Here is a 72,089-nt window from a genome sequence, read left to right as displayed (position 1 = left end):
TCCTCTCTCATCCGGACTATGGCAATTTTCTTTACCTAGGAGCACCGATAGCAACAATAAGGAAACTCCAAGTTGCACAGAACTGCACGGAGTGGTTGTGGCTCGGGGTCCTTAAAACGCAGTTGGCTAAACCAGCTATGAGGACCTTGCACTGGTTGCCAGTTCTGTAAAGAATACAATTCAAATCTCTGTGCCTAGCCCACAAGACCCTATGGGGAAAGGACCCAGTAATCAACAGCTCTCTCATCACCTTCTACCGCCCCAGGAAATGTCTTCACTCGGCTATTCTTAACCTCGCAGCCATTCCCAAAATTAAGAGGATAAGAAGTGGAGGAAGATCTTTCTCTTACAACATAACTAGACTGTGGGACACCCTGCCACCTCACATCCGCTCGGTCCCTCGCCTTCTCCCCTTTCAAAAACTTCTTAAAACATGGTTATTTAAATCTCTCACCCTATAACTCACGCACTCCTCCCACTGTTCGGCCGCTAGCACAGGGATACATCAGGGTAGCTATGCGCTTAACAAATGCTGAATAATAATAATAATAATATAACTGTATAGTAGGCCTGGGCAGTAAATTCCGTTCCGCTCGTGAAATTTGGGTAATTTCACGATTTGCGTAGAACGCTGAATTGCCTAAAATTCTGCCTTCCGTGGCTTCGCAGAATTTTTTTGGTTGTTCGCGTTCTCAAAATGCGTGTTCACAAGATATTTCCCCCCGAGCACACAAACAGCGATCGCGAACAGGAAGAAAGCATTGCGAACAAGCAATCCCACGTGTTCGTGGAGTTTCTGCATGTTCGTGGAGATTTTTTACCGTTTCGCGGAGTTTTGCGTAGCGTGACTACGCAAATTTTGCCCACCCCTACTGTATATGTGAGTAAATGGCAGTGTGATTGACTCTTTGGGTGACTGACTAGGTGTATGAGTAGCCCTATGGGTGAGTGGTGGTGTGTGAGTATCTGTATGGGTATATGAGTGCATATATCAGTGGCTGTATTGCTGAATGACTGAGTGTATGAGTGACTGTATGGGTGAGTGAGTGGATGTGTGTGTAGACTTATGAATCAGTAAGTGGGCATGTACTAACTGATATTGTTGTGTCTATGGTTTTGGTTATGGTAGTCTGTATTTTAGAGTGGGTGTATGAAAGCTTTGGGTGTGAGGAGGTGTATCAGAGATTAAGTAGATGATGTAATCCGTGATGTCATTTGAGATGTCATCAGTGATGTCACCGACCATGTCATATGTGACGTCATCAGCAGTGCATTGCGGGGGAACAAGTTATAGTTAGCTCAGCTAACTGTAACAGCTGAATTTCTATGGTTCTGAGTGAGTGAGTGAAATGTCATCCTAACTATAACGCCCATATAACCTTTGTTTTTTTCCATGAAATTCTAAGGTTTTTAAAATGCTAATTTCTAACTATATCTACATATGTATGACATGTGCAGAAAGAGGAGGAAAGGCACAGAAAGAAGCAAGAGGGCACGAAGGCTGCTAAAACAAACAGAGCCTCAGCCCCTTGGTTTACGGAGGCCCTTGGGAAAAGCAAAAGTGCGTACAAACGCCTTGTAAGAGAGTAGCAAACTAATTACAAACCTACTGATAAATCCACTTATAAACGGGCCTTGAAAGACCACTATAGTAAAATCCGCGAGGGAAAGAAACTTTTCTTTTCCACTAAAATCGATCACGCTGGTAATAAAAGCAGAGAACTCTTTAATATTGTAAAATATTTCTCATCTCCTTTCCGCGGCCTTTAATACCGTGCCCCACAACAGATTACTGCAAAGACTTAAGGAGGGCGGTATCGGAGGCACGGTATTGAAGTGGTTCACCTCCTTCTTAAACAACTGTTTACAAACTATTTGGTGCCCTCCTTTCGCTTCTATAATCCCCCCCATGAATGCGGGGTCCCACAGGGCTCAATTCTGAGCCCAATACTGTTCAACTTGTATATGGCCCCTCTTGCACTCCTCGCCGAGAAATACGGTGCCAAAATAGTGTAGTACGCGGACGACACGCAATTGTTCACTTGCGAGAAGGGTGCTGAGTTCAAAGGCAATGTGATCAACACCAGTCTCTCAGAGGTATTTTCTTGACTTAGACAAAACCAAGTGAAGTGCAACTCTGAAAAGTCAGAGATTATCTTCTTCGGCTCACGTCCTTGTGAAGCATGGCACAAATGGTGGCCGCAGGACATGTCTCCCCCCACTTCTTCAGTCACTACCGTGAAAAATCTTGGGGTCAAATTGGACGCTGCCCTCTCTATGAAGGTTCAAATCCAATCAGTGGCTGGGACCTGTTTTGGGGTATTGAGAATGCTGAGGAACCTTCTCCCCCTGCTCACAGTCTCTTACAGGAAAACGGTAGTCCAGGCCTTGGTGGTCTTGAGACTGGACTATGTAAATTCCCTGTCCCTGGGCCTCCTGGATTACTTACTTGGCCGCTTACAGGTGGTCCAGAATGTGGCTGCCAGAGCCATCTTTCTGGCAGAACCCAGGACACGCACGACCCATCTTCTGTCTTCCTTACACTGGATTCCGGTTCGGAAAAGGATCCACTTCAAAGCGTTAGTTTTGGTCTTAAAAGCCTTTCATAAGATAGGAGCCCCTTATCTTAGGGAAAGATTTCAACACTATACACCTCAACTTACCCTGAGGTCCTCTGCTCAGCTTCTGACCTCCACTCCTAAGGTCCTACTTTCCCAGGTAGGGGGAAGATCCTTTCAAGTGGTGACCTCTCGTCTGTGGAATAACCTATCTCTTTCTCTTAGACAGGTACAGCACCTCCTCACCTTCAGGAGGAAATTAAAAACATGGCTTTTCCAACATTAGATCCTGGCCGGCTTCTGCTCTGGGTGCTTTTCTGTTATGTGTTTTTTCTCTTGGCACCTGGACACTCCTGGGAGTAGCCGCGTGCCTTATAAATACCAAATAACATAACATAACAAGAGAAGTACAGAAAGAGGCAAGAGAGGTGCAGAAAGAAGAAGAAAGGTACAGAAAGAAGCAAGAGAAATTCATTAAGAGGCAAGAGTAGTGCAGCAAAAGGAACAGAAAGAAGCAAGAGAAGTGGAGAAAGAAGCAATAGAGGTGCAGAAAGAGGCCTACTTCGACTGTACCTTTCCACGGACTCATATAAAAAATAGCCTTATCACTAATCATTCTCCCAAGATGTCCTAAACCTCACTTTTCTCGTGAGGGTTCACTATTCATCAACTGCTCAGAATGTTAGGCATACCAAATGTAAAACAGCAATCCTAACCATATCACTGTTGTACATCTCACCAGGTTTGTGAAGGTATGCATGCGTGTGTCAGTATTTTTACCTAGTGACATGTTACATAAAAATAAACATATAAATACTTCAATACCTGTGTTTAAAACAGCATACTCTGTAAATATGTGTACAAGAAGGTGTATGTATTTCTTTCTGCTCATAATTCAAGGCACATGGGTATTCAATAGTATATTTGATGGGCTCTATTACACCTACATACGTAAGATATGTCTACCTGTGCAACTGAATGACAGAGCAGAAGTGAGAAGAATTGACCACCTATAGGAGAAGCTACCCACTTTTTAAGCTACCATCTTCAGATGCATAACACATGTGAGAATACATGTAAAAGTAGACTATACCTCAGTCACAAGAGCATGTAGATCTTTAAACTTGACAGCTTGCACTTCGCAATTGGGTACAGAAAGAAGCAAGAGAGGTGCAGAAAGAAGCAAAAGAGCTGCATAATGAAGCAAGAGAGGTGCAGAAAGAGGAAGAAAGGTGTAAAAAGAGGCAAGAGAGGTGCAGAAACAAGAAATAATGTGCTGAAAAGAGGAAAAGAAATGCAGAATGAGTAAAAAAGGTGCAGAAAGAACCAAGAGAAGTACAGAAAGAAGCAAGAGAGGTGCAGAAAGAAGCAACAAAATGATGAAAGAGACACGAGTTGCAGAAAGAAACATGAGAAATGCAGAAAAAAGCCAGAGAGGTGTAGAAGGAAATAAGATGGGTGCAGAAAGGGTGCAGAAAGAAGCAAGAGAGGTGCAGGAAAAAGAAATACAGAAAGAAGCAAAAGAAGTGCAGAAAGAAGCAATAGAGATGCAGAAAGAGGCAAGACAGGTGTAGAAAGAGGGAAGAGGGGGTACAGAAAGAGGCAAGAGGGGTGCAGAAAGAAACAAGAGAAGTGCAGAAAGAAGCACAGAGAAGTACAGAAACAACTAACCGAGGTACAGAAAGAGACAAGAGGGTTGCACAAAGAAGCAAGGGAGGTACAGAAAGAGGCAAGAGAAGTGCAGAAAGAAGGAACATAGGTGCAGAAAGAGGAAAGAGGTGCAGGAAGAGGGAAGAGGGCTGCAGAAAGAAACAAGAGAACTGCAGAAAGAGGCAAGAGGGGTGCAGAAAGAGGCAAGAGGGGTGCAGAAAGAGGTAAGAGGTGTATAGAAAGAAGCAAGAGAGGTGCCGAAAGAAGCAAGAGAAGTACAGAAAGAAGCAACAGAGGTGCAGAAAGAGGCAAGAGAGCTGCAGAAAGATGAAAGAGGGGTGCAGACATAGCAAAGGAGATGCAAAAAGAAGCAAGACAAGTGCACAAAGAAGCAACAGATGTGCAGAAAGAGGCAGGAAAGGTGCATAAAGAGGCCAGAGAGGTACAGAAAGAGGCAAGTGAATTGTAGAAAGAAGATAGTGAGGTGCAGAAGGAGGCAAGTGAGGTACAGAAAGACGCAAGAGAGGTACAGAAAGAGGCAAGAGAAGTGCAAAAAGAGGCAAGGGAGCATTTGCAGAGTAGAGTAAAAAGGGGCATGACCTCCTACCACCTCTCAGTAATCCCACTGTTTGGGGCTTACTGGAGGTACCTGGTGGGCTAGAGGCTCCTTAGGACCCTCATCAATGGAGGGGACTTCATTCCCCAACCCAGAGCGCACCAGGAGGTTCATTTGCAGAGTTGTGCAGGGAGGGGCAGGGCCTTCGGTGAGTTTGGGGTTTCTTTTTTTTATTTTAGGAAGGGGGGCTGTGTGCCCCCTTCCCTTGACTCTTTTGAGCCCGAGGACCCCATCCCCTAGGGCCTGAGCCATTTAAAAAAAAAAAAATGAAAATGGAGGGGGCGAGCAGCCCCCTTCACAGGCCAATTATGGCCCCAGGAACTCCATCCCCTGGGCTAGGCCATTGGTTTTTTTTTAAACTAGGGGGGCCGATTTCTGCTCTGTGGACCCCATCCCCCAGGGCTCAGCCTTTTTTACTTTTGTAAACCTTTTTTTCAGTAAGAGGGGCCGTTGCCCCCCACCCCCCTTCCCTGGGCCTGTTTTAGCCCCAGGGACCCCCTCCTCTGGGGCCTGTCCTGCCTGTTTTCTAATTTTTTAAAACTTTTTGAAAGGAAAAGGGGTCGCATGGCCTCCTGCCCGGACCATTTTCATCCCCGGGAACCCCATCCTCTGGGGCATGGCCATGATGTTGGGGGCGGCGGGGGGAGCTCCCATGCCCCCACAGTCTCTGCCAGCTTCCTGCCTCCTGTGGGAGCCAGCATTGCTTTTGAGCAAAGGGAGCTGCTGACATGCAGCTCCCATTGCCCAAAAGCAATTCTGCTTCCCTTCATGGAAGCAAGAGTAGTTTTACTGCCCTGGCTTCCAGGAAGCAAAACAGAAGTTTGCTATGGCATGGCAGGAGCAGTGCTCCCGCCATGCAATAGCAAACTGCAATGTCGTGGGGTGGGCATTGCTGGAGCCAGCCCTGGGGGGTGGCAGTCCCCCAGGCCTTTCATGCACCTACTCTAAAATACAGTCTACCATTCTCGAAACCAGATGCACCAATACCAGTTAGTATGTACCCACTCACTGATTCATAGGTCTACACACACATCCACTCACCCATACAGTCACTCATGCACACACTCACTCATCAATACATCCACAGATATATGCACTCATACACCTATACAGATACTCACACACTGCAACTCACCCATAGTTACTCACACACCTAGTCAGTCACCCAAAGAATCAATCACTGCCATTATCTCATTATACAGTTATACACACACCACCTCACTTACTCATACAGACACTAACACATACTTACTCTCTTATACAATCACTGACACAAGCACACACTCATCCATACAGCCACTCTCGCAATCACTCTCTCACATATAGTCACATATATATTCCAACACTCACATATACTGCCTTACACATATGTAGTTACTCAGACACGAACCATTGAGACATCCATTCACTCACCAACACAGCCATATATACTCACCCACCCATACAGCCCCTCACAGACGCACTCATGAACCCATACACCCAGTGAATCACCCACTCACACATCCATGCAGGGATTCACATACCCCCACCTACCCACACAGACACTCAGGCACCCATACAGGTACTCAGATCACCAATAACTAACCCATATAGACACTCATGTAGCTACTCACCAACCTATGCAGCCACTTACACACCAACTGATAGACTGATACAGATATTCACACAGATGAGTCACTCACCCATGCATTCACTGTTAGAAATGGGATTTCTGGTTGGCTAAGATTTGCGCCAAAGCCAGGCAGAAACCACCACTCTAGTCAGGGCAAGGAAGTTACACGCCAAAGATAACCCCTGCTCACCCCCTTGGTAGCTTGGCACGAGCAGTTCGGCTTATCCCGGAGGCAATGTGTAAAGCGTTTGCGCATGCACACAGCAACAACACCCCAGGCACACCACAAAAGGAACTCCACACAAGGTTATATATAAAAATAGCCTTTGTATTATAATAAAGACATTAGATCATAATCACATAATATACACTGTGCCAACTGGCACTGGGCAGTATCTACAGGGGATTATATACACATGACCGGGCCAATTGGGCCACTGTCAGAACAATCACAAAGGGAAATTAGCAAATGCAGAACATATACTAACTGTAGCACAAAATAATAAATGTAGTCAATCAGTAATAACAACCAGTCTCTACTGGTAGAAGAAATTAACTTGGCACCCTCAGCGTAGTATAACTCCCATTATGCCTAACATCCTAAGCATAAATACACTACACATAGGAATGAAATATATCCTGCCCAAACCTCAGGGGCATAAATACATTACGCATAAATCACATTAGGCATCATGTTAGGTATAAAACCTCATATAATTACCATCACAAACACAGTGTGCCCCAAGCGGGGGCACCACACCTGAAAACTGACCCTAGTCCAACTGGCCTCTCACAGGGGCTCAAATGCCCGATGTCCAGAATGTCCGGGCGGCTGCGCACGCAGCAAAAGCAGAAGGCGCAAAAGATCAGGCCTAAACGTTGCATCTGCCCACTACTTGCTGGGCAGCTGTGTAATCTCCAAGATGGGTACTTGCACCCTCTGTCCCCCCACTGGGACTCTAACAAAATAAATGTGCCCCAAACGTTGCAGCTGCCTGCGCTCTCGCAGGGCAGCTGGAAAAGCCACAAAACAAGCTCTGTCACGCTTCGTGCCTGGGGAGCCCCATTGCACTGGGCTCCTCCTGGGACCGCCTTAGTAAATTAGGATACTGGCACCAACGTGCCAATCAGCCCCACTCCGGGACTCTGTCACCCCCGTGCCTGGGAAGCACAAAGAACATATGCTTCCACTCTCAGCCCCCAACGATGCTCCAGGCACCGGCAATGTGCCCCGGGGAGCATCAACCCTTCACCAGGACGGGGGCCTGCACCGACCGCGTGCCAGTGAAGCCCTCACTCACCGGCTCTCTAGGGTTGCAGTCCTTGGGACTCTGCAAGGCTCCCGTCTTCTCCCTTGGCGCCTCCTTCACCGGGCTGCAGGCTCCTCACGGCAGGTTGGCTTCCGTCATGCGCCAGGTGGTGGGGTGGGCTCCCGCCTGATGGTTGGTGTGCCAGCGTTTCTCCTTTCTGCGCGGGGCTCTCACCGCTCACAGGAGCCCCGCCGGCTAACGCTCTTCACCTCTCCTTCCTCCCGGCCATCAGCTTCCGGTTTTGGCTCCACCCATAACCAGGTGGCACTTTGCGGACCTCCGGACCGCTGCGGCGATTTCTTTTGGTGGCGGCAACGAGTGGCAGGCTCCCCTTTTCCCCAACCCCACAAAGCAGGGTAGGCACCCGCTACGAAGGCACCGATGCGGAGTGGGCTCCTGCTCGGTTTTCAAGCATTAACCAGCGGGGTGGGCTCCCGCTCAAAAAGGCAAAAATGCGGGGAATCCTCATGCCGGGGACCTCCTCCTCCTCACAATGATCGCCGCTCCGTGCTGCTACTCTAAACGAAGGCGCTCCTCAGGACAGTCAAGAGCTCTTCAGCAAATAAAAATAAAGCGCTCCTTGGCAATGAAAGACAAAGCGCTCCTCCAAATAAGGCAAAGTTCAGGGGGGCACAAGGCTGGGCTCATGCAGGCCAGCACACAGGGCCCTCCAGCAGGGAGGCAATCCCTTGTGGAGGTTCCTCCTAGAGCCCAGCAGCAGCAGCCCCCAGCATCAGGACCAGCACAGCAGAACCCTTTCATGGGGTCACAGCCCCTTCTTTTATACACAGATCCCCCTTTGTCACACAGCACAGGGCTGGGGGAAAACCAGATGCAACTGGTTTGGGGGAGCTTTGGAGCACTTTGTTGTGCTCAGCTCTTCTCTCCTTTGTCAGGTGGGGGCTAGGTGCTCAGACGCACCACAGGGAGCGGAGACAGCATTGTGGAAGGAAGGCACAGTCCTAATCAGGTCCCAGGTGCAACTCCTCCTTCCCATCTAGATGTAGATCTCTCTATTCACCACTGGGCAGACTCACCCTGGCTCCTGGAATTCCCCACACCATCCAGCACCTCTCAATCACAAGCCAGACATGCACTCCATATCAGGCAGGCAGGTACACAGCACACAGAAATGCCAACTTCTAAAAGTGGCACTTCTCCACCAGTCACAATAAATCTGCACACACCATTGCGCAGCATTTATTCTCACGAGTTCACACATACTAAACTCAACGATGCACTCCTCTCACACCAGGAAATACTATGGACACACATATCCCCCATGCATTCCTATGGGAGGGCAGGCCAGTCTCACTAAATGTAACACAGAGCCCACGCACTTTACACTGGGACACAGTGCTAAAGTGCCTAGAGGCCTAAAACCACTACCACTACATTGGGAAAAAGGCAAGGATAAATGCTAAAAGTTTAGGGGTGAACCTGCCAAAAGGGCCAGGTCCAACATTCACTATGACACCTTTAATCACTTACTAATACAGTCAATCAGGCACCCACAAAATCATCCATACAGACACTTATACACCCACTCACTCTTCAATACACCTTGGGGTATATATAGATAACATTCTTAAACTTTTCAGAAACACTCAGTCACTGGATGATGTCATCACTGATGTCATTTGAGAGGTCATCAGTGATGTCATCAGTGATGTCACTGACCATGTCATGAGTGATGTAATATGTGACGTCATCAGCAGTGCATTGAGGGGGCGCGAGTTATGGTTAGCTGAACTAATTATAACGGGGGAATTTCACGGGTTTTGTATGAGTGAAATGTTCAACTAACTTTAACGCCTCTGAAACCTATGGTTTTTTCAGTGAATATATATATATATATATATATATATATATATATATATATATATATATATATATATATATATATTACCTACTGTCAGTCGCCAGTAGGTAGTTTCTTTTGCCAATATCTTTGGTGCCGTTCGACGAGTCTTCGTGAAGTGTTCTAAACTAATCGTTCACTACACCGGTCAGCTCCTGTCTTGAAAGTTTCGGGGTGATTCGTCAAGCGGGGACCGAGGAAAAAAAGGGGGTCCCAAAACACATTTTCCCCATGTTAATTTACATAGAAACTTTAGACAAATTTACAGCCCGAACCGCTGAATGGAAGTACATAAAATTTGGCAAAAAGGTAGGTCGTGGTTCAGAAAGCGTGCTTTTTTTAAATGGTGTAAATTTGTTCAGTAGTTCCTGAGAAATTAAGAAAATAAAAATATTGATATCTGAGCACCGAGGAGGATTTGCGAACCCTCCCGAGCACGAGCTTCATTCTGATTGGCTGCCAACACTCCAAACCAGAATGTGTTGAGAGCCATTTTGTAACTCCGTTGAACCAAGTCACATCATAAAAGTAAAAAAAGGTCATAAATGTAGGAAAGGCGGCAGGGTAGAAACACCCTGACCCCCTACAGTGAGTCAGGGGTCCCACAGGGATCCCAGGGCCAAAAGAAGCATTTTATTTGTTTTTTCGGCAGAAGTCCCGCTGGGTGCGCAAATCCTGCCAAGAAAGTAAAACAAAATGAAGCATGGTTTCCCATGCTTCATTTTAATGAGCCCCCGGGTAGGCCAGGTCCCGGGTACATTTGTAAGATTTATGTGGGTGCCCCGCGGAGGCCCCCACAGCCCCAGGGACTGCCACCTCCCTGGGGCTCAATTAATAATGGGGTGGGGGCCCCTCCAGGTGCCCTCCATCGCCCTGGGGACAGCCACCCCCCAGGGCCAGCTCCAGCAATGTGCCAGGGTGCCCTCTCCTGGGACATTGCAGTTTGCTATGGCAGGGCGGGATAACGGCTCCGGTCCTGCCATAGCAAATACTGCTTTGCTTCTCGGAAGCAGAGCAGGATACATACTATATATATATGAGAAACAAAACCTGAATTGCTGGATATCGATTCCAGGGATCAGCAGGTACGGACCACCAAAGTCTTTGAAGTTTTTGTAAAAAGGCATACAAAAACAGGTTACAGCTTCTTTGTATAATTTATTGAATGTCACCAAAAAAGTGTGTGCAGACAAGGGTCCGCCCCGGACGCGTTTCGATCGATATATATATATATATATTTAACAAGCAATGCTCCGGGGATGGGGTTCCTGGGGCCAATATTGGCCTCAGGATGCGGGGCACATGGCCCCCTCCTTAATTTTTAATAAAAAAATGTAAGCTGGCAGGCCCCGGGGATCGGGTCTCCGGGGTGAATATCGATTAATGGAAGTGGGGTGTTTTATTTTTTTCCAATTTTGAGTTGCGACCCTAACGTGGCTCTCAGCTTGGACCCCCCAGTGTAGCGTCGAGCTGGGTGCGTGAATCCTGCAGAGGAAAATAAAAAAAACAAATCGCGGTCTCCTGTGCTTTGTTTTAATGAACCTCCGGGAGGGCCAGGTCCTGGGGGTAATTGTAAAATGTATACGGGGGCCCTGCGGAGGCACCGCAGCCCTAGGAACCGCCACCTCCCCGGGGCGATATTGATTACATGGGGGTCACGCAACCCCCCTTCCCCGGGGACCCCAACCTCCCTGGAGCTTAATTAATTATGTGGGGCCTCACAGGTCCCCCAAGCCCCAGGGACCACTACCTCCCCTGGGCCATTCACATGTTGGGAGGGGTAATGTGGGCCCCCCTCTTGGAATTCTCCAAGGCCCTGAGAAACACCATCCCCCCAAGGCTGGCTCCTGCAATGACCCGGGGTGCCCACCCCTTGGACACTGCCGTTTGCTATGGCAGGGCAGGAGCACAGCTCCCGCCCTGCCATTGCAAACACTGCTTTGCTTCTTGGAAGCGAGAGCAGGAAACATGTTCTCACTTCCAAGAAGAAAAGCAGAGGTAGTGCCCTAGGAGCAGGGGTTCCTGGGGCGAATACTGAATAACGGAAGTGAGGCATTTTTCTTTTCTTTTTATTTTGGAGTTGCGACCCCAATGCGGCTTTAAGCATGGCCCCCCCATGTAACGTCGCCTTGGATTTGCAAATTCACCTCAAATTAATAATTTAGTATTATATAATTTAGAAGCTAGTGTTGTATTTGTGAAGATGTTTAAAGAGGTACTGTGATTGAAGTTAATGACAAGATTACAATTGATAGAGTTGTTAAAAATATATAAAATTAAATGTTAAACCTGAAAAGTGTATTGTGTTATTGTAGAGTGAATGCATGCTTTTGCAGATTCATATCGGGTGAGCGAATCCACCAAAATTTTTAAAAAATATGTATGTGTACAATAAATTATATTTACTATTGTGTTATAGGATGGCACAATCATGAGGTCAGGGGGTTGGAGATGCAAAAAGGTTTTAACCAAAGTGTGAGAAGTTGGCCTGGCATATGCTGGTCACTAGTTATAGTGGCCACCTTGCACCAGTCCAATTTGACTCTTATGGTAGATAGGTTTAAGGCAACCTTTTAAAGAAAGCTATCCTAGTGGTAGCTGTGGAGAGCAGCCTTCAGGCTAAGTCTCAGAGGATTGTAAAGCAGCTTGTTTTACCTTATAATCTCTTGAATTACCAAATGAAAGGGCACCACACAGGTATATATATCAAATATATATGTATTTATTTCTAGACACACTCTACTAATCTCTTTATGAAATTAGAAGCCAGATACACATTCAAAATTCAACATTTCTCAATAAGTTAAGCACACATATGGCTGGAGCCCTAGGGGCGTACCAGACCATATACTAAAAAAATGGTATAAGAAGGTCGACTTGCAAAATGACAAGGCCTAGGACCTGTAGAATCACTGGGGCTTCACCACTGCAGTGAAAGCAGGTAAGTAGTAGGCCCACGGGAGACGGGTACAGTGTGTGAACACAGCTGCGGGTTCCCTATTGATTGTAATGAGCAAGTCGCGGTTTGATTTTTAAAGTTTTAGGGTACTTCGTGGAAGTCTACAAACAAGACACTTACAAGGTAAGTACTTTGAGGGCCAACACACACTAGGGCACTGGAGTGCACGAGTTACCTCACCCAGGGAAGCCGGGTGCATAGGTGTCTTTTGGTGTCGGGTCACGTCGCTGTTTTCTATGGAGACCAGAGAAGACTTGCTGCTTGCGTCAACTGAAGAAGTGTCCGGTGGAATCCAAGGGTGGATTCAAGATGCTGAAGACCTGAAAATTGAAGGGACAGTGTTCAAAGTCACTTGCCAGTGAACGGTGGCCAGGAAGATGGATGACCACAGATGTTGGGTGATTTCAGGTCATCGATGGTGTTTTGACTCCTCACTCACGAGGTCCAGGAGGGATCGACGGTGACCAGCAGCTGGATTCGGAGTGTTCCACAACGTCTGCAGCTGATGGCGGTATCGGCAACCAGATTGGAGTCAACAAGCCTTGGTAACTGCAAGTCTTGTGTAGAGTGAAGAAAGTCGATGGTGCAGACCAGCAAGGTCTGAGGGACTCACCCAGCAAAGGTAAATGAGGGCAGGCCTGGAGCAACCAGGGGACCCCTTTGAGTTGATAAGACAGTCTTTGGGGAACCCACAAGCCAATGGGCAAGGGATCGCAAAGACATTTCTTCAGGAAATGCTTCACAGGAGCCCACGGTCACTCGGGATGGGGTAGGCCTCTGAGTTTCACTGCAAAACCTGCTGGAGGCTTGGGCCACAAATGGTCCAAAGCACAAGTTCATAGAACATTGTGAAGGGGTTGCACTTGACAATAGTGCACGGTCCTTGGGTATTGCTGTTCCTCATCACTCGTGGGGTGCACTCACCACAGCTTTGTTGGGGACTCACAATGGCCATCAAGAAGTCAGGAAATTCACTTCCAAGGCTGCAGGGACTTCGAACTCTGGCGGGAGCGGGAAAGTTTGCGACCATTGATTAAGGTTTTTGGTGCCTGCCAAGCAGGGGAGTCACTCCTTGACTCCAAGGGAGATTCTTCTGTCTTCCAAAGGTAGTGAAACGTCGAAGGGCAGGATTCTTCTTTGTAGAGCGTCGTCCAGGGTTATCTGATTTGCAATTGCAAGGTTTGCTATCTTATAGTGAAGATAGGGGAGGGACTAGCTCTATGACCACTCCTCTGGGAGGGTCAGGGTAGGGGTGGTTACACCCCCTTCCCTTTGTCCAGTTTCGTGACAGAGCAGGGGCAGGTAGCCCCTTAACCGGTTTGAGCTGGCCTATGCACAGAGGAGCCTACTGCTCCCCCAGTGCAGGACTTCAAAGCACTCTAGAAGTGCACCCACCCAGCCCCAATACACTAAATCCTGTCTGGAAGGCGGTGACACCTCCCTGTGACAGGATGCCTTTTGTTGGGCTTCCTCCACTGCGAGTTTCAGTCAGCAGCAGGAGGGCAGCCCAGTGTCTGTACTGTTGGCATCCATTTTGCGATGCCAGGGCTCTTTCAGATTTCTGTTGTTTTATATGTCGTCCCCCTCTAGAAGGGTGGGATCATGCTCCCACATCATGGACTGATGTGGGGGTATGATTCCAAGTTGTTTGACACCAAACACGACATGTTTTGATGCAGTCATTCCAAAGTTAGCATTTTAATGCACTTAAGAGTATATGGTTTAACCGCATCCACAAACAGCCATAGAGAATAGACTCTGGTAGCTGCAGAGGGGCCCTGCTCAGGCAGAGGCACCCCCTCACATTGTAAACCATGCACCCTGCCCTCAGGATTGATAGGGCCTGCCATAGGGGTGGCTGATAGGTTTATATGTGTGTGTATGGTAAGACATAGCAACCTATATCCCAGTGAGGAGTGCTAACACTGCCTCACACAGGCTACAGTAGCAGGCCTGTGGTGTCAGATTGAGTCAGCTTCCCAGGGGTGGCATAATACACCCATGATTAGCAGGGACCCAGCCAGACTATAGCCAGAAACCAGTGTATACCACATTTTGCAAAACTAGTCAATACCTCTGCGTTCAGAATACCTTTTGCACCAGAAAACATAGCTGTGTCCAACAATCCATACTGTAAGCATCTTGAAGGGATGTCTGAAAGTAATTAAAAGATGTCTATAGCTGAGGTAGAATGAGAGGTATGTAAAATGGTGGACAAGATGCTGTTTTTAAAAAAGTAGAGAGTTGATTAGCTGTTTAAGAACATCGTAGATTTAATAATAGGGTGCATGCTACTTTCTTTAAAAAGCATGTTTTTTTATTGGTTAGTAGAGAATGTTTGAAAGGTACAGTAGATAGGATAAGGTGATAATTTGCAAACGTCAACCACACCTGCTGTTTGCATTCGTAACCTTGTGTGCTGAACTTGAAAATATGGTCAACTTGTGACCAGTTCAGTTGAATGTTCCATAAACTGTTACTATGGAAACTGGCATTAAGCAGAATGGGGGGAAGGGTTGAACCTTAACTGTGGACTTAAAATTTGAAATGGTAATTTATATATGTGATATGTTATTAAAGTATAAGTTCCCAAGTCAGTACTATCTTTAGAGGTGGTGTGTTCTAGTAGTAAATAGTGGTATTTTTATTTGTAATATATTTTTGAACTCTCTTATGGATTTGCGGCTCCATCGCGTTGGTGCATGGTGGAGTTGCGACTCCCAAAAATTCCAGAATCAGTTTGGTCACTTTTAGAAGTCAGTTGGTAAGGGTTTATATGTCTAACCAATAGAACTGTGTTTTACAATTTGAAATTATGTAGGAAGCAATGTGATTTGTTACTTGTGAGGAATAGTTTCCCATTACTGGTTTTACCTTGTTGAGAGTGGTGCATTACATTGATTGTGTGCATGAGAAAATCTTTTATGGGTTTGTTACATTTCATTTTCTACAAATCAATTTGGAAGGTGAGTTATACATTTGAGAGGTGTATTATGAATTAGATTTATTTTTAATCTTTAAAAATCATTCAAGAACTGTGATGTTTGAAATATATTATTAAATGTAGAGATGTGTATTGTAGTTTGTTTTATTGTAGTTAAATGTTGTTTGAAATAGATTCTGTATAGTAATATGTGTATATTTGAAGATGGATTAATGGTTATGGTAGTTTATTTTAGTGTGTGGATCTGTACATTTGTAGTATATCGCATAATTTTAGGTGTTGTTTTCAAATTGGAAGTGCAGTCTGTCAAGTTTTAAGGTGTGCATGGACTTGTGTCTGAAGTAGGTCTCTACTTGTATATGTATTTTCATATGTCTTATACATTTGAAAGTGCATCATGTATAACAAAGAGGTGTTGTTGCTTTTTATGTGGTAGGCTCAAGACTGTGAGTAGTAGGAGAATGGTGAAGATGCAGCATAAAATTGCGGTTTAAAAGATGTTGACATAAGGTATTAGTGATTAGGCTTCTTTTTATAAGTGTCTAGAGAGGTACAGATGAAATATGCCACATAATTGTTGGTGTTTGCTTGAAATTGGAAGTTTGTTCTGTGACTTTTTGAGGTGTGGATAGTCTTGTGGTACAGAGATATGCATGCATGCTTTTAGGAATATGGTGAGACTTTTAGCAGAGACATTTGAAGGGCTCCTGCTTTTTATTTGTCTAGGTGTAACATTATAAGTAGTTGTAGAATGGTAAAGCAGCGGCATAAAGGTGACGTTTGAGAAATGTTTGTAGAGATAATATTTATTAGAGTAATTTGTATGATGTATGGAGTGCTATATTTAATATATACCACATAATTTTCAGTGTCTGTTTGAAATTTGAAGTGCAGTCTGCGAAGTTTTGAGCTGTGGGTGGAGTTGTGACTGAGGGATGTCTCTACTTGCACATGTATTATGGTACGTGTTATACGCCTGAAGATGATAGATGTATAAAACACAGGTATACATCTATCTTTATATTACTTTTATATATGATGCTGCCAGCAAAAGGTACAGACATATGCATGCATGCTTTTAGGGATATGGTGAGACTTACAGCAGAGATTTGTGAAAGGTTGCTAGTTTATATTTGTGTAGGTCCAATAGCATAAGTAGCTGCAGAATGGTGAAGCTGCAGCTCAAAACTGTGGTTTAAAACATGTTGGCAGAGGAATTAGTAATTAGGGTATTTTGTATGAGTCTGTTGAAAGGTATGGTTGAAATATATCACATTATTTTAGGTGTCTATTTGAAATGATAAGTGCTGTTTCTTACATTTTAAGATATGTATTGTTCTGTGACTGCGGTATTTCTGTACTTGCAGATGTATTTTCATATGTGTTAAGCATTTAATGATGCTAGATTTATAAAATACAGGTATAGATTTATTTGTATTTTTCTTTCATATATGATGATACTAAGAAAAGGTACAGATAAATGCATTCATGCTTTTAGAAATATGGGGAGACTTTCAACAAAGATAAATAAAGGATTGCTTTGCTGTTAGCTATGCTCAATACCTGATTAGTGTCAGAATAGTGAAGCAGCAGTAGTAGAAAAGTGATGTTTAAGATATGTTCGGAGAGGAATTATTGATTATGGTACTTTATAAGAGTCTGCGTAAAAGTTCACTTGAAATATGCTGCATATCTAGGTGTGTGTTTTGTCAAGTTTTAAGGGCTTTATGGTCTTGTGAGTGTGGTTATGTTTCTACTTCACATATATTCTGATTTGTGTTATGCTTCTGGAAATAGGTACATATAGAAGCATGCATGCTTTTAGGAATATGGTTAGAGTTATGGTAGAGACATGTGATAGGTTGCTGCTTTATGTTTGGCCAGGCCCAATATTCGTACAGTGGTGAAGTTGCAGAACAAAAATGAGTTTTAAGATATCTTGGCAGAGGGATTACTGATTAGGCTACTTTCTACGAGTCTGGGGAAAGGTACACTTGAAATACACTGCAGAAATGTAGGTGTGTCTTTCAAATGTAAAGTGCAGTCTATTTGTTCATTTCTTTTATATATGATGATGATTTCAAAAGGTAGACACATATGCATGCATGCTTTCAGGAATATAGTGAGATTTATAACAGACATATCTGTGGCTTTGATGCTTTAGATTTGGGTACACCCAACAGCATGAGTAGTTACAGATTGCTGAAGCGGTAGCATAAAAGAGTACACCATGTCATAAACCTCACTTTTGTGCTGCAATTTCACTATTCTGCTACTACTCAGGATGATGGGCGTAGTCAAATATAAAGCAGCAATCCATTATATGTCTCACCTCTGTAAGTCTGCAATCACATAGCCACTACTGATGCACGCATCCATGCACTGAGACACTATGTATGCAGTCCTTCAGGCAGCCAGGCACTACCCTTGCACTTGTGCAATCAGTCATGATTTACGCATGCTGTCCTTCAATAATCCAGGCAGTGTCCATGCAGTTATAAAATCACCCAGGCACTACCTATGCACTCCTCCAATCTCCCTGGCTCTATCCCTGCACTCATGCAATCAGCCCTGCACTACCTACGCAGTCATGCAATAACCCAGGCATTATCCATGCAGTTATAAAATCACCCAGGCACTACCTATGCATTCCTCCAATCACCCAGGCACTGCCTCTGCACTCATGCAATCACCCAGGCACTACCTATACAGTCATGCAATAACCCAGGCAGTACCATTGCACTCCATCAATCACCCAGTCACTACCCATGCACTTACAAAATCACCCAGGCACTTCCAATGCATTCCTCCAATCACCCAGACACTACCCCTGCACTCAGGAAATCACCCAGGCATTAGTCATGCACTCCTTCGATCACCCATCCAGTACCCATTTATTTATAAAATCACCCAGACACTACCTATGTACTCATGGAATCACCCAAGCACTACCTTTGCACTCATGCAATCACCTAGACACTATGCATTCACTCATGCAATAATCCAGGCAGTACCCATGCACTCCTCTAATCACCCAAACACTACTCATGTAGTCATGCAATCACTTAGGCAGTACCCGTGCACTTTTCCAATCACCCAGGCACTACCCCTGCACTAACACAATTAGCCAAGTATTATCCATGTACTTCTTCAATCACTCAGGTGGTAGCCATCTATGTCTTCAATCACCCAGCCATTACCCTTCACTAATGCAGTACCCCAGGCATTAGCTTTACACTCCTTCAATGAGCTGTGGAAAGGTATGGTTGAAATGCACCATATGATTTTAGGTCTCTACTTGAAATGAGAAGTGCTTGAAATACACCATATGATTTTTGGTCTCTACTTGAAATGAGAAGTGCTTGAAATACACCATATGATTTTTGGTCTCTACTTGAAATGAAAAGTGCAGGTTCTTATGTTTTAAGATGTGCATCATCTTGTGACTGAGGTACGTCTTTACTTGCAGATGTATTTTCATATGTGTTATGTATCTAAAGATGGTAGATGTATGAAATACAGGTGTATATCTATGTGTATGTTTCTTTTATTTATGATGGCACCAGGGAAAGGTAGAGACTCATGCATCCATGCTTTTTGAAATATGGGGAGACTTACAACAGAGATATGTGAAGGATTGTTGCTTTGTATTTTGGTAGGCTGTACATCTGAGTAGTAGTAGTAGGGTGGTAAAACAGCAGCAGCAGTAAAGTGATGTTTAAGATATGTTGGGTGAGGAATTACTGATTATGGTGGTTTAAAAGAGTCTATGTAAAACTTTACTATAAGTATGGCACATAAATCTACGTGTCTGTTTGAAACGTTAAGTGTAGTGTGTCAAGTTTTAAGATCTGCATGGTCGTGTGATTGATGTATTTTTTAGTTGCATATGTATTCTCATATATGTTATGCATCTGAAGATGCTACACGTAGAAAAGAGAGATCTTTATTTGTGTGTTTCTGTTATATATGGTAGTACTAGTAAAGGGTAGAGACACATGCATACATGCTTTCAGGAATATGGTGAGAGTTACAACAGAGCTATGTGTAGGTTTGATGCTTTATATTTTAGTAGGCCCAATACCCTGAGCAGTTAGAGAATGGGGAGGCTGTACTAGAAAAGTATATACCATGTCATAAACCACACATTTGTGTTGCTATTTCACTATTCCTCTACTATTCTGGATGTTGTGTGTAGTCAAAATTAAAGCAGTAACCTGAACACATGTTGCAGCTATAAGTCTGAAATGACCCAGGCACTACCCATGCGCTCATCCATGCACTAAGTCACTATATATACAGTTCTTCAATCAGTCAGATACTACCCCTGCAGTTATGCAATCACTCAGGCACTACCTATGCATTCTTTCAATAACACAGGCACTACCCATATACTCCTGCAATCACCCATGTAATATCTATGCACTCCTTCAAACACTCAGGCGCTACCTGTGTACTCGTAAAATCACCCAAGCACTACCCTTACACTTATGCAATCACTCAGGCACTGTCTCTGCACTCCTCCAATCACCCAGGCAGTACAGATGCACTGATGCAATCACTGAGGCACTAGTGATTCACTCATGGATATACTCAGCCACTTCCCCTGTACTCTTGCAATCACCCAAGCACTACCAAAGCAGTTCTCCAATCATCCAAGCACAACCCTTGCACTCATGCAATCACACAGGTTCTACCTATGCATTGTTCCAATCAGTCAGGCACTATTCATGCATTTCTTCATGTACCAAGGCAGCATCTGTGCATTGCTCTAATCACGCAGGCATTATCTTTGCACTCATGCAATCACCCAGGCATTACCTATGCAGTTCTTCACTCACTCAGAGTTCCCATGCTCTCTTCCAATCACCCAGGCACTAGCCATGCGCTCATGCAATTACCCAAGCATTACCTTTGCATTTCTTCAATCACTGAGGTAGTAGTCATGCAATGCTCTAATTTCATAGGCACTACCCCTGCACTCATGTAATCACTCAGGTACTATACATGCAGTTATCCATGCTGTCAGTCACAACTTGTGCAGCCATTCCATTTACTGATGCACTCATTAAATCACTCAGGCAGTACTAATGTACTCATGTAATCAGCCAGTTACTATTTATCCTTTTCTGCAATTACCCAGCTAGTATTGTTGAACTCATACAAACACCTAGACACTACTATTGCACTCATCCATTCATGTAGGCACTACTTATACACTCATCTATGCATTCAGGGTCTATTCATGCCCTTCTTCATGCACACAATCTCTACGTCTGCATGTATGCATTCAGTTAATCAGTATCCAATGTCTCCTGCAATTATACAGACATTACTCTTGCACTCATACAATCATCCAGGCACTACCCATGGAGTCATGCAATCACTGAGACACACCCATCATATAATTTAAAGATATCATTTTACTAGTAGTTAGGTATTGAACATAATCAAAATAATTAACTAAGAAGCAAGAGAAGTGCAGACAGAAGCAACAGAGGTGCAGAAGGAGGCCAGGGGGCTGCAGAAGGAACAAAGACAGGTATAGAAATTTGCAAGAGAGGTTTAGAAAGAAGCAACAGAGTTGCAGAAGGAGACAAGACAACTTCAGAAAAATGGAAGATAGTTGCTGAAATAGGCAAGAGAGATGCAGAAAAAGGGAACAGGGGTGCAAAACAATTCAGGCGAAGTGCAGAAAGAGGGAAGAAGGATGTAGAAAGGGGTAAGAGAGGTGCAGAAAGAGTAACAGAAGTGCAGAAAGAAGTAGTGGAGAAAGAAGTAAGTGGGGTGCTGAAAGAGGCAAGTGGGGTAGAGAATGAGGCAGGAAAAGTGCAGAAAGAAGCAAGAGCGGTGCAAAAAGAGACGGGAGGTACAGAAAGAGGGAAGAGGGGTGCAGAAAGAGGCAACAGTGGTGCACAAAGAGGGAAGAATGGTGTAGAAAGAGGCAACAGGGGTACAAAAAGAAGCAGGAAAGGTGCAGAAAGAAGCAAGAGAAGTACACAAACAAGCAACAGTGGTGCAGAAAGAGGCAAGTGGTTGCAGAAAGAGGCAAGAAAGGTTCCAAAAGAGGGAAGAAGGATGTAAAAAGAGGCATGAGGGGTTCAGGAGGAGTATCAGAAGTATAGAAAGAGGCAAAAAAGTACAGAACGAAAGAAGAAAAGTGCAGAAAGAAGCAAGGGGTAGAGAAAGAGGCAATAGAAGTACATAAAGAAGCAAGAGAGGTACAGAAAGAGACAAGAGAGGTACAGAAAGAGGGAAGAGGGGTACAGAAAGAAGCAATAGTAGTGTAGAAAGAACCAACAGATGCAGTAGAAACAGGTAGGGTGAAAAAAGCAACAGGAGTGTAAAAATTTGTAAGAAAGGTACAAAAAGAAGCAAGACCAGTGCAGAAAGAATCAACAGAGGTCACAAACAGACAAGAGGGGTACAGAAAAAGGGAACAGGGGTGCAAAAAGAAGCAACAGAGGTACAGAAAGAGGCAAGAGGGGTGCAGAAATTTACAAGAGATGTGCAGAATGAAGCAACACAGGTCCAAAAGGAGGGAAGAAAACTACAGAAAGAGGCAAGAGAGTTGTAGAAACAGGCAAGAGAGGTGCAGAAAATGGGAACAGGGGTACAGAATGGGGTAAGACAGGTGGAGTAAGAGAAAACAAGGGTGCAGAAAGAGGTAATGTGGGTGCAAAAAGAAGCAAGAGAGGTGCAGAAAGAAGTAAGAGAAGTACAAAAAGAAGCACTAGAGGTACAGAAAGAGGTAAGAGGGATACAGAAACCGGCAAGAGAGTTGTAGAAACAGGCAAAAGAGGTACATAAAGAAGGAAGACCAGTACAGAAAGAACCAACAGAGGTGTAGAAGTAGGCAAAGGGGTGCAGAAATTTACATGAGTTGTACAGAAAAAAGCAAGAGCATCGTAGAAAGAACAACAGAAATGCAGAAGAAGGCAAGAAGGCTGTAGGAGGAGGCAAGAGTAGTGCAGAAAGAAACAAAAGAAGTGTAAACAGAAGCAAGTGGGATACAGAAAGAGGCAACAGAGGTTCACATAGAGGGAAGAAGGGTGCAGAAAGAGGCAACAGGGGTACAGAAAGAAGCAACAGAGGTGCAGACAGAAGCAAGAGGGGCGCAGAAAGAAGCAACAGTGATGCACAAAGATGGAAGAAGGGTACAGAAAGAGGCAAGAGGGGTACAGAAAGAGGCAAGAGAGGTTCGGAAAGAAGCAACAGAGCTGCAGAAAGTGACAAGAGAAGTACAGAAAGAGGCAAGAGAGTTACACAAACAGACAAAAGAAGAGCAGAAACATTCAAGAGGGGTGCAGAAAGAGTGAAGAAAAGTGCAGAAAGAGAGCAGGGCTGGATAAAGAGGGAAAAGAGGTATAGAAAGAGGGAAGAAGGAGATAGAAAGGGGCAATAGTTAGGTATTGAGTATAGGCAAAAATAAAGTAGCAACCCTTCACATGTTTCTGCTGTAAGTTTCCCCATCTTTTTGAAACTGCATGCATGAGTCTGTACTTTTTGCTAGTGAACTATATATAAAAGATGCATACAAATATATGTATACTTCTGTTTTATATGTAAAGCATCTTCAAATGTATGATGTGTATGAGAATACATGTGCAAGTAGAGACATATCTCAATCACAACACCATGCAGGCCTTAAAACTTGATACACAGCACTTTACATTTGATTTGGGTAGCAGTAGAGAAATCCTTTAGTTGTGCTGTGTGATTCTGTTGTAGAGGTTGTGATTTCTTCTAATTGTATGAATTGTGCGGTGTCTGACATAGATTTGCAATGCAATTAAAAATATTACTTTATTTATACATGAAAATATTTGTATATACTTATTTTAATAATATCAAATTATTTAACGAAACTATTTCAACTTTTCATCATTATTAGTAGTAAAGATTGAATATGCCAAGAAAAGAAAAGAAAAAACAGTACTATTTAAAGGAAAGCGAAAAGCAGAAATTAGATGAAGTAGAACATGTAACAATGACGAAAAAGACTTCTGGTAAGAGAACTAAAGAATTTGTTAAAAGACTTTTAAAGAACGTAATCAATTTTCAAAATGGGGAAAGAGAGAGAAAAGTACTACAACCAATCCGAAGGAAATTAAAAAAGGACAAATTAATGGAAAAACAGGTTCTGGGAAAACATTCTATGTTGAAAGAAGGATGAAAGAATATAAAGACATTAGGAAGAGAATGTATAAAAGTAAAGTACTACAAAATGTATGGAAAGAGTATAAAAAATATAAAAGAAGATCAGCATTTTACAAGAAAAAACAACAGATTCAAAGTGTAGTCAAAGGCTTATGAATTGAAAAGAAGATTGTTTATATTAGTATTGAAGAGAATGAGAATATTGAATAAGACAATGCAGTTTATGAAGAAGAAAAGTAAAATAAAAAGACTGGTTAATAGAACTAACTTTTGCAAAAAGTATCGGGAGAATGGAAGCACACTTCCTGTACTGACCTTTTATTTGTTGAAGTAAGCTATTTTCAACAAAATACATTGGTTCATGCAGTTGATACCAGTGGGTGTTGTTATGAGGTTAAAAATGGTTGTCCAATTGAAAAAGAAAAGATGGTTCCTAGAAATGTGGAAGAAGTAATAGCTGAAGAAGTTCAAGGGAGACGTACACAAGCTCTAGTATATAAGTGGGATTGTAGTAGTATTTGTAGAAAAAGACAGGAATCTATTGATATATTATGAAATTTCTTATGAGATTATGGTAAAATAAAGTGTTAAACAGAAGATTTATATGTTGCAAGAACCCTATCCTTGTAAAGTGAGAAAATATACTAACTTGCAGTGTCATTCTCTGGCTTGTCTTTCAAGAAAAGTGTGTCAAAATACTTTTCATCATTTAAGAATGTTAGCAGTACATCACTCAGAAAGCGGAAGTTAGTAAGAAGATTATACTATGTGGAAAGTCCTGCATTATCTTTAAGTGAAATAAACACAGCTCTTTTGCAGGGTTCAGTATTGGATGTAAAAAAAAGTTTCTGATGATTTACAGTTTCGTTTGTTTTGTCCTCAAGAGAAGTGTACAGAAAGTGAGAGTTTGATAAGTGTAGGTGTTGAAGAAGAGTTGGAAGATAGTACTACTGAGAAGTTTGTAGAATAAATACAACATTTAAGGTACTTTCTTGTGAAAAACCAAACTATGTGTGTATTTGTTGTCGGTGTACTCACTATAGAAGTCAAAATTTGAATGTTGATGTGTATTTACAAAGTGAAAACTAAAACCACGATAGGTGGGAGCAATTTGGTACTTATTTGTTGATGAAAGGTCGTTTTGAGTTGGGTAGTGATCAACATATTTGTAAATATTGTTACAACAAATTAGAAGAGAAGAAAATGCCAGCTAGAGCTGTACATAACAACCTAGAGTTGGTAGCTATTCCTCTGGAACTGGTAGATTTAAATATTTGAGTTCTTTCTTATTCAATCTATGCATCGTTTCAGGCAATAGTTCGTATGGAGCCTAAAAGACGTAAGGTGCGCCAACAGATTTACAAAGAGGTTTAAAAGGGAGAGTTGTGTATTGACCTTTAGATTGTAAGAAAAATATTGAAACTATTAATATAGAGAGAGAGGAAAGTGAACCTGTAGTTATTCTTCTTAATGGTGTACCAACAAAGAGTTGGAAAATATGGTAAGAGTTAGTAGATGTCACCAAACTTCAAAAGGCTACATTATATTTTGTACAAAACAATATTTATTTTACAAGTGTATATGTGGAAGAACAAGAAATATCTTTAGAAGATGATAGAGCAATTTCAACTGGCCAGATAGAAAAAGTGGACAACTCCAGGAGTGAAGAAATTTATGAAGTATACATCCTCTACATTCAAAAGAAGTTATAGGAAACACTATTGAATTATTCCAAATGAAGAAAGCAAAGGGAACTCCCATGATGTGTATGGGAATTTTTTTTAGAAGCTCGTTGTTTTCCACAGCTCTTCCCCTCTGGAAAAGGTGGATAACATGATGAACAAGCAGTACAGATTCAAGATTCAGAATATCGTACAACAAGATTGTACTCAGGTGATCCAAGATTTTGACAGTGTATTCCACATTTTATTTATCACTGTATCAAAGTGACTTATCTGGACTTTCATATGCAGTAAACCACATATTAAGAACAGGAGTTCATCTTGCACGTGTTTCTGCAAAGGAATTTTTGGACAAAGTTCAACAAAGTGACGATCATTTAGAATCTCAGTTAATTAATTTGATGGCGTGTCAACGTGGTACTAATAAGTATTGGTATCATCGTCATGGAGAACTTAAATGTATGTTAAGAAACTTAGGAACCCCTACGTGGTTTGTTACGCTTTAGCTGTGCTGAATACGCATGGGACAATTTACTTGAATTTCTACAACATGCAAATTCAAATGTAAAAATCATTGAATTGAAGACAGCTGGAGAACTGTGTTCCTTGGATCCTGTAAATGTGTGTAGATATTTTACTCATAGGTTTCAAGCTATGATGTCTTTTATCTGCAATAAAATTAATCCACCTCTTGGAGAAGTTATTGATTGATTTCGGCGAAAGAAATACCAAGCCAGAGGTGCTCCTCATATACACATGATATTATGGATCAAGAATGCACCTAAATTTGGAACCGATTCTGATGAAACTGTTTTGTCTTTCATTGAAGAATATGTTACCTGTGCCCTTCCAAAAAAAGGAGGAGAAAACAGTTTAAAACAACAAGTTATACGGTTTCAAAGTCATCGATGTTGAAAATATTGTCGACGAAAATACACGTCAAATGGGAAAATATTATACAAAATGTTGTTTTGTATTCTAACATCCAGTAATTTCAAAGGATTCATGTCAGCAGTAAGGCGTACTATAACTCGAAAATCTCCAAAGAATACTTACAACATAAAAAGTGTTTTTGACAGTGTGGAATGCAAACATGGATATCCAGTATGTTGCAGATAATTTGATTGCTATTGCTTGCTATGTTACGTCATAAATAATGAAATCTGAAAAGACAGAGTCGAAAGAAAGTTCACAAGAGACGACTCTTAGTAACAAATTGTACAGCTTTAGTTTGAAGATGCTTTCCCATTGAGAGATTGGATGCTACGAATGTTTGGATCAGTTGACCTCTGCAAGTTTACATTCAAAGTCAAGAGGAATCATTTGAATAAGTCTAGGTCTTGCAGCAACAAGAAATAGAGTATTGAAATCTCTACAAGAAAGTGAATACTTAGCATTGAATTAAACGTAAAGTACAGATATTGTTAAAACAAATATGTTGGATACATACTATCCCAAAAGGAGTCCACATCTGGAAAACGTATGTCTATATGAAGTACTGCAACATTACAGTTTTAAGAGAACTTTTACAGAAAATATAAATGAAGAAAAATATGCAGTAATTGGATGTAATGGATGTTTGGTAAAACATGACAAAGGAAATCTTTTTAACCACAGGAAACTCAGTTGTGAAACTCCAGATTAAAGGGAATTTTTCTATTTAGCACTTCTGCAACTCTTCAAGCCTTGGCGTAGTGAAATGTAATTACTGGGAGATTTTGAGTGCTATGAAGATTATTTTAATGCATGTAAAGATAGCATTCAATGCACATTTTTTCCAACTTATCTACAGATGTTAACTGAAGAAATTGAACAAGAAACTACCATTGCAGCTGAAATAGCTAGAGACAGTTCTTAAGATAGTCAAAGTACTGCTCCTCTAAGTCAAGATGCACTAAGACAACCAATTCTTGAAAATGAAGCAGCAGTAGCCATGAATGAAGTAGAAACGGCAACAGATATAGCATGGTTTACTGCATGAAAATAAAGAATGCCAATGTGCATCATTTAAATCTATTCGAATGTACATCAGTGGGCAAGCTGGAACAGGAAAAAGTTTCCTAATTAAAGTTTTGACCAGTTATCTACAAAAAAACACTGAATCACATTTATCTTGTGTTGTAACCGCTCCAACTGGGTTAGCAGCACACACCATTAAAGGGATTATGTTACATTGATTACTCGTGCTACCAGTTGAACATGAGAATAAGTTGGAATATCACAAGCTATCTGGAGAAGCTTGTTATGAAGTTTCAAGAGTACTCAACAAAATGAAACTTCTAATCATTGATGAGGTGAGTATGGTCTCAAACTGCCTTTGTACATTTAAGAATGCAACAGATTATCATGTTCTATTTGGAGGTAAATATGTAATTCTATTCGGTGACCTACTACAACTTACTTCTGTAAAGGAACAACCTTTTCTTAAATCACTTCTTCATGAAGACACTAAGAAATCTTTGGGAAGTATTAGAAATGTCAACATTTGGTCTTATTTTGAATATAAAGAACTTATTAAGAATATGCAACAAGCAAGTGATGAACATTATGGAAACATTTTTCAAGAGATAAGTATTGGTGTTTTAACGAACCAAGGAAAAGAAGCTTCACAAAGTTGGCTTTTAATGAACCTATTTATAAATGAAAACAGAGCACCTGAAATAATATACAAAACAATTTGAGAAAAGAAGTCTATAGTTTGCCTAAATGCCTACACTGCAAGAGTGTTCTACATTTAATCAAGAACTTTTGAAATTGGAAATACAACCAATACTGAAAATGGAAGCTATTGATTAAATGGAACATGAAGGAGTTACTATTTTTCTCTCAGAGAAATTACAGTCAAAATTGGATTCTTGGAAAAATCGGTGTCTAAGACTGGAGGTTTAGAAAAGACTTTATATGTATGTGTGAACTGTCCGGTAATTCTACGGCGTAATTTGAATGTAGATGAAGGTTTAGTAAATGGAGCAATGGGAAAAGTTGTTTATTTGGTAGATTTTCAGAACAGAGATGGAATTGAATTTTTGAAGATTAAATTCGATCAGATTGAAGAGGTAAAACAGATTGGACATTGTAGTGTTCATTTTTTGCTTGTAAAAGACTTGTATGTTCATAGACAACAGTTTCTTCTTTCTTTAGCATATCGTGTAACCATTCATAAATCTCAAGGTTTAAGTGTAGACAGTGCTTTGGTAAATATTGGAAGTACAGTGTTTAAAGAAGGCATGGCATAGGTTGCATTGTCTTGAGTAAGGACATTATCTGGTTTATAATTGTAAAAGCGGTAGTAGTGTTTGATTGTGTCGCACTTCAGTAATCAGTACATCATCAGACAAGGTAATGTGCCAAACTTTCTTATTTTTGTAACAGCAATTATAGGAATGGTGCCACTAAGGGTTACAAATGCACCCTACTACCTTGGATGCATATACACCTGGGTCTCGTAAACGTGGCCCTGTGATACTATGAACAATACACGTACCCCGGCACTCATATGTAATATTCTTAAATAGTAAGAAATACAGTATTATGCAAAGGATTTCATTGTCATCTCGTACTAATTCAACACAGAGAGGTTTTTATGCAAAAGTATAAATGTTTTTAATTTCATCAAAAAGTTTTAGTATGTGATTCTGAACAAGACGTTTTAATAACATATTATTACAAAGACAGATACCAATGGAACACCTTTACATATTTAATACATTAGTATGTTGGAATTCATTTGTAGTTGGTGACATTGGTTCCGTAATCTTGATCTCAAGCGCGCTACAGCCGACACGTGTTTCGTCACGACAGTGACTTTCTCAAGGCTGTAAGGGTAATAACATGAACTCAAATTCTATACACGTTAAAATCAGATTGTCTACCATGTGCAATTATTGTTTGGAGTCATGCACTAAGTATACCAATTTAAAAAATATATACGTGCCAGGTACGGGAAGAAAGGGGAAAGGAACGAAGAACGAGCAAGGAGTGCCAACAGAAAAAGAGGAAAGAATGATACATAAGGACACACAAATGTGCAAGTATTTACAGAAATAGTGTCATTATGGAAAAACGCAAAATACAGACAAACTTGTGCAAACAAAAAAAATTTTTTTTCCCCCAAAACCCAGTGGGAACATCACTGTCCACTTAACCCATAGAAATTTGTTCACAGAGAAGTGAGCTCAAAAGAGGGTGACAAATAGCCCAATTAAGGAAAGGACAGGGTCAGACTTATAATTACTAACCTTTTTTTTCAAATACGAGATGCAAAGCTTAAATGTCATATGGTCATCACCAGATTCTCAAAGATTAGATATTCGGATCCATAACAATATTACCCAAGGTCCTAGGAATTGAGAAATTCAGTCAGAGAAGCTATACAGAGTCACTTGATCAATCTTCTTTAGAGACTCATGAAAAAAAAGAGAGACGAAAAGGGAACAGCCAATAATGCTTACTTCTAATTTATCAAAGCGGGCCTTGGTGATAGTGAGATCTTAGAAGTGACACGGCCTTCTCTGAGGGGATCCTAGGAACGTGTTTTTATCACACTCCTGATATATGAACATGGAAGAAGAGAATACAACATCCGCGATTATTAAGAAGTTCAGGGTTTTTACCAAATGCTTTAAATATATCCCCATATAACTTACTAGATAGATGCATGGAAACTCATATTCATCATTCTCCTGGCTATGTCGAAGTTATTTTGATAACAAACTTCCTCCCCAAGAAATCTCGTGTCTGAATGAGCCCACTCCTCAAAAGGTCGTGATTCTGAAACATAAGCCCAATAAACGTATTTGTATATATAGACTGGATTCATAGGTCAATTGTAATTAGTCCTACATTTGACTTACTTTTAATGATTGTGATGGGGATATCCAAAACTAAATGGGTCCCAAATTTTGGGCTGTGATATGCCCCTAAAAGATCAAATCAAACAAATGACAAAGTAAGTGATCGCCAATGAATCAAGTCTCAACAAACGAATGAACAACCTTTGTTGTTCAATGACAAATATTAGAAAAATATTATATTAGAAAAAATCGAGTCAGAAATACGTGGTACTTAGAGAAATAGATCTAGATATCATGCCAAACCTAAATTTAGATAGTGGCCTTAAGCAAAAATCAATATTCGTTCCAACACTACCATCGGACAACTTAATTGACACTTTTTACAAAGCGACAACCATAGATCTACATAAATTAGAGGATAAATTCAATGCCAACCATGGCCACATTAACTTTAACTTAACCAAAGAAGAAAATCTAGCGTTAAAGAGTTTAGTGGCCCGCTTTGATAAATTAGAAGTAAGCATTATTGGCTGTTCCCTTTTCGTCTCTCTTTTTTTCATGAGTCTCTAAAGAAGATTGATCAAGTGACTCTGTATAGCTTCTCTGACTGAATTTCTCAATTCCTAGGACCTTGGGTAATATTGTTATGGATCCGAATATCTAATCTTTGAGAATCTGGTGATGACCATATGACATTTAAGCTTTGCATCTCGTATTTGAAAAAAAAAAGGTTAGTAATTATAAGTCTGACCCTGTCCTTTCCTTAATTGGGCTATTTGTCACCCTCTTTTGAGCTCACTTCTCTGTGAACAAATTTCTATGGGTTAAGTGGACAGTGATGTTCCCACTGGGTTTTGGGGAAAAATTTTTTTTTTTGTTTGCACAAGTTTGTCTGTATTTTGCGTTTTTCCATAATGACACTATTTCTGTAAATACTTGCACATTTGTGTGTCCTTATGTATCATTCTTTCCTCTTTTTCTGTTGGCACTCCTTGCTCGTTCTTCGTTCCTTTCCCCTTTCTTCCCGTACCTGGCACGTATATATTTTTTAAATTGGTATACTTAGTGCATGACTCCAAACAATAATTGCACATGGTAGACAATCTGATTTTAACGTGTATAGAATTTGAGTTCATGTTATTACCCTTACAGCCTTGAGAAAGTCACTGTCGTGACGAAACACGTGTCGGCTGTAGCGCGCTTGAGATCAAGATTACGGAACCAATGTCACTAACTACAAATGAATTCCAACATACTAATGTATTAAATATGTAAAGGTGTTCCATTGGTTTCTGTCTTTGGAAAAATATGTTATTAAAACGTCTTGTTCAGAATCACATACTAAAACTTTTTGATGAAATTAAAAACATTTATACTTTTGCATAAAAACCTCTCTGTGTTGAATTAGTACGAGATGACATTATCTGGTTTATATTTGATTGATTTTTATGAGAAAAAGATTAGTGCTGATTTAAATTGTGTAAGAGAGTACAGTCGGTTAAGGGGACTTTATGTTCCTAATTTAGGAGCATATCCCATATATGAGAAATGTATAGTGTGTCCAAAACGGAAATATGACAAATATTTCACTGAGATTAAAAAAAAGAAAACAATTCAAGAGAAGGATGAAACTGCAAAGAAAATGAAAATGGACACAGTTGATGATATTGTAGGATACCAGTTAGAAAATAGTTCAGGCATCAACTGCTATGCTAATGTAATTGTGAATGTTGTGTTTTATCTAGAGGATCTTCATAACGAAATTATGGAAAATCGAGAAAAGATTCTGTTCTTTATTACATTGTATTTTTCAAAAGTTGGTAACTGATAGAACTAAAATCCATTCTGCTTCTGGCATTCGGCATCTTTTGGATATATGTACTGGTTCTTTGCAATTTACACTTCCTATACAACAAGATTCACAAGACTTTCTCATGTTTATGCTTGCAGTTTTGGAAGATGAAGGAATTGAAATTGAAAACTTGTTTGGACTAAGTTACAGATGGAATCATAAATGTGAAGAGTGTTCATTTTCTTCTATCACTTAAATAGACACTGAACGATTCATATATTTGACAATACCAGATTGCGAATCAGTTTCTTTTAACAAGTTACTAAAAACAGCTAATCAAGATATGAAATGTTCTAATTGTAAATCACAAATGTTGTCAACATTATTTATAGAAAGATTTGGACAATATGTAATTTTAATGCTACAACATTGTAGAGCAGATGGAAGAAAATTGGAAACCAAAATTCTGTGGCAAGTCAAGTATCAATTTCAGGAAGAACTTTTAAAGCAGTGGCTATTATTTTTCATGATGGCCCTACTGCAACATCTGGACACTATACTGTGGGGCATATTCTCCAGGATCTATCGCTGAGTTATCAGCGCTTTATCCCAGCCAAAGTCGTGATAAATGTATCGCCCCATTCACAAGGTGGTGCTCACAGCCTATACCACCAGTTTACCTGAGATAGCATCCGCAAAAAACATCGCCACAGATGACCCCGGCAACTATTGCTAATGAGATGCAGAGTAGGCGTTCCCGAGCAAAAAGCCGGCAATAAGACCACAAAACAGGGGATAAGGCATGTAAGAAGAAGGAAATTAACACCTTCATTGATCTGGTGCAAAGTCGGACGACAACTTGCACCAGAAAAGGGAGCCCAGCACACAGCCATACCTGAAGACCAACAGATGTCATGGAGCCACTGATCATGCAGCTCGGAGCCCCAGTAGGGCCACAACACCCACTGCCACAACCCCCAGGACCGCCAACCCCCCTCTGCCCCCCCACCCCCTGGACCACCACAGAGGCAGCGCAGACAAAGACAGCAGACCTTCAGGAAACACACCAGCCTCACAAACCTAACACCAGACAATGTCATTGCCCACTACAGGCTCAAAAGGACAACCATCCCCCGCATCCTGACCATCATTGCCCACTGTCTGACGGTACCAACACAGCGGGCAACCAATATCCCAACTCAGACAAAGCTGCTGGCTGGGCTGCACCTGTTCGCCTCTGGTACCTCCCAACCAACAACCGCCAGAGTAGGAGAAGTCTCACAGCCAGCCCCATCCAAGTTCCTCACACTTGTCCTGGATGCCATCATCAGCTTTTTACCCCAGTACCTATACGTCCCCCACAATGCGCAGGAACAGCTGGAGATCAAGCAAGGACTATACGCCATAGCTGGATTCCCGCACTTGTTGTGGCAATGGACTGCACAAATGTCCTACTTGTGCCCCCTGCCGATACTGGACACAAAAGCACATTCATTCCATCAATGTGAAGGCAATAGTGGAACACCGGGGACACATCACCAATTTCGTCGCCAACTACCCAGGCAGTGTGCATGATTCCTTCATCTTCAGACAGTCCATCATCAACCAGCGCTTCCAGGATGGCACCTATGAGAATGAACTGCTTGTTGGTAAGTACCAAATGAACACACCACACACCTCAACTCCACAATCATGCAACTCACAACTTTGGCAATGCACACGTTAAAAAATCACACACAACATGCCAAGCAACATGCCCACCCACAAGACATGACTGCACAACTTACTGTGGTGACCTGGGCAAGCCATGTACACGAGCCATCAACGGCATGGCACCTCAGCCACACAATAACAGAATATGGGGAGAGGTGAGAACCATGCATGTGCGAAGGAGGCAAGTGACCCATGAATGAGAATGTACACAATGCCAAGTGTGGCGTGCATGTGCTGGCCAGACTGCAGTATGCAGACCAGAGACATTTCCATGTCTACATGCACTGCTGGTGTTTGGAGTGTAGTGGACAGTGGACATAACCATGTCACCTCAGCCATTATGGAAGATCACGGAAATGTAGCTTGTAATGTCCCCCTTTGTAAGTGTGTGCGGAGGGGGCTGGCCCGGCGTACGCCAGGCCGGTGTAGGAGTGTGAATAAAAAGCACGTAGCTCTGGGCGTGGTTCTCTTCCGGAATGCCCAATGTGTCTGCAAGGGCAGCGCCACCCACCCCGCCATGAGGCTGATGCCGTGAGCAGTACCCCGGGCCGCAGGTCTCCGAACCAGACTTGCCCGCCCCTGCGCAGCCAGGCCTCACTGCTCACCTGCCGACACCGGCGTGTGCCAAAGAATGGGGTCACCATGTGCCGGCGCAAGCTACAGGCCCGAGGCCCGCGTCCTTGGCAGCCTCCTCAGACCATCACGGCCTCAGTGACACAGGCCCGCTGTACTCCTTTCTCATTGACGTACTCTACCGCTGTCTCTGGCCTACACTACGGTCAAGTAGGTCACACATTTGGAACTGAGTCTTGATCATACAATGTCCGATTACACATATCAATGCAGAGTTTAAATCACTATACTCCCTTCGATGAGGTGACACCAAGTCTGTGCATAGCATCCCAACCACACGTGTCTGTGGGCGCTTGATGTCTACACATTCAGCCCACACTGCGGTCCAGCAGGCCTCACACCAATCCAACCCAGTCGGTACCAGGCAGGACACGGCATAGTCGCTGGCTAAACACCCGCTCAGCTCTGGTGCTTCTACCTTAGTCAACCACAAGTCATCCCCACATGCCATTTCAACGTCGTGTGTTAGAGTTCTTGGAGGAGCTTGCTGAACAGCAGTTGGCCCACGCTGACCCCTGCCTCCGGCCTATACAGCGGTCAAGTAGGTCACAGATGTGGAACTGAGTCTTGATTATGCAATGGCAGAGTATACACTTTATGGTAGCTTTTATGTCACTGTACTCCCTTCGATGTAGTGCCACCAACTCCGTGCCTAGCATCCGAACGACAGCTGTCTGTGGTCCCTTGCTGACTACTGCCTTCGGCCTACACTGCGGTCGAGTAAGTCACACAGTTGGAACTGAGTCTTGACCTGCGTATGGCAGAGTTCATATCATTTAACGCAAGGAGAGGAGGAAGAGGAAGAGAGGAAGACGTGGTGCAGTCCGGAGGAAAAAAGGATTCTCGTTACGGAGGTGATCGAACACTGCCAACAACTGCTCTGGTGTCACTAACTCTGTGCATCGCGAGCCAAAGACATGTGGCTGTGGGCCCCTGCTGATAGCTGCCTCGGGCCTACACTGTGGTCGAGTAGGTCAGACATTGGGAACTTAGTCTTGACTTATTTATGGCAGATTTGATATCATTGTTCTGCACTCATCGCAAACTGCATCCCCTTTCAGCTCTGATGCCACCAATTATGTTCCCCGACATCCATGGACACTTTCTGGTTGAACTTTGGTGGCGGATAAGTCTATAGACTGGGGGTTGTCTTCATCATCATGTTGGTGATACTAACTTTGTGGCAAAACGAGGCTGTAGCATTCCACTCTTCCATTTGCCGCTTCCGGCCAGCTTCTGCCCTCTGCATCATGCCCTGGAGGACACCTTCCACTGTCCCACGCAACCCTCCGCTACATGCACCTTTGACATCGACAAGGACCCGTTCAGCGTGCGTGGCCCTATCTCACTGCACCGCATGTCACTGTCCTGTGGCAGTGTGCCTGTGCCGGGTGCAGTGTATCCGGGGTCACTAACTCTGTGCAGCTCAAATGATGGGCCCTGTCTGATAGCATATTGGATGGCCTCTTGGTCGATGGACTGGGGGTCATCAAGGCCATGTGTCTGTGGCCCAGCTCTGTCCGCTGCCTCCGGCCTCAACTGCGGTCCACCTGGGCTCAAACATCAAATCGAGTCCTGACCTGCCCGGACGTCACATCACCGCAGGATGCACACACCACCACCGCCAGGACCAACTCTAAACAACAGGTGCCAGAGTCGGAGGTGTCTTACTGCCAGATTATCAGAGTTGCTCACACCTGTCGTGGGTGCCATCATCAGCTTGATACCCTGCTCAGCTCTTCAGGGGCCACTAACTCAGTGCACCACAACTCATGGTCCATTCTGGTTGCATATTGGGTGAACACTGTACTTTCTCCAGCTTACCACCATGATGCTTCACAATTGTTTCTGTTTTGCTGGTGTTTTCTGTTTCCGCTTTAACCCCTTCGCTGCGGCGGGAATTCCGCCGCAGCGCTGGGAGGTGCGGGGGGCAGCGCGGCGGCGCTGTGCTCATGACGGAGCCACTCCGTCATGAGCCACGGTTGAGCTGTGCTCATGATGGAGCGGTTCCGTCATGACTCCGCCCAGTTGCGTTGTCCCCCCGCACAGGCGGGGAAACAGCGCCGGGTGGGCGGAGCGGCCGCCAACGGTCGTGGCATGACGGAACCGCTCCGTCATGAGCACACGGCAACCGTGGCTCATGACGGAGCGGTTCCGTCATGAGCGGGGAAGGGGTTAATTGTGATCACTGTTCAAGTTGTTGCCAGCACCAACGACTCCATGAGGGCTGGCCTACACTCACCCGACACACATCCAGCACAGACGTCACTGTACATGTGACCCTGGCAATACAGGTGTTGAGTGCAAGTGTCCGTAGCCAGTTCAACTAACTATCTGAGTGTGTATGTGTGCTCATGATGTATGCATTAGGGCCCCGGGACCCTACAACATTACATTGTGCCGTGTACAGCAAACGCAGCCATGTCACCGCAGGCAGCAGGTGTGACCTTGCACATGTAGCTTTGTCGTCCCTCACTCAATATGTAAGAGGAGTGAACTGGGCCGGCATTTGCCAGTATAGCGTGGGGGTGTGGATGGATATCCCGTGGCTCTGGGTGTGGTTCAGTACTGGAAATGTGCAAAGACATGTGTCTCTGTCGCAGTGTGGGTCTCCGTTGGGGAATGTAGGTGGTCCCTGATGGGACTTAGACACCTATGTATGTGATCTAGTTCGGCTTCCATGAGGTAGAACCCCACCGCACCTGTTCGGCCACCCCTTTCTGGCAGTCTGACACCTGGCCTTGGAATGCGATGTGTACTTCGGTGCGCTGCTGGGAGCCAGCTGTGGTGGTGGGTGTGTCCAGCTGTGTGGTCTGTACAGGGGGTGGGGTATCCTTGATGCAGCTGTTCCTGGAGGTCGATTTTCTAAGATGTCCATGAACTGTTGTAGGGCGTCGGTGTCGAAAGTGTGGAGGTCCTCTCCAGCATCACTGTAGAGTTGTCTGGTCTGCTCTGCTGGAGGTGTTTGTCTCTCTGCAATGTGAATGGGAGATGCTTGTTGACATTGTGTTGTCATTTATGTTGATGCACTGTTCAAGTTTACATACAGACTGCATGACAATGTACATTGTGACTGTTTGGTTGGAGCGGACTATTTGATGCGGGACAGTGGACATTTGGACTACATGACGTAGGTGAGCTTGTACACGTACATTTTCATCTCACAGTTGCCTGCTATGTCAGATGTGATTGGCCGTTTTCTACGAACAAGCACACCCAGTTGTGTCCTCTGTTCTGCAGTGTAAGTGTTGCACTGTGTACCACATTGTCATCCATGTGGATGTGCTGTCATTGCTATGTGTGTGGGCTGCATTGTGGGAGATTCGTCCCTGCAGCTGCCCCTATCCCTTGGAGGCAGTGTGCCATTTGACTTTTGTGCTTTTAAGGTGCTGAAGACTTGGGTCATTTGTGCTCTTGGACGCTTTTTGTACTCTTGTGCATTGTTTGTCTGCAGATGTATTGTTGACGTCAGTCGTTGTTTGTGCACGTGGATGTGTCAGAGTGTGACCTGCTTCTTTCTGGATGTGGTCCACACTCAGCCACCTCAGTGTCATGGCGTGAAAAATGTCATGGTGATTGTACTCCAGCCATGCTGCTAGTCAAGTAGTGTCACTTGCATTGTCAGTGTGGCTCACAGAAACGCATCTTTGCTGTGTTGCGCACGGGTGCGTGTGTGTTGTGGAATTGGTGATGTGTGGGGTGGGACCCCTTTGGGCACATGGTGGACGGGGGCCTACTTCATGTTTGTATGTGTGCTGCAGTGTGCCATGGGGATTGGGGACATGAACCAGGGTCATTGTGGGTGTGCGTTGTGCTACACGTCGTTGTGCATGTGTGCCATTGTGCCAGTCACCCCCCGTCCACCCAGTCCCTGTTCGTTACTCACCCTGTTGATGTTGTGTCAGGTCATGTCAGACTCCCGACTCCTTGCACTGTCTCCACACTGATGACTGTGACCACCATTTGCTCCAGCTCCTCCTGTGGTGCAGGACCCCCAACTCCATTCGCCTTCCTGTTGGCAGCGGGTTTCTACTTGGTTTGGCTTTTCACATCATGCCAGCGCATCTTGGCCTCCTCGGCACTCTGACTGCATTCACGATGGAATGCCATTTTTCCATCTGTGCTGCCAATGACACGGTGGAGGTGACGGACTGTTGTTGGTGTTCTGCCACCTCGGTGACAACGATCCGTTTGTCATGCGGACTGAACCATGTCTTCCTCTTCTCCTTGGCCTTCCCAGACGTTCCTTGCTGGTGGTCTGTGGGGCTTCTGGGGTTCGCGTTGACTTGGGCACTCAGTCCGGGTGCATCCATGTTGCTACGCAGTTTATTTTGTTTTTGGTGTGTTTTTCTTGTTCTGCTTTTATAGTGCATTTTTACGCATGACGCGTTGGAATTGCAGGCCTGTCGCTGGTTATCGCTGATTTTTGTATCGCGATTGGCCTCATCGCAACTTTTTTCACGTTCGTGTTTCGCATTTTTGCAACGTCACGTTGATTTTACCGCAGTAATTTGACGCGGTATCGTGGGACTATCGCATGGTGCAGCCGGGTTGAGAATACTACGTTAACACGGCGTTGTTTTCCAGCGATAGACTGCGGTATAATCTATGATAAGTCCTACCAATGTAAATTGGAAGATTTAGCTATTTCTAACTCTGAGGCAGCATTATTTAAAATTACATTGACGCCTCAGATTACCTTTTCGGGTATCCTTGTTTATCGCCCCCCTGGACCATCGAATTCTTGGGCCCTGTCACTGCCAGAACTAATTGCACCTCATCTTCTTAAAGCATCTAATTTCAGCATATTAGGTGACTTTAACTTACATCTTGAAAATCTGGTTTGTACGATTAGTAGTAAATTAATAGCAGACCTCGCTGATTTAAACCTTTTACTTAGCAATAAAGGTCCCACCCATGTGGCAGGGCACCTGCTAGACCCTATCTTTTCTAACTTAACTTGCCTTCATTGTGAAACCGCTCTCCCTTTATGTTGGTCTGACCATTTTGCCATTAAGTTCCAGTGTACCTTTCTCCTGACCCCAACTGTCGCTACTGTGAGCAGCCCTCACAGAACTCGGAATTGGAGACAATTGGACTTGGAATTTTTTAATAGGACTCTTAAAGAAAATGCCCCGACTATTTCATGTATATCGACCCACTCTTCTAGTATAATACATGACTGGCTTTCGGACTCGGTTGAGTGTTGCCTCCCATTATCGATAAAGAAGAATTTTAATCACCGTTTACCTGCCCCCTGGTTTACAGAGCAATTAAAAAGTGAAACAACTAAATGCAAAGCACTGGAAAGAAGCTGGAGAAGGAATTACTCTCAAGACTCTAAATCTAATTATAAATTAGCACTAAAGCAATACCAAGCTCACTGCATTTTGGCCAAAAAGGATTATGTATCAGCCACTATTTCCAATGCTCAGAACTGTGCACGTACCTTGTTCAGCATGGTGAAAAAACTTGCTGGCTCAGATACACAGTCACTACCTCCCACTCTCAATGAACAACAATGCGATAATCTCGCAAGGTATTTCATAGACAAAGTTGAACTAATCTACTCTGCCTTACAATCCACTCAAAAAGAAGTACCTGGTATGACACCAACATTGCTTGAGTCCGCTTATAGAGTTAATAACGCTATGAGTCTAGAATCCTGGTCGCCACTTGATTTTAATTCCTTAAAAAAAATCTTAAATAGTATCAAGTCTGGCTCTCCCCGTGATTTGATCCCTGCTTTTGTGTTGCAGCAGCTGGACTCTTCTCCCTTGTTGTTTATTATGCAGCTGCTTAATACTTCGATTCGTGAAGTGGTTCTTCCTCTTTTCAAGAAGGCCAATGCAGATCCTTCTCAGCTGTTGAACTTTAGGCCGATTTCCTTGCTTCCTATTTATTCCAAAGTCTTGGAAAAACATATAAATCAGCAGCTTACTCATTTTGTGGACTCTGTGAATCTCTTACACCCTTCCCAGTCCGGTTTTCAAGCAGGCTTCTCCACGGAGACTACCTTGCTTGGAGTTTCAGAGATGCCACGACAACGTTTGGATGTTGGGGACACTGTAGCTCTTATATTGCTCGATTTGAGCGCTGCATTTGACACGGTGTCCCACACTACTTTATTAGAAACTTTGCAGTCCTTTGGTATCACTGGCACAGCACTTGACTGGCTCAAGTCTTTCCTTGCTAAACTGACTTTTCAGGTTTTTTCCTCTAGTGCTACCTCTAAAACGTATCCCTCCTCTTACGGGGTGCCACAAGGCTCTATTTTGAGTCCTATTTTATTTAACTTATATATTAAACCTTTGGCAATAATAGCAGAGATGATACCCAGATCATTTTCTCCCTCCCTTCGGATCAGCCGGATGATCCTTCGGTGCTTCAGACTGGCCTAATTAACATCTCATCGTGGATGAAAGCCAATCTCCTTAAACTCAACGGCGATAAGACCGAAGTTCTCATCATGGGGAAGAACAAGGATCTTTGGGGCCCTCAGCATTGGCCATGTGAGATCGGCCCTCTCCCTCAGCCTTCCACTTGTGTCCGCAACCTGGGAGTTCTGATCAATGTTAATTTATCTATGAGACTACAGGCTGTAAAGGTGGCTGCCACCTGCTTTGCCATCTTGAAGTGGCTTAAGAAAATCACTTGGATGCTTCCCGGTTCCACCCAGAAAACCGTAGTCCAGGCTCTGGTGACCTCGAGACTGGACTATGGAAACATCCTTTATTTGGGTTCCAATAAGGATGTCATACGGAAACTGTAAGTAGTGCAAAATTCCGCCGCCAGGTCACTGTGCCACCTCTCAAGAAATTCCTCTTCCTCCAATGTTCTCCATAAACTTCATTGGCTCAGGATCGAAAATCGAGTGAAGTTTAAAGCTATATGTTACATGCACAAAATTAAATTCAGCTCTTCCCCTAAGTATTTACAATCTTTGGTTCGCCCTTATTTACCCTCTCGCTCACTTCGCTCAGACACCCAAGGAAAGTTTGTGGTGCCCAACATGAAACTTAAAAGAATTGGTGGTCGCTCCTTTGCTTACCTTGGTCCTGTGCTTTGGAACTCTCTCCCTATCGCAATCCGCAATGAAACCTCATTCTTGGCTTTCCGAAAATCCTTAAAAACTTGGCTGTTTAATCAATAACCTGCTCTCTTTTGTTCTGTTCTCTGTCAGTTTTTAGCGCTGGGAAACCCTAGGAGGGTAGCTGTGCGCTCTACAAAATTACTTTAACATAACATACCATAACATAACATAATATATGCCAAGTTGCGTTAAGCTAATTTTGCGATGATTATCACACGTTCTTGAGAATATTCCCCTGTGTAATTAAAGTGCAATAAAGAATGAACACATAGTAATGATGCCCATTTGGAATTCAAATGTAGGTTGTCTTACGAATTACTAAACTCATATCTGATATTTTCGATGCCAAAGTTTTGAAAACATCATTCAGCCTATTGGGAACATGTGAACACGAATTAACAAGTTTATTTTAGATATTTTCAATGCAAATGGTTTTGGAAACATTATTCGGCCTATTGGGAAGATGTGAACAATTACTGTTTGGATTATTGTTCGTGCTAATTCTTATTGCATTTGCAAAATTGTGTTTGAATGAAGTAGTCTATATATTTGATCTTTATATTATACGTGATGTAAATGAAAGTGTATATTTTACAATATGCAAATATAGAACAACCTCTTATCAGACCTATCTTTTTTCAACAATGGTGATCACTCAAAAATTGACATTTCCCCATGGACAAAATCTCATCACATATGATTTTTTTTATTATTTATCAAAACATTTTCTTTTTACATCTATATTTTTAAACTCCTGTGATCATAAAAACATTTACAAATACAGACACATTCATATAATCATTTATATTTGATTGAACATCAAAGGATCAAGTCTCTCAGTTGTGGTAACCCCCATACAAAACCATCAGACTTCCATTCTCACCTTTCATTCTCATCATACATACTATCAACCATACCACATAAAAAGTGACAATAAAATACACATCTATAAGAGGCATCCTACTAGCTGTTACTGTCTAACATGACATCAAGTTTAGCATTCAAAAGTCTGTTCAATTGTTGCTGATTGATTCTTCTTTCATCGAATTATTAGGTAGGATTCCCAGATGTGTAATAGATGTCCTACACACGTTTCGGTGAAAAAACTATTTTATATCACTTTCTTCAGGACCAAATAGATATTTTTTTACATCTGTATTATTATTTGATTTCCTGATAGTATACACTATTGATGATCCCTATCTGGAGGATAAAGCATTTCTTTTGCACCTGAGACAATCCTACGTTAAACAACACATAGAACCCCCAGGCCGCTATACAGATGTAAAAAAATATCTATTTGGTCCTGAAGAAAGTGATATAAAATAGTTTTTTTACCGAAACGTGCATACACCATCTATTACACATCTGGAAATCCTACCTAATGATTAGATGAAAGAAGAATCAATCAGCAACAATTGAACAGACTTTTGAATGCTAAACTTGATATCATGTTAGACAGTAACAGCTAGTAGGATCCCGCTTATAGATGTGTATTTTATTGTCACTTTTTGTGTGGTATGGTTGATAGTATGTATGATGAGAATGAAAGGGGAGAATGGAATTCTGATGGTTTTCTATGGGGGTTAACACAACTGAGAGACAAGAGACTTGATCTTTTGATAAATAATAAAACTAAGAGAAAAATCATATGTGATGAGGTTTTGTCCAAGGGGAAATGTTAATTTTTGAGTGATCACAATTGTTGAAATAAGATAAGTCTGATAAGAGGTTGTTCTATATTTGTTTATCTTTTCCCCCTCCTCTTAGACCTCAAATGAATTGGGGGGCACCTTTTCTGTGAACATATATTTTACAATATGTACTTCAGTGAAATAAAAGATGTAATGCAGTTGAAGAATGCAAATTAGAAACTGTAGTTAGGTAAAGAGATAGTTGCACATGTTGCAAATATTTGCAACACAGATTTGATTTTTTTTACAATCTCATTGATTGTATTTTTCCCCGCTGTTTATATGATGATCTACATTGAAATCACTGTGTATGGTGAAATTCAGTAGAATATGAGAACAGCAAAAGAGGGAAAATTAATATGTTATGTAATTCCTAAAAAAATGTGTGTTCTTAAAACTATAATATTATTTACAATAAGTTTTTCTTCTTTTTTTCACAGAAGGTAATACTAAAGTTTGAAAAGATTTTAAATTTAGTTTGCAACAAAACTACTGTGAAATAGTTCCACTGAGTTTTGTATCTTCTTTAATAAAAAAGTAAGATGAAATAATGTAATAAGCATGCTAGTATGAACTAATGTTTACAATCGCTTTTACTGCACTCATCCATTTTTTCAAACCCTACCCATGCACTCATCTATACAGTTAGGCACTATTCCCACACTCCTCCCATCACCCATGCACTATCAATGCACTTCTCCAATCACCTAGCCAGTACCCATACACTTATTATATCACACAGACACTACATATGTACTCCTCTAATCACCCAGTACACTTACGCAATCAGCTTGACATTACCCGTACACTCTTCCAATCACCTAGGTATTACATATACACTTCTTCAATGTCTCTAAACATTACCGCTGCACTCATGCAATCACCCAGACACAACCATTGCACTCTTTTAATCATCCAGGCAGTATCTATACACTGCTCTATTCACTCAGTCAGTACACATGCACTTATAAAATCACCCAGGCACTATTTATGCATTCCTCCAATCACCCAGGTACTACCCCTGTACTCCTCCAATTACCTAGCCAGAACCATTCAAGTTGTCAAATCACCCAGGCACTAACTATGCACTCCTTCAATCACCCAGCCACTACCCCTACACTCATGCAATCAGCAAGACATTACCCCTACACTCATGCAATTACCCAGGCATTACGTATGCGTTATTCTAATCTTCAGACATTACGCTTGCACTCATGCAATCACTCAGACATTACTCATGCACTCCTTCAAACACTTATACATTATCTCTGCACTCATTCAATCACCTAGGCATTACCCAAGCACTCCTTCAATCACCCAGGCACTACCTTTGTACTTTGGTTTTTTAAAGTGGCTATTCCACCTTCTCAGTCCTCTTTCCATCCACTGGGGCTGGGGGTTCCGCAGGGCTCTGTGTTGAGCCCCACTCGTTCAACCTATATGTGAAACCGCTGGCTGCACTCGTCAGACAATGTGGCTTAACCATGACATCGTATGCCGACGACACGCAGCTGGCGGTGACACTCAGCGGTGATCCCGAGGTGAACGCTCCCAGATTCCGTGCAGGACTCATAGCCGTGGCAAATTGGATGTGAACTAACTGTCTGCAGTTAAATGCCAAAAAAAACGAGGTCCTGATTTTAGGAAAGCAGGCGGAGCTCTGGGGAGACCAGTGGTGGCCTCCAGAATTGGGGGTGACCCCCATCCCAGCTGCCGAAGTTAAGAACTTGGGGGTCTGGCTGGATCCTACACTCTCCTTCACCAGCCACACAAAGAAGGTTGCAGCTACCTGTTATGGTATTCTGTGAGGGCTGAGACCGGTCCTCAAATTCTTCGACCCCCCTACTCGGCAACTGGTGGTCCAAGCCTCCATTCTTTCTCGGCTGGACTATGGGAGTGCGCTGCTGCTCGGAGTGAATCAGGCGGAGGCTACTAGATTGCAAAGGGCGCAGAATGCCGTGGCGCGAGCCATCGTTGGCCTTCCTAGACAGTGCTCTGTCTCTGCAGTTTTGACCTCTCTCCACTGGCTGCCGGTCAGACAGAGAATTAAATTTAAGGCTCTCTGCCTGACATTTAAAATCTTGAAGCTTTCCTCTCCTCCAGCCCTCGCTTAGATTGTTTCCTCCTATGTTCCTACGCGGTCTCTTAGATCGGAATTTCTCCATCTGGCGGCCAATACACGGTTTAGACTGAGTAGGATGGGAGGTCGCTCCTTTCGAGTATTAGCGGCAGGATTATGGAATTCTCTCCCTGTCCATATTCGAGCCCTGAACAGCCTTACTTCTTTTAGGCGCGCCATAAAAACTTTTTTGTTCCCAACTGCTGACTGATTCCTTCCTCTCCTTCCCAGCATCGATTTGTTGTGTTGTGGTACCTGATCAGGCGCCGGGACGCCCCTTGGCTGGGGCAGCTGCGCGCCTTATAAAAATGACTAACATAACATAACATACTCTTTCAATCACCCAGGCACTACCCCTGTACTCATGCAACTACCCAGTCAGTACCTATGCACTTATAAAATCACCCAGGCACTACCCCTACACTCATGCAATCAGCTAGACATTACCCTTACACTCATGCAATTACCCAGGCCTTACCTGTGCATTCATCTAATCTCCCAGACACTATCCCTGCACTCATTCAATTACCTAGCTATTATCCATGCAGTCCTTCAATCACTCAGTGAGTACCCATCATCCAGACAATACCTATGTACTCATGCAATCACACAGGCATTACTGATGCACTCCTGCAATCACCCAGGAACTACCACTACACTCATGCAACCACCCAGATATTACTCTTGCACTCATGCAATCACCCAGGCACTAGCTATGCACTCATAGAATTACCCAGACACTAACTGTGAGAAGTTGGCCTGATATATGCTGTCCACCCTGTATCAGTCCAAACAACCCCTTACGGTGAATAGGTTAAAGACAACCTTTATTGAAAGCTATCCTAGTGGTAGCTATGGAGAGCAGCCTTCAGGCTAAGTCTTGAAGGAATGTAAAGCAGCTTGTTTTACCAGTCTATAATCTCTTGAATGACCAAATGAAAGGACAACCACACCAGGTATATATTTAAAATATATATATTTGAGATAAAACACACCCCTCTAGTCTCTTTATGAGACTGGAGTTCAAAGTACTTAAATTACAAGTCAACAATCAACAATAATAGCACAAATACACGTTTGGACCCTAGGGGCGTACCAAACCATATACCAATAAAGTGGTATAAGAACCACGACTGAGCTAGACACAAGGCCTAGAGCCTGTAGAAGTGCTTGGACCACAAGGAACCACCAAGGTAGTGACACAGGGAACCCTTAGAGGACGCGTGCAGTGTGAGAACACAGCCGCGAATCGCCGTTTACTTGTATGGGGAATGTCACGGTTGGAAATTTAGAGTTTAAGGACACTTAGAAGTTATCTACGAGCGAACCCTTTTGGGCTTAGAGGTGTCTAGGGCCAACACCCACGGGAGAGCCGGAGTACTCGAGTTACCTCACCCAGGGAAGCCGGGTGCATAGGTGTCAAATGGTGTCGGGTCGCGTATCTGTTTTCAATGGAAGCTGCTCAGGAAGTGCTGCTGCCGTGAAGAGGAGAAGTGTTCGGAGAGATCCAAGCCTGGATCTAGGATGGAAGGAACCTGAAAGCAGAGGGGACAGAGTCTGGGTCACTTACCAGTGACCAAGGGCATGACAGACCAATGCCCACAGATGTCGGGTGTTTCAGGTGAGGTGACGGGTGTCTTGACTCTTCAGCCACGAGGTCCAGGAGGTGCCAATGACAACTAGGAGCTGGATTTGAACTGTCCTACAAAGTCTGTTGAGTGCTGTGGTGTCGGCGACCAGATTGGACCCAACAAGCCTTGGCAACGGCAAGTCACTTGGAATCCGAGAAAGGACGTCGGTGCAGACCACCTAGGTCTGGGGGACTCACCCAGCGAGGATAAGTCGAGACACATCTGGAGCAAACAGGAAAGCCCAATCAGAAGAGGAGTTGCCTTCATGGGGACCCACTAGCCAACGGGCTAGCGATCGCGAAGGAGCCTTGAGCAGTCGCACTGAAAACTGGCCCACGGGTCACTCATGGAGTGGAGGCCAGAAATCTTTGGTGCAGGAGGTGCTCAAGGCTGGGGCTACTAGGAGCCTAAAGCACAACTTTGAGGAAGACCAGGAAGATAATGGATCAGCAAAAGATCACGGTGTCCAGGGGTCACGTTTCCACGTCACCCACGATAGCCATGGGCCTCAGCTTTGCTGGAGAGTCAGGGTAGCCTCAGGGAAGTCTGGAAATCTACCACTGGTGATGCAAAGACTTTGGCGTCTGGCGGGAGCTTTAGCGATGCAGACTGGTCAGTTGCTTCTTTGGTGCCTGCCAAGCAGGGGAGTCACTCCTTGACCCCAAGGGAGATTATTTCAGTCTTCTAGGCAAAGTAGAACATCTAAGGTCCAGGATATATGTTGCAGAGTTTCGTCCAGGGTGATCTAAAGTCTCAAGGACTGGGTTCCCATACTTATGCAAAGTTTGGGGGTTGGACATACTCTACGGACCCACCTATGGGAGGGTTTGGAAAGACGGGTGGTTACACCCATGTCCTTTGTCCAGTTTCACACCAGAGCAGGGGCAGGTAGCCCCTGCAACCGGTTTGAACTGGACTATGCACAGGGACACCAAGTGTGCCCCCAGTGCAGGACTTCAAAGCACCAGAGAGTGCTCCCGCCCAGCCCCAATACACATCTGCCTGTCTGGGGAGGTGGTTACACCTCCCTGGGACTGGAAACCTATAGTCCAGGCCTCCCCTGCCGGAGTTTCGGTCAGCAGCAGGAGGCCAGACCCGTGTCTGTGGCAGTGGCATCCATTTTCTGATGCCAAGGCTGTAGAAAGTCTTTACCGGGTTAGACCAGTGTGAACATGTCTCTCCCTCTAGAAGGGTGGAATGCTACCCCCGCCGCCAGAACTGGCGGGGGGTGTTGTACTCCAAAGCGTTTGACACCAAACACGACATGTTTCCGTGCAACCATCCCAAAGTTAGCATTTACCGCAAGGTTATAATGCACTTAAGAGTATATGGTCAGGCTGCACCACAAACAGCATCAGAGGAGGTACTCCAAATGCTGCATGGGGGCTCTGCTCATGCAGGGGCACCCGCTCACATAAAAACCAAGCATTCTGCCTTCAGGATTGTTAAGGCCTGCCATAGGAGTGACTTATAGGTTTTATATGTGTGTGCAATGGTAGTGATATAGGTAGCCTATACCACAGTAAGGGGTGCAAGCACCACCGTACCCAGGCTGCAGTAGCAGACCTGTGGTGCCATTTTGGAGTGCTTCCCAGGGGTGGCATAATACATGCTTCAGCCCCTGGTAGGCCTCTGAGGTACCTATGCCTTAGGTACATAGTATACCATATACTAGGAGCTTATAAGGCACTCTAGAATCCAATTGGAAATGTACTTAATGTACATGGAAACCATTTTAGAGAGGAAGCAGCTAGGCTGGGGTCCTGATTAGCAGGGCCACAGCCAGACTAAGGTCGAAAAACAGTGAAACACCAGCAAAAAGGGGAGGTACCCATGTGAAGCAGATCCTACTCTCCTACACTACTCTTGCACTGCTGCAATCATCCAGGCACTATCCATGCACTCCTCAATTCATCCAGCCAGTACCCATTCACTTAAAAAATCACCTAGGCACTTCTTATACACTTTTCCAATCACCAAGGCACTAAGTCTACAGTCATACAACGACCCAGTCATTAATCCTGCACTCATGCAATCCACCAGGCACTAGCTATGCACTCATAGAATAACCCCGCAGCTCTCTTGCACTGCTGCAATCACCCAGGCAGTATCCACGCACTCCTTCAATCATCCAGCCAGTACCCATGCACTTAAGAAATCACCCAGGTACTACTTATACAGTTTTCCTATCACCCAGGCACTACCGCTACAGTCATGCAATGACCCAGACATTACTCTTGCACTGATGCAATCAGCCATGCACTCCTCCAATTACCTACACATTACCCCTGCACTCATGCAATCACTTACTCAGACCCCCCAGGATATAGCGGCATGGATTCGCAAATTTAGCGGCACAAATATGGAAATTTAGCGGCACAAATATGGAAATTTAGCTGCATTTTTGCGGCACTTTATTTTACTCATAATCATTCATTTTCAGCCTTAAATCAATGGAAAGTCTTTTAGCAGAGTATTCCACTTTGAATAGGCAACCTGGAATATGGAACAGAGGAAGCAGCCCACATGTGAAGCCTGTTATCCTTTGGAAATGCAATTCTCCATTTGCTTTAGTATAGGTTGGTAGCAGTTATCACACCTTTTGACACACTGCGGGACCGGTGTTTGGCACATCCGTAACCCTTTTCTCACCTTAAGGTCTGAGGGCGGCTGGACACCGCTTTCGTGGACAGGCCATGGCCCTTTGAGCAGAACCGAGAAGGTCCACTGTGAGAAAAATAACTGACTTTATTAGTATGCAAACCTTTTGAAATCCTACCACTGCCCATTTATTTTAAAGCGCATCTGTTCCCTATTGGTAGCGACGGGAACCCGCATTCGGGTAGCCCTGCACTTTATAAATGTAGACTACTTGTTCTGTCCCAGAAGGCATTTCTCACAGAAGCTAGCTTTGTAGATGCTCTGAGACCTTCAAGAGGCAGAGAACACAGTTACAAGCTTGTCCCCAATGGACTCAGATCAATATTTATATGTTAATACCACGTTTGCATTTCTTTAACACATTGCTTCCCAATAAATGGTTGCTGAATAATGAAATACCTGAAAACGGGACAGCGGAGTTGTTTTTCCAGAACAAGAGCACCCTTAAACCTTTGGCCCCACTGCCTCTTCTACACCCTCTGACACCTCTACATGTCAACGTCAGTCGATCATTCTTGGCCGTCTTTAATGCCAGTGTGTAGAGTCTTGTATCAGAAGCATCCCCAGAGAAGCCCCTCTGCGGGCCCTGAAGTACTCCGGGCGAGAATGCAGAGACTTACCGACAACTGCACCTCTTTAATGTATGCTTCACTGCCTTATTGATCAAGAGTATTGGCTGCTTCCCAGATACAAATAATAAAACAATTGCAGCAAAGCCTCCTATGCATGTAAATCAATGAGAGTGACAGGTGGAAATGAGACTCTTACTGCCGTGTGATGGAAAAGAAAGTGATGTAGGTTCAGCCCTTAATAGTCGGGAGAGGCTGGCCCTCTCCGGCACGGGGGCAGGCGGCAGGTAGGAACTCTCTATTCACCGGAAGGTGAGAGAACAAAAACTGACTTGCCTTTAATTATCCCCCTTCCGATTTCAACAGGGAACTTCTACAAAGTCAAGTATAAGACTTCAATGTATTCATTTACGGGAATAAGATGCGCAAACCTTTTATTCACACAGGTGCATTCTTGCACCGTTTTCAGGTATCCTCCTCGCTTCCATTCTTTTCTATTTCTGGAATATATGTACTTTGCCATCTGTAGAATAATGAATCACTGAAAGTGTAGAGGACAGGGCTTTTTCAACTCCGGAGTAATGTCTGTTTTGGTAAACATGCTGCTGTTCTTCGCATCAGAGCTAACTTGTAACAGCTTCGTTCTCTAGAGCCCTCTTTCCTTACATCGTTACACACTCTCGCCCCCACTTTGGGCCTTGATTAACATTAACTTGTCTTTGGACACCACAGCTCTACAGGGGCAGCCAGGAGCTGGCTGAGTGGCCTGAGGGAGGGCGGAGCAGATCTGGGGTGGGCTCAGGTTGCGTTGGATTGGCATCGCACTGTTCTACCATTTCTTTAACACATTGCGTCCCAATAAATGGTTGCTGAATAATGAAATACCTGAAAACGGGACAGCGGAGTTGTTTTTCCAGAACAAGAAGATTTTGAGCACCCTTAAACCTCTGTGGTTACACATGCTTTGATGGACAAAGGCACACTATTTTGTTGCCACGTTCCAGAAACCTTTCATCATCAACTACGGGATTAGGTCACTTTTGTAAAAATTGCGGCATTTTTACAAAAGTGGCGATTTCGCGGGCACTTTTGTAAAAATTGCGGCATTTTTACAAAAGTGCCGATTTCGCGGCAAGCCGCGAAATCGCGAAATCCTGGAGGGTCTGACTTAGGCATTACACATGTACTCCTCCAATGACCCTAACATAACACCTGCACTCATGCAATCGCCTAGCTATTACCCTTGCAGTCTTTCAATCACTCTGGCAGGACCCATGCATTTATAAAATCAGTCAGGCACTATCTCTGCACTCATGCACTCACACAGGCACTACTGATGCACTCCTCAATGCACCTAGGCATTACCCATGCACACCTCCAATCAGCCATGCAGTATCCATGTGCGCCTTCAATCACCCAAGCACTACTCTTGCACTCCTCCAATAACTCTGGCACTACCCCTGTACTCATATAATTATCTAGGCAATCCCCATGCACTTATAAAATCACCCAGGCACTACTTATGCAATCGTGAAATCCCTCAGGAACTACCACTACACTCATGCAACTACCCAGACATTACTGTTGCACTCATGCAATCATCCAGGCACTAGCATGGATTTCAAAAGCATCACAGCACAGAATCTGCCCTCACCTCTGTAGTCGACAACATCCGACGCAAGGTTGATGCTGGACAAACAACTGTCCTTGTGCTACTGGACCTCACAGCCGCATTCGACACTCTGTCTCCTGCCATTCTAACATCTCGGCTTAGGGAGGCAGGTGTCATTGGCTCGGCCCTGAGTCTCCTCAACTCCTTTCTCCTTGATAGGGAACAGAGAGTGATGCTCGGCAACCACCTCTCCCCAGCAAAGTCTTTGCAATGTGGGGTGCCACAGGGGTCGGCATTAAGTCCGACCCTGTTTAACATCTACGTGGCCCCCCTTGCTAGGCTAGTAAGATCACAGGAGATGGAGGTGGTATCATACGCCGATGACACCCAGATTATGGTTTCACTAACTCAGTCCTCTGTTATAACATCTGGCTTTAGCTTCAGGTCCTGTATGCAACACGTTGCGGACTGGATGATTACCAACTCCCTGAAGCTAAATGGCGACAAGACTGAGGTTCTGATCTTTGGGAAGGACCAAGATATTTGGTCGAGTGAGTGGTGGCCCTCCTCTCTTGGCACCTGCCCCACTCCCTCTCAATCTGCCAGAAATCTGGGTGTAGTGTTTGATACTTCACTCTCGATGTCCTTACAGGTGAATCGGACTGTTTCGACCTGCTGGGGCGTGATCAGGACGCTCAACAGAATTCGCAGCTATTTGTCTCTTCAAGCACGCAAGCAGATTGCAGTCGCCCTTGTTGGTTCCAGGTTGGACTATTGTAACTCTCTCTACATGGAGTCCAACAAGGGCCTTATACATCGACTGCAAATCGTGCAGAATGCTGCTGCACGTTTTGTCCTGGATCTGCCCAGGGCCTCTTCTGCTATTGCTGCGAGGAGAGACCTTCATTGGCTGCCTGTTCAGCACAGAATTTATTTTAAAATTCTGTGTCTGACCTATAGAGCACTCGAGGATGGATCTAAAGGCGCTATCAGCTCTCTGATTACTCGTTACCACCCCACAAGGTGTTTGCGTTCTTCGGGACTATTCCAACTTGTTGTCCCTCATTTTAAACTCACGAGATGGGGAGCCAGGGCTTTTTCAGTCGCTGCTCCACAACTCTGGAACATCTTGCCGATGGAGTTGAAGAACTTACCCTCTTTAGCGCTGTTTAAAAAGGCCCTAAAAACTTGGTGCTTCTCTAGAGCTTACACAGGCTGAGCTGCAGGGGCTTTGTCATGAGCTGGTTTTGGAATTAGGCGCCTTGACGCCCATTGGGCTATGTTTGCGCACGATAAGATCCCTTTTATTATTATTATTATTAGCTATGCACTCATAGAATAACCCAGTCACTATTCTTGCACTGCTGCAATCATCCTGGTACTATCCATGCACTCATGAAATCATCTAGCCAGTACCCATGCACTTATAAAATCACCCAGGCACTATGTATGCATTCTTCCAATCACCATGACACTACCACTACAGACATGGAACCACACAGACATTACTCCTGCACTCATGCAATCAGCCAAACATTACTCATGCACTCCTCCAATTGCGTACACATTACCCCTGCACTCATGCAATCACTTAGACATTACACATGCATTTCTTCAATGACCCTAACATAACCCCTGCACTCATGCAATCACCTAGCTATTACCCTTGCAGTCTTTCAATCACTCTGGCAGTACCCATGCACTTATAAAATCAGCCAGGCACTATCTATGCACTCATGCAATCACACAGGCACTACTGATGCACTCCTCATTGCACCTAGGCATTACCCATGCACACCTCCAATCAGCCATGCACTATCCATGTACTCCTTCAATTACCCAGGCACTACTCTTACACTCGTCCAATAACTCAGGCACTACCCCTATACTCCTATAATTACCCAGGCAATACCCATGCATTTATAAAATCACCCAGGCAGTACCTCTACACTCATGCAATTAGCTAGACATTACCCCTACACTCATGCAATTACCCAGGCATTACATATGCACTCCTTTAATCCCCCAGACACTACCCATGCACTCATGCAATCACTTAGGCATTACCTATGCACTCCTCCAATTACCTACACTTTACACCTACACTCATGCAATCACTTTGGCATTACCCATGCAGACCTTCAATCACTTAGGCAGTACCCAGGCACTTAAAAAATCATCCAGTCACTACCTATGCTCTCATGCAATCACACAGGCACTACTGATGCACTCTTCGATGTACCCAGGCATTACCAATGCACTCTTACAATTACCTAGGCATTACCCATGTACTGATGCAATCACCCAGGCACTACACATGCACTCATGAAATCATACATGCACTACCCATATACCTCTCCAGATATTCCACTTGCCACAATTCATACAACACTTACACATTTGTCTATTTTTAACTAAATAGGCGGTTCTGAAAAGAACTATATTTTTCTTCTTATATTGTTTTATATCTTTTTGTGTTTTTTTAACTCTTTTTTGAATTTTTGGTGTGTTTAAAAAAAAAAAAAAAAGAAAAAATAAACAGAACCAACGGTGATAATGTTCAAACAATTACGCAATTAGAAAGTCATTGCACAAAAAAGAATTAACAGTGGTGGTTCTTAAAGGCAACCACAATGGCATCCACTGATTGGTCGCCAAAACATAATATTTTCTTCCATTTAACACAATGCTGCGCCATTCTGGCAAACTCAGTGATGATATTTGTTGTTGCAGTTGCTGTGGTACCACATGAAGTGCTATGTCCAGCAGCGTTGTCCTGAGTTGCCTGCCTCTGTTGCTCTCGTCGCAGCTGTTCCCTTGCGAGACGCAGTGGGTGCATTGTTTGCAAATGCTTTTGCATGGATGACGTGCCGCAGGAATATTTTTCTCTGATCCTCGTGAGAGGACCTTGTCGCAAATGGTGCATGTAACTTTACGGGCATTGACCTTTTTCTCCCCAGTTGGTATGAAGAAGAATGCCCAAACAATACTCTCATATCTGGTCTTGACTGGTTCTTCCAAGTCTTCTTCCTCTTCAGGTGGAAGCTGTTGAGATGGATTGCCAGCTGCCATTTTGAGATGTAAAAAAAACACCAAAAAAGACAAAGAGGAGGAGCAAAAGACAACAGGTGTATCTGCTGAGATGCACTTGAAAGAATGAAAAAAAATGAGTGGGGTCCTTCACGTTCTAGAATCAGAAGCTTCTTAACCAATGAAATTGTTTCTTTTGAAGTAACATGAGATTCGCGCACCCGGCGCGCAACAAACGTGCCCCGACGCGCACTCGATGCAATTTCCAAAAACTATATTTAACAATAATATATCTTTATTACAATTACAAATATATGATATTTACAATTATGTTAAATAATCTCTTGGTATAATATCCATATTAAAGTTATATTCAGATACTTTTAAAACTTAAACATTTGTGGTGGATTTGCACACCTGGCGCGACCCGCAGAAATACATACGTGACGTTACGCGGGGCCGAGAAGTGCGCACCCTTTGCATACCGAACACGCATCGTACATGACTAAACCAATATGGTTGCAAAATTCTTGGATTCGCGCACCCACCGTGACTGGAACACGATCAGTATGCAAATCCACTTAAAAAAAAAAATAATAATAAAAATGTAAATTTATATTTTAGAAAAGAGAAAACATCTCATTATTTTTATAAAAATTTAAAAATTAAGAAAGCATTTTTGGGACATTATAGTTCGAAATTATCATTTAAAAACATTTCAAATTCACTGAAAAAACCATAGGTGTCAGGGACGTTATAGTTAGAAATTAGTATTTAAAACACCATTGAAATACACTGAAAAAACCACATGTTTCAGGGATGTTATAGTTATTTGGACATTTCACTCATACAAAACCAGAGAAATTCAGCCGTTATAGTTAGTTCAACTAACTATTACTCGCGCCGCCGCAGTGCACTGCTGATGAAGTCACATATCACATCATTTATGACATGGCCAGTGACATCACTGATGACATCTCAAATGACATCACTGATGACATCACCCACGTGATAATCTGATGCACCTCCTCACACCCTAATATAACGTTTGATACACCCACTCTAAAATACAGACTACCATTTTCGAAAACAAAGATACACCAATACCAGTTACTACATACCCATTCACTGATTCCTAGGTCTACACACACATCCACTCATTTGCCCATATAGTCACTCATATATGCAGTCACTTATCAATACAGCACTATCATATGCACTAATAGACCTATACAGACACGCACACACTGCCACTCATCCATAGAATTACTCACATACCTAGTCAGTCATGCAAAGAATCAGTCACACTCCCATTTACTCACCTATACAGTTATACACACACCACTTCACTTATTCATACAGATATTAAGACATACTTACTCTCTTATACAATCATTGATACAAACACTCACTCATCAATACAGCCACTCTCACAATCACTCACTCTTACATATAGTCATATATATACTACAACACTCACATATACTGCCTTTCACATATGTAGTTACTCACACATGTACCACTGAGACATCCATTCACCAGCAGACCCATACACACTTACCCACCCACCCACCCATACAGCCCTTCACAGATGTACTCTTAAAAACATACACCCAGTGAATTAGATTTCACTTACCTCTGTAACACCTGTGGATCCATGGGTTTCAGTTGACACAGAGGGGAAAGAGGTCACTGACCCCTCTTCGGGCTTCTTTTCCTGAAGGCAACTCAAAGGGCACTGCCACACTACGCATCGCAACCCTGGTCCCACCAACGACAACGACCGCCACCGAGCCTCTGCTTGCACCGTGACCTGTGGGCACCGCACTCCGCACCGCCTCACCTCACTCTGCTGCTGTACTCTCACTGACAATGTCGTTGCCCGCTGACTGCAACACCTGTGACCACATTGTGGTTTGGGGGCACAGCCCGTAAGTTACATGACACAACGCCCCGTCCCACACAACAGTCTCGGCTGACCGACGCTAGCTCCCATCAAGCGGCACTGTCGCTTGCATCGTGACCTGTCAGCACTGCAATGAGCAGTGCCTCACTCAGCACAGCAGCCCTGGTCTCAACTACGCCTCTGGACGACAATCACCGAGCCGCTGCCTGCACCACGACTTGAAGGAACAGCACGCTGCACTTCTATGCTTCACATCTAAACCGCGTCGTTTGCCATGACCGGCCCGCACTGACGCAGTCTGTTTACGAGTCTGCTGACACTAAAGCCAGTCCACACCAATGCCGTCAGCCGGAACTGTAGGATTCTGTTGTTTTCAGCACCGCAGTAGCATCGTACGTTGCTACTGACTTCAAGGAACCGCATTTTTGAGTAATACTTGCAAAGTGCCTATTTTTCACTACTGTATGTTAGTCTTTTATCGTTTTGGTCTTGTTTGCACAAATAAATCTTGGTTATTTTTCGAAAACTGGTTTTGTGTCCTTTTGTAGTGTTTTCACTGTATTACTGTTTGTTATGTGCAAATGCTTTATACACTGCTGCTTGTGCCAAGCTACTAAGGGGGTGAGCAGGGGCTATTTCAGTAGTATATCCCGCTTTGCCTGACTAGAAGGAAGGGCCCCTATTTGGACAAAGGTGTAAACCATTGCCAACTAAACAGTTAAGGAAGATGAGAAGCTCTTTTTATAAACTCATTCGCATTGCTAAATCAGATAATTTCAGAGATCAGCTTGACAGCGCTAAAAACCGTCCCAAGAAACTGTTTGATATCATCAAACAAAAGGCTAATCCTATTCTAGCAATCACAATCGCTGGACCCAGTGAGGAGGACTTCTCAGCGCACTTTGCTGAAAAGTCTAGAAGTATTGAGCGGGAACTGCAATGTGCCACCTCTAACCTGTTGTCTATGAGCTCCTCGGGTTTGACTATACCCACGGCAGTGTGTGCTCCACTATACCCCACAGAGTACACATCCAAAAACAATGAGTGCTGGAATACTTTCCTGTTACCGGATTTGGAGGAGCTGTCACATTCCTTGGCTTCTCTTAAACCATCCAACCATTTCAAGGACCCACTCCCTCCAAGTTGCTCAAAGACCTCAACGTGGCCATTCTCCCTCTCTGGTCCAGGATCATCCAACAATCTCTCTTACAGGGGAGGGTTCCCGACTGTCTTAAAATGGGGCAAGTCACACCCATCCCTAAGAAGCCCTATGCAGACCTAACAGATCCCAATAACTTCTGGCCAATCACCAACATCATGTCTTTAGCGAAACTGCTCGAGAAATGCATTCACACACAGCTCTGCAACCACATTGAGAAATTTCAGTTCATAGACCAACATCAATCAGGCTTTAGATCAGGTCATAGCATAGAAACAGCTCCAACTCACATTGTTGATGACACCTTGAGAGCTCTTGACCAAGATACGCCCTGTGTTCTAATTCTTCTGGACTTGTCCTCTGCTTTTGACACTTTCAAACATGATAACTTGATTAACCTTCTTCAGTATAGGATGGGATTATCTGGTTCTGTCCTAAATTGGTCTCCTCTCTCCTGCATAACCGAACACAAAGAATCAAAGTCAACCAATCTTTGGCTGCCAGCACCTCGGTCTCTATTGGGGTGCCTCAAGGATCCACACTTTCGCCCACGCTCTTCAATCTATGCATGGAACTTCTAACTGCCTTTTTGAACGACTCAAACATTCAGTACCACATGTACGCGGATTACACTCAACTGTATTTGAAGATCTCTTCTCCAGATGACATTAAAACTCTTAATGGAGTGCTTCAAAAAACTCAACAATGGCTAACACATAACCATCTTTTACTTAATTCCCTCAAAACTGAATTTCTCCTGGTTACCCCCCGCAACCACGAGGCCCCCACGCAAGACTAGATTAAAAAAAACACACTCAACTGCACCCCGCATATAGTGGACTCCGCTTGCTCTTTTGGTGTCATCCTAGACACATTTCTAAACATGCAAGGTCACATCAGTGCCACCATTAAGAGTGCCAATCATCAGCTCAACACTCTTAGGAAATTCAAACCGTTCCTACCTCCCGAGGACATACAGTCAGCAGTCCAAACCTTAGATATCTCGAGTAGAATATGGATTGGTGACCCTAGCTGGGCTTCCTAAATCTATGTTAGCTCCGCTAAGAGCTACTCTTAACGCCTCTGCCAGACTAATCACAGGCGCCAGAAAACATGATCATATTACACCTGACTTAATCCAGCTTAACTGGCTTCCCATCGAAGCAAGGATCCACTTCAAGATAGCCTGTCTGACACATAAAGCTATACATTTCAATAGCCCCGTTTACCTGACAGAAAAACACAAGCTCTCCGGATCCAGGCGAAACTTAAGAAGCTCCAATAGCCTACTACTGAAACCACTGAAATGCAACAAAAAAGAACTTACAATCGCACCTTCTCAGGGCTGGCTCCCAAAATTTGGAATGCCCTTCCAATGGAGATCAGAGCCAAACCCTCAACTGCTTCATTCAAAAAACAGGTCAAATGGCTACTGTTGGAAGAACTTCATCAGCAATAGCCTCTATGTCATTTGCTAGACACTTACCTTTCGTGCTTAACAATCATTTTTACTTTGTGTGTTGAAATGTATGCTTGACAATTATTTTTCACTTTGTGTTTGAATTATGTGCTTGACAATCATTTTTACCTGGGGTTTAAAATGTATTTTGTCGTTCTTTGGAAACAATTCGATGCTGAAACTGCTCGGCCCCATCTAGGGGGATTTTGCTTAATTGTATTGTACTTATACTGTCTCTGCGAATTCACCTCAGTTTTCCTCTTTGTACAGCGCTCTGATACTTGTCTGGGTATTGTTCTCACTTTATAAAACTTTTCAAATAAATAAACTAGAGACCCCCATTACTAGCATAGATACACTACATGTTTGTTTTTTCCATGTGGAAATAGGTTCACTGTTTTAGGCTCACAACTAAATGGTATGGATGCTAAAGATGTGAGGTCTAATGCTGCTGGCTTACCCAACATTCTTGCTGATAATATAAGCCTGATGAAGGTGATTGAGGGCTCAGGAATGAGGTTAGTGCCCTGAAACACACTATAAAATCTTTAGAAATAAAAATGTATGCGATTGAACCAGCAAAATGGAGCCCGATGAATGCTATGATCCCGGTGCCCTCAGTAATTATGGGCTGATGTACCATTTCAAACAAGTTTGCTTCCCACCACGTTCATATAACCACCACCTCCAATATAGGAGAGATCTAGAGGTTGTGAGACCTCAGCTACTTATTTTCGAACAGGCCCAGTTCTTCCTGGTTCATGTCCTAAAGGAGCCTCAAGGTGCTTTGCCAACAAGGTCATCTATTGGCTTGTGAAGGGGTGCTACTCCATTATCAGAAGTGACATCATAATAGTAGAGTGTATTGTATTCCTTTGACAGATTGACGATGTAGTGGTTTTGAGGGATTGTGGTTTGGTTGAAGGGTTATTATCTATGGATGCCGGCAGGATCTACAATGCCATCACCCAGATTCAGAGTAGGTAGAGAGATGATTATGGTATGCAGCATGTTTCTAGAAGTGGACTACACAATTAAGTTGTATATAGCAGTTTAGGAAATATTGACTTAGTGAATGCAACTTCTAGAGGGATTAGCCCTGAAAGCAGCTCTATAATTAGGCCAGGACCCAGAGAGGAAGAGCCCTTGGAGACTATGAACTCCAAGGCAGTGACACTGTGGTGGGATGCAGTGAATCCTACATTCCTACCAAAAGAGCATATAGTCTTGGAGATGGGTATGTGGTGTCGCCTGGTGGGCCGGGGACAGCCTGTGGGGGTGGGGGAGCACGCTAAGGAATAACTAAAACTTCTGTCCTGGAGCAAATTTGGGGATAGGTACTAAGCTGGGGGATGCAAATTGGGGCCATTTTATAGATGATTATTATATCTGCCCCTTCCAGGAGACGTGGAGCCTATTGCCCACTGTTAGGAACAGGTATACCTCCTTTATTATCTCCACACTTCAATCCCCCAGAGGTAGACCTTGGGAAAGCTTGGCAATATGGATGAGGACAGATCTACAGTGTTCAATCCAGATGATAACTATTGAGTCCTTGCCGTGTTGGCCGCTAAAGTAGACTTTACTTGTGGCAAACTCCTTGGTGTTGATCTATGTTTATAATCAAGAAGTGGGAAGGAAGGAAGGAATTAAATGGCACATGCATCAAGGTAGGCTTTTGCGAGTCCTTAATTGCGATTATTAAGGAATCGCAATTAGGGACTCACAAAAACCTATGCATGTAGGAATAGCTATAAAAACAGCGATTTCTAAACATTCCTTAATTGCGACTCGCAAATTGCGAGTCTCAATTAAGGAATGAATGGGAATTGCATGCGCAATTTGCGAGTACCAAATAGGTACTCGCAAATTGCGCATGCAATTTCAAGGGTGCCAAAAGGACACCCTGTTGCACCCCTGAAATTGTAATGTGCGCCCATGTTGCGCACACACATGCCCCAAAGGCATGTGTGTGTGTAACATGAAACTTTGAAAAATGCACTTTAATTTTTCGGTAATTTGCAAGCCCAGTTAGCGAAATCACTATTTCAAAGTGCTTCTAGCATTGCATTTAAGGAATCACAAATTGCGATTCCTTAAATACAATCGCAATTTAGGAAATCGCAAGAAATTGCGATTACCTAAATAGCGCATCTCAAAAACTTTCATGCATTGCAAGAGGCCATTTTACGATCGCAAACGGCCAATTTTTGTGAATTGCACTGTTTGTAATCGCAAAATCCCTTGATGCATGTGCCTCTTAGACCTTTGGCATCCTAGAGGACTTTTTGATTGATCATAGGAGTGGAGTGGAGCTTATTATAGCTGGTGACCTGGATGCTACCTTTGCTTTGAACCTCTTATCTGACTAGATCCCGAATTACTGGTTGAGCTGGATAAAGAATGGGGAAACCCATCTATAGAACTACCTCCCATTAAACGGTTCCCTGGGGCAGCCCAGATTTATACATTAACTTTAAATTTCAATTTGAGAGCCACAAACGGGTGGACTGCATCAGATATTGAAGGTAAAATTACCTGGGAAATGCATAGCAGGAATGGGAGAACTCTTGCTGGGATGAGCTATCCCATGTGCTGTCGACCAAAGACAACATCACATTTTGGGCAAATCTGCAATTGAGATCTAATGGTGGTGAAAGATCTGTGGAGCACTTTGTAGAACCCCAGGATTGGATATCTCACTTTAGTAACCTACATTCCTACACGGATGCCGTGGCATTGGTCAGTGTAGACCCTGTGCTGGCAGCAAAACTTGAGGACAAAATAGCATTGAAGTAACCCTGCTGTAAACTGATGAGGCAATTAGCTCTATGTTACTAGGGAAACAGCCAGGATCCAATCGAATTCCAAATGAGCTCTTTAAATTACATCCAGGTGCCTGGGGCCCCTACTTAAACCATCTTACAAATGCTGTTTTAAATGGTATGCAGATTCCTGTGTGGAAATCAGCCCAATTAAAAAGAAGGGCCAGCATAGTGTACCTAGCAATTATAGACCAATTGTCATGAAGCATAGGGCAATACAAAATCAAGGACACGCTTTCTTATAAAGCGCCTTGATTAACCCCCTGTTTAAAACCCGCCCCTGTCCCGTGCAACCAGCACTCCTTAAAATATGATCTGTGAAATGTTTCATAATATGGAATGATCTAATACTTTATTGTTTATAAACGAAGTATATAGGTTATGCTGTATGTCGATTTATATTTGCTAATACGTAGTGATATTTTATGCATATTTACATATTCATGATTTGTATGTGATAATAATTCTTGAGTCCGCTTTTAGCATAGGTTATTTCTTTAAGGTATTATTGTAAAAAGCTGGTGCCTTAGATGCAGAGTTAGCGGGCTGCGAGCGAAGCGCACTGCAACGGAGGCCGAGCCGATCTCAAACCGGGATCGGTAAGACGCATCTCGCGCTACGTGCGTGAGCCACGCAAGGAAAGTTCTGGGCGTTCTGGGTGTGGCATGGGTATTTAATGCCACACCCAGCCATTTCCAGTGCTTAGCCTCCTGACTTCGACGACGAACTCACCTGGATCTCGAAGTAGCCGCGTCTTCTGTCTTCATCCACAGGAGGGCACCATCGCTTCATCAAAGGGATCTAAGGACAGAGAAAGTCAGAGAATGAAGAGCTAAGTAATAATTTTTAGGTTCTGGCGCCCAACGCAAGAAAGCTTGAAGTCACTTTACCAACGTAAAGTAGCACAATAATTTTTGGAACTTTCAGCTGATTAGCATAGGCAATACTTTTGGAACTTTCAGCTGATTTGCATAGGCAATACTTTTGGACTTTCAGCTAAAAGAAAAAGTTTGTTAAAGAAAAGCGATTTTCATATGTTTTTGTGTAGCTTGTTTTTTCCCGTATTACTACAGGTCTGGTGAAGGCATAAATATTTGTTGGTACACGCATATAAGAGTAAGTGACATCGTAGTAGTTAAGGTAAAACGTAATGGAAATATGTAAATTGAATATTCAACTGCAAGAGTAGAATGTAAGGGTTGTGTTTGTTTATTTAGATACAAGCAATTAACCAACAAGGTACAGCATGAATTCGCAACTACACGTCATCAATCTGCACTCCTACACCTTTACAAGACTGCTGGACGCCATATCAAGAATTCCCAGATCTCAGGTAGGAATAAGTTCTGTTAATAAAAGACAATATTAACAAAGACTAGAATTAACTTAGTGCAAAATAGGAAAACTAGGATCGCATAGTTTATACCTATGTTCTGTTGCCTCGCAGGTCGACAACAGGATTTCTACGTGCGTCCAGTATCCGGCCCTCCTCCCGAGGCTCTATTTTGTAGCCTAGGGTAAGGCAAAATGCATAGGTTATTCAGTAGAGTTCTAGGAAGTTGGCTCATAGTGTCTCTGCGAAACAATCAAGTGCTCCTGAAGGTAAGAGAGTACTTGCACAACTTGACAGAAGGCTAAGCCCACGAAAAAAGGTTTCGCCTGGACGCTATGAATCAAAATCCACAGATCTCGTCACAAGATATCGCTGCACTCTTAACTGATATCAAGACAGAAAATGCAGCCTTACGTAGTGACATTTCAGTCCTACAAACTAATATGCAGGCCACAGCTTCTCCTACTGTAAATCCTTGGAGGGTTCTTTCTACAGAAAAGCCCATTTTAAAACCATCCAGTTTTACTCAAAATATGCAAACTTTGCATAGCGCTTCGGCCTCAACCCCTACACAAATTCAAGTAGTAACACCAATTTCAGTTCCATTAGCTCCTCCAGAACGGTTTTATGGTGACAGCGCAAAATTTACTATTTTTATGAATCAATGTCACCTTCATTTTATAGCTAAACCTACAGCTTTTCCTGACGACTCTTCTAAGGTGGCTTTCATTTTGTCATATCTAGGGGGAGATGCAACCTTATGGTCAGTACCATTTGTGGATAGAAATGATCCGTTACTATATGATCTTAGACGGTTTAAAGAAACCATGAAGAAATTATTTGCTAAACATCTCTTTGTTCAGTCGGCCGATCATGCACTTCTTAATCTAAAACAAGGATCATCCGATTTACTTCATTACATCTCCTTATTTAATCGGCTAGTTATTGAAGCTGAATGGCCAGAAGAAACAGAGTGTCATTGTTTTACAGAGGATTAAGAGATGAATTAAAGGATACGGTTACTCAAATCTTAGACCCACCTGAAGACTGTGGAGAATTTATTGATCTGATAGTTAAGTTGAATCACAGGCTGAGTGAACGTAAGGGAGAAAAGACCAAGACTGACTCTAAAATGTTTGTATTTAAGGATAAGTCTACACTGAGAAATGAATCATCTCCCAAACTAGATATGGGAGAACCTATGCAGATTGGCACCGTGAGAGGCCCTCTCACCAAAGAAGAAAAAGAGAAACGTAGAAAGTTGAATCAATGTTTATATTGCGGAAAATCTGGACACTTCGTAAAAGAATGTCCGACCCGTCCTAATAAGGCAAAAGGGAAGAGTAACGAGGTGGCTATTTTAGATCAGTCGGAAAACTAGAATGCTCGACAAACAATGAGGCCGCTTTGTCGAGTAAGCAAGCAAGTTTGGCCTCTACTGTTCCTACTATGACTTCAAATCATCTTAGTATCAAGGTGACATTGCAATCTTCTAAAAATAAATCTGAGATATGGTCAATAGATGCCCTAATTGATTCTGGAGCTACGGGCAACTTTATAGACACAACATTTTTATGTGAATTAGGATTTTCAAAAGTGCAAAAAGATAACCCTGAAATAGTAAGAGCAGTAGATGGAAAAGAGTTAACCTCAGGCCCAATACAATTTCAGACGGACACTTTACTCATGATTTCTTCAGCACAATCTGAGAATATATCCTTCGATATCATTGATGCACCACAGTTTCGGTTAATTTTGGGAATTCCGTGGTTAGCTTTACACAATCCTCAGATAGATTGGGTAAAGAAAACCTTGTTATTTAAATCTGAGCATTGTCAAGCCAATTGTTTACCACATCATGTTCCAGAGTTATTAATACATGGTTATGATTTTCCTAAAACATCTGAAACAGTGTTAGCCTTTCAAGGAGTTCCATCTGAATATACAGATCTTCTGGATGTTTTTGATAAAAAAAGGGCTAACACATTACCGCTTCATAGAGATTTCGATTGTCGGATAGATCTCGTGCCAGGTGCAACTCTCCCTTGTAGTCGCATATATGCGCTTACCGAGTCAGAAAATCAACATTTGAGAACCTATCTGGATGAATATTTGGAAAATGGTTTTATTAGACATTCTAAATCCCCAGTCTCTTCGCCTCTTTTCTTCATACCGAAGAAGGGGGGAGATTTGCGCATGTGCATAGACTATCGCGCCCTGAACAATGTGACAATTAAAAATTGGTATCCTTTACCATTGATTCCCACTTTATTGGATCAGATAAAAGATGCCACAATATACACAAAACTGGATCTGCGTGGGGCATACCACCTTGTACGAGTCTGAGAGGGAGATGAATGGAAGAACGCATTCCCTACTAAATTCGGTCTATACGAATATCAGATCATGCCCTTTGGACTCTGCAACGCCCCAGCAGCATTCCAGTTTTTTATCAATGAAGTCTTACGAGATTTTTTAGACATTTGTTGCATGGTGTATATTGATGATATTTTGATTTACTCAAAAAACAAAGAAGACCATGTAAAACAGGTAAGAGCCATTCTTCAACAACTTTTACAAAATTTTCTGTTTGTCAAACTCGCGAAAAGCATGTTTCATGTTACTAAAGTTGACTTTTTGGGTTATATTATTACCCCATCTGGAATCGAAATGGATCCAAAGAAAATACAGTCTATACTCGCCTGGCCTAGCCCAACGTCTGTGAAGCAAATCCAAAGTTTTTTAGGGTTTGCCAACTTTTACAAACGGTTGATTCATGATTTTTCAAAACTCATAACCCCAATCACAAAATTATTACGAAAACATGCAAAATTTGAATGGGATCATTCTGCCGAGCAGGCTTTCCAAGAATTAAAGAATTAATTCACCACAGCTCCAATTTTAATGCATCCTGACCCATCTCAACCCTTCATTGTTGAAGCTGATGCTTCACAATTTGCTATTGGAGGAATTTTGTCTCAACTACATAAAGAAACTGGGCAAATGCATCCAATAGCCTATTATTCTCGGAAATTAACTTCTACAGAACAAAACTATGCCATCGCTGACAGAGAATTCTTGGCAATAAAAGCTGTTTTTGAAGAATGGCGCCATTACTTGTTGGGTGCTCGCCACCCGGTCACAATATATACAGACCATCTTAATTTACAATCGTTACGATCAGCCAAAGCCCTTTCTGCTCGTCAGTTACGTTGGACATTGTTTTTCAATGATTACAATTTTATCATTACGTATCGTCCTGGAAAAGAAAACAATAAGGCTGATGCTTTATCCAAAATTGGAATTACAGAAGATTGTCTTCAGAGTCAAGAAACATCACAAAAAATCTTACCCGATCAATGTTTTCAAGTCGGCATAATTGATAAAGACATTATACTCGAAATAAGGAAAGAACTAAAAACTAAAACTGTGCAAGAGTTGAAATCTGAATATCCAATGTTACAGTTTAGAAATGCTCTTTTGTATATGGGTGATCAGATATTTGTACCAAATGTATCTTTACGAAATCAGGTTACATCATGATAACATCTTGTCTGCACACCCTGGTATCATGAAAACTTATCAGTTAATTAAACGAACTTTTTGGTGGCCAACCATATTTGAAGATGTAAAACAGTTTGTAAAAACATGTGCTATATGTGGGCAGAACAAAGTTATACATCAATCCCCTAGTGGTTTATTACATCCTTTACCAATACCTCCACGACCTTGGCATACCATATCTCTTGATTTTATTGTAGAATTGCCAAAGACTTCAGCTGGTTATACTACCATTTTAACTGTTATAGACCAGTTCACTCGTATGGCTCATTTTATACCATTAAAGAAATTACCCACAGCTAAAGATTTTACTCACATCTTTATGAAAGAAGTTGTAAAACTACATGGAATTCCCTCAGTTGTCATTTCAGATAGGGGCCCCCAATTCATTTCCCATTTTTGGCAACAAATGGGACAAAACTTACAAATGGACATTCGCACTTCATCCAGTTATCATCCACAAACGGATGGTTTGACAGAACGAACTAACCAAACCATTGAGCAATTTTTACGTTGTATGATAAATAGTTGTGAACAAGAGTGGTCAGATATTTTGTGGGCCTTAGAATTCGCCTATAATAATTCTGACCATGTATCTATTGGAATGTCCCCATTCTTTTGTTCTCATGGATATCACCCGCAAGGTGTTTGTATTGACAAACCTCAAACTAACTTAACTCCCTCTGTCTCTACTTATGTACAAGAATTAGTGTCTATTCAACAACAAGCACGTTATCATCTAGCAGGTGCTAAAGAAACACAAAAGAAGCGAGCAGATTCTCATCGCTCAGTTCAACCATCTTATGTCATTGGTGATAAGGTGTGGTTATCCACAAAAAATTTAAAGATTCAAGGTGGAAGAAAATTCTGTCCTCGTTTCATAGGACCGTTTTCTATAGAGAAGGTGTTAAATCCAGTTAGTGTTCGTCTAACCTTACCACCTCACTATCGATTTCACCCAGTCTTTCATGTTTCTTTATTAAAGCCTTTTCATCCTTTAACTCGGATTAATGCCCCTCCTCCTGCTGTAGAAATTGGTGGGAGTCCTGAATTTGAAGTTCGAGCAATTCTTGATTAAAAAAGAATTAAAAAGAAATTACATTATTTAGTGGATTGGAAAGGTTATGGTCCAGAAGAAAGATCATGGGAACCTCTTGCAAATCTTCAAAATGCTCCACGTTTGGTGAAACTTTTTCACCGAAAATATCCTGATAAACCAAGGCCAGTCCCTCTAGTCTTAGGGGGGCTTTTGAGAGGGGAGTACTGTCATGAAGCATAGGTAAATACAAAATCAAGGACACGCTTTCTTATAAAGCTCCTTGATTTATCCCCGTTTAAAACCCGCTGCTGTCCCGTGCAACCAGCACTCCTTAAAATATGATCTGTGAAATGTTTCATAATGTGTAATGATCTAATACTTTATTGTTTATAAACGAAGTATATAGGTTATGCTGTATGTCGATTTATATTTGCTAATACGTAGTGATATTTTATGCATATTTACATATTCATGATTTGTATGTGATAATAATTCTTGAGTCCGCTTTTAGCATAGGTTATTTCTTTAAGGTATTATTGTAAAAAGCTGGTGCCTTAGATGCAGAGTTAGCGCGCAGCGAGCGAAGCGCACTGCAACGGAGGCCGACCCGATCTCAACCCGGGATCGGTAAGACGCATCTCGCGCTACGTGCGTGAGCCACGCAAGGAAAGTTCTGGGCATTCTGGGTGTGGCATGGGTATTTAATGCCACACCCAGCCATTTCCAGTGCTTAGCCTCCTGACTTCGACGACGAACTCACCTGGATCTCGAAGTAGCCGCGTCTTCTGTCTTCATCCACAGGAGGGCACCATCGCTTATGGTGCAAAAACTAAATGTATGGTTTTTAATCCTGCTAGAGATAAAAATTATAAATGTAAGCTAGTTCTCAATGCGGATCCAATCGAGCAGGTATCCATTTTTGATTATCTAGGGCTAAGGCTAACACCTAGCCTAGATTGGTCTCTGCAGGTCCACAAAGCTGACTGCATGCTAATACATCACTCGTCTTGATTGTTAAAGATGTTTAACAAAACTTCCCCCCAAAAAAACTGCCCCAGCAATCGAGATCTACAATATAAAGGCTTTGGGGGCAACACTATATGGAGAGGACATATGGGGCCATGCCAATTGTAGTATCCTATGACATACCAAAGATAACTTCATCAGGCAGTTACTTGCACTCCCAAAGAGTATGCCCTTGATCCCACTGTCTTCGATCTGGCACTCAAGTAAGTTACTTGGATAACTGAGCTTAGGCCCCTATTGAACTAGCATTGGATTTGGACCTCATGTGCTCAAGAAGCCTATAGAGATCCCCTTAAAGATCTTTTATCCCTATCTGGTACCCAGTCTATACCTTGGCTTAAGTACATAACATCCACATTCAGGAAGCTGGGTTTGGACAGTACCAGGGGAACTCTCTCCTGGCTCCATTATGGTAATTAAATTGGCCTATTTTGAAAACCTGTAAGCGGTCCGTAAACACGCACTTTGTACTAAAAGTCCTTGCTTACGAGAAGCAAGGCTGTTAGTAAAAGAGGCGCAGTTACTGCCAGCCTTGCTTCTCGTAAGCAACGACTATAAGTACAAAGTGTGTGTTTACGCACCGCTTGCAGGTTTTTAAAACACATAAATAAAAGGCATTGTCATTTACAATGCCAATAGCTCAAACTCTCGCACAGGCGAGACCTATTGCATTGAAAATGCTTGTTAAGAAAGGGGATAGAGGGAAGGCCAAGTGTTAACGTCCCATATCCCTTCTTGACTTTACCTTGAAACTAATGGGCAGAGTATTGCTAGGAAGATTAGAAAACCGGGCCTCTGAGAACAACATCTTAACCGAGGCCCAGTATGGATTTAGAAGGGTTATTGGGATGGTAGAACAATGTGCGATCTTGGAATTATTGGTAGGGAAATATACCCTAGCCAAGGAGCGGGCTTTACATCTCTGCTTAGTTGACCTCACCATTGCGTTCGACATGGTTAACCATGTTAAACTTTGGCAAACACTGGTTGAGTTAGGCGCCCCCACCGACATAGTTACCTATTGCTCCCAGACTTATACTTTTTTAACATCTAGAGTGCGTTTTGATTCAAAAGGCGAATGTACCCAGGACTTTAGAGTAACCTAACGGATACGACAGGGTTGTGTTTTAGCTCCTCTTTTATTCTCACTGCATATAAATAAAGTTGATTCTTACTTACAAAATTTACAGATAGATGCCCCAAGAGTAGGCGTTCGTCCACCCCAGTGCTTTTATACTCGGACGATGCTGTCCTAATTTCAAGGACAGTGAATGGTCTGCAATGCCTTATACAAAAATGTACGCAATTCGTGACTGAAAAAGATCTACAGCTGAATCTTACAAAAACCTTTGTCATGACTTGTGGTAAAAATAGAGCAAGGGTTAGACAGTATCATGTGGGTGGCGTCAAAATCAATAGAGTTTCGAGTTTTACATATCTGGGGCTATTGTTTAATAGGAATCGTACCTGGGGTGCGCACATAGAAGTAACTAATTTGAAATTTTTATGAACTATTGAGGGCATTTTTAGATTCACCTCAAAAATAGGTAATAAACCAACAATGGAAATCCTTGCCCTATATAGAAGTAAATCCATTACAACCACTTGCTATGGGGCAGCCAAATGGGGAAGGTCCAATACTACCGCTCTACAAACTCAAGAGAATAGGTTCTTAAAATGACTGCTGGCAGTCCCAAGCTCCACATCTGATTATATAGTCCTTAGTGACCTCATAGGTATGGCAGGAATTACCCTATGGCATGGGATATGGACGAAAGAAGAGACAAAGTTTACAAAGGACTTAATTATGGACTGCCTGGCTCTTGATAACTGCAGGATAATTCCTTGGCTAGAGTATATCTATACCCTCCTAAAAGGCTGTAAGGTAACTCTTAACCGAAAAGAACCCTCACTCACAGGACTATAGTAAAAATGAGTTGAAATCAAGGTTTATTTTCTCCATGGAGTTGGCGAGTGAGGCGGAAATAGGTCAGAAACAAAGTGTCACCACATATTGTGAGCACCCCCTGTTTGTGGGCACACAGCCTTACCTCATTATGGCAAGAAATATTCAGCAAAGGTTTTACCTAACGAGGCTTAGGTTTGGCACTCTACATTTTTTTATTGCATTTCCTAAGATGGGAGAGTGGTGTCATAAACTCCAGAATTGCCCATGCGATGGAAAGTCTCCACAGTCCACGCTGCATTTTTTATTATTTTGTCATTTTTATAGGGGTATTATGAAATTTGTATTGAAACCACTCTTTTTAGCTAACAAATGTTATCATTATAAACAAGCTTTTAATTTTATTTGTAAACTGGAGAGTGTTAAAATTATGAATGCCATCATTAGCTTTATAAAAATATCCATCAGGAGACGGAAGGACAACTCCTATCTAGAGGCTCTAGTCTATGAACAACATGATGACTGAACGTGGAGTAGTGAAGTCCGTATGATTTTGATGTACGCCATAACCTTGCACTGTGATTTTGATGTACGCAATAACTTTGCACTATATGCGCTTTAGGAGAACTCCATTCATTTAAATGAAGATTGGATTAAGGAACTACCCTGCACCTTATATATCTTACTGAAATGTACCCTGTCCAGAAAATTATAAAATATGTTGTTTTTTTTATATGTTTTTATTAGGTTTTTATTAGCTTAAACCATGGTTGACTTTATATCTTGAATTATCGATTAAAATTGAACTGTATGTATGAATGTAAACATTTTTTTGATTGTACTGAATTTTAAATGATTATACAGCTATGTAAATTGTTTCATGTGATTAGAATGCTTTTATGGTCGTATTCAACATACCAAATAAAGCTGTTTTGACTTTGACTAAATTGTCGAATTAAGCTTCTTAAACTGAACTGAAATTCAAAGTGCTCTGGGGGAGGGAGATTGGAACCTGCCCCTTCACCCTGTCCTTAACAGATCAGTATCACTCACAGGCCAACAACCACAAATCAGACTTGTTTTGCAGGACATCATGACCGACCACACTTTAGTAGATATTTGGCGCCTCCCTTACCCTACTGACCCCGATTACACTTTCACCTCTAGTGTTCATGGCACCAGG

Source organism: Triturus cristatus, chromosome 3_2, assembly GCF_964204655.1.
Source record: "Triturus cristatus chromosome 3_2, aTriCri1.1, whole genome shotgun sequence".
NCBI classification, from domain to species: Eukaryota; Metazoa; Chordata; class Amphibia; order Caudata; family Salamandridae; genus Triturus; species Triturus cristatus.
This window is presented reverse-complemented; position numbering follows the sequence as displayed.